Source organism: Plecotus auritus, assembly GCF_963455305.1.
Source record: "Plecotus auritus genome assembly, chromosome: 5".
NCBI lineage: Eukaryota > Metazoa > Chordata > Mammalia > Chiroptera > Vespertilionidae > Plecotus > Plecotus auritus.
The window spans coordinates 36,335,847-36,407,935 of NC_137776.1; the positions used below are offsets into that span (position 1 = coordinate 36,335,847).

The 72,089-nt window shown below is 46.1% G+C and overlaps 1 protein-coding gene across 1 annotated transcript; it reads left to right on the forward strand.

Moving 5' to 3' along the window:
• The first annotated feature begins 47,505 nt into the window (after window positions 1-47,505).
• Window positions 47,506-57,673, forward strand: COPS8 (COP9 signalosome subunit 8). The gene is made up of 8 exons (XM_080667258.1): window positions 47,506-47,710; window positions 48,674-48,744; window positions 49,860-49,908; window positions 51,756-51,888; window positions 52,511-52,618; window positions 54,396-54,458; window positions 55,565-55,612; window positions 56,729-57,673. The coding sequence occupies exons 1-8, from the start codon at window positions 47,633-47,635 to the stop codon at window positions 56,806-56,808; spliced, it is 630 nt and encodes a 209-aa protein (XP_080523384.1). The 5' UTR covers window positions 47,506-47,632; the 3' UTR covers window positions 56,809-57,673.
• The last annotated feature ends 14,416 nt before the right edge of the window (window positions 57,674-72,089 follow it).

The following is a 72,089-nucleotide window of genomic DNA, read 5'->3' on the forward strand; positions in this document are numbered from 1 at the left end:
GACCTAGCTGTCTTGTTTTTGTCTGTCTCCATCCCAGGGAAGCAGCAGTTCTGGAGGCAGGACTATTGTCTGTCTGCCTTGTTCACTACTGTATCTCCTGCCTGGCACTGTGCCTGGCACATCGTAGGGCCTCATTCAATATTTTTTCAATGAATAAGTGATTGAGTGTGTGGGTGGGATGGATGGATAGAAGGATTAGATGGATGGAAAGACGAATTGATGGATCCCTCCCTCTAACTCAGAGCACAGCGAAAGGGCCTGAACTTGAGAATCCTGGGACCACCAGCGGAGATCCTGATTCTGTGGGTTTGGAGCACCGCCTGGTAATATCAGTGTAATAAGGTCCCCAGGGTTAATCATTTAGGTGAAGTTTGAGTTTAAGAAATGACAGAGAGGTCTGCAAAAGGCTTTCCATGGGCCTGAACACCCAGCAGAAAGACCCGCGGCTTGTGGATTAGTCAGGGGAACGTTCTCCAGAAAGAGCGGGGTTTGAGAAGAGGAGACAGTGGGTGGCCGCCGTCTGCAGTTTGAAGAGCATGTCTGTCATACGTCTCCTCCAAGCTTTCTCAAACTGCACACACGACGACCGAATTCCACCTGGAGAAGCCATCGCGAGAGAAGGCACTGTGGCCCCCTCCTCCACAGTGGAGGTTACTTGCCTTCTCACTTCCTCGCCAGGAAAGTGATGGAAACTTGGAGCAGCCCAGCTTTCTCACAGCACGTCAAATCCCTGCCACCTGCTGTAAAAATCAAACCTCACGTTACCAGCACCTTTCATGCTCCCAGTGTGCCACACTGCCTTGTCCGAGTCTCTCCCCCTCGTGTTCTCGGGATCACAAAGTTTCACAACAGTGGCAGAGGACAATGAGAAGAGAGTGGAGAGCCCTCCGGTGTCATAGTGGCACCCTCCTGTTCATAGCCACTCCCGTGGCTTCTTGCCGCAAAACCTTATTGTTTTTCGGCAAGGGGGCTTTCTCTGGCTGCAGAGCCAGGCTTGGCTGAACACTGATTTTTAGGATCACCTCCAAAGCTCATTACTTGCACTCACATCTCGGTCATGGGGTCGGCTTCTGGGGGAGCCCAACCTAAGACAGGCCCCAACACGAATAATTGAAAGTCACTTACACTGACATGCCTCATGTAAACCATTGTGACTGTCTCACAGTCGTCCCAAGTGGTTCTAAAATGTGCACAATTATTAAAAACCTTTCATTGACTGGGGAAAACCTCAGACCTGGGATAATGGCTGACCAGTTGTAAAAAGAGTTTAAAGCAATTGCATGCTTCCAGCTGCACCCCAGACAGGGCAATGCTTTAATTTCCTGTTCTGTGCAGATTGATTTCTTGAATTCTTATTTTCATTGATCTTTTTATACTCTCCTGCTGTAGGAACAGCTCACATGTGCAGCTCGGAGCCCTTTTGTGTTCGACTGGGCACATTAGATGACCAATGTCCAATCTGGGAAGTGCCCCCTGTGGGGAAAAATAAAATTAATATAGAATGGGTTACATTGTAAGTACGTGGGCAGTTATGTAATCTGATTTTTTTTTCAATATGAAATGACTTGTTAGATAATGACACTGTGCTTCAAGCTGATGTCATCCCTGGGGGCCTCGAGCTGGCCTGGACCCCCTGTTTTTACCTTCACAGCTTACGTCCCGCATAGAGTAACCACCTCTAACCATCACTGTGCTCCTTTCCAAAATGTCACCGTCTGGAGAGCTGACACAGTGTCACCATCTTAGCCCCACAACCAACCTTTTGCCTTGTGAACAATCAGGAGTGAAGGATGGATGGGTGGCTGGATGGATGGATGGATGGATCAGTGGATGAATGGATGGATCGATGAGTAGCTGGGTAAGTGGATAGATGGACAGACAAATGGATGGATAGATGAATGAATGCTTTTCTTGGTTTTCACTCTGTCCCATAGGTGTCAGAAAATCCTTTTACCAAGAATCTTCCTTAAGATAGTCATATTTTTAAAGGATACTTTGGAAGGAGATATAAGTTTGTATTTGCTTTATACAGTTGGAGTTTGACTTTTAATGAGATAGTTTAACACTTTTATTTTGTCATATTGACTGATTTGCTTGGTTTTACATTTATTTTATTATTATTTGTTTGGTTTTTGCTTAGCTTTTAATTCCGTCATCTTCATTTATGATTTTTATTTTTTAATATTTCCCTCATGTTTTCAATTTATTTGCTTTCCTGCTTTTTGCCATATTGCTGCTAAAGCAATTCTTGCTCTCATTTTTCTTTATGATTTATATATTTACTGTTTATTTATAACAATAGTAATGGTTCAGCTTATAACATGATGTCAAAAATACATGGTGATATAAGTTTTTGATCAACATTCATAAGCTGCATCTCTAGCTCCTTCATGTAGGTTGAAAGGGTTAGCTTGTAGCATATGTTCTTTTTTTCTTTTGCCCTAATTCCTGCCCAAGATTTTGTTGAAGTTGTTTGGGAATTTAAAATGCAGAGTGTTATCATCACATTTTGGTTTTTTGCAACAGATCGTTTCCTTTCAGCATAGCCATGGTTTTACGTTTACTTTTGCAGGCTGTAGGATTCGGGTGTCGATGTTCACTCCTTAACTGTGCAGCTCATGCAGCGGGATTTGCACCTTGCCTTCCCACTGTTGTCTCCCTATTTGCTCACCATTCAGTTAACAAGAGATCCTCTCAGCAACTTTGCTGTGGGGAGTGAGAGCCATCAGGTTCTGGGAATGGCATGACGTGGCCGCAGAAAGGGACAGACTTGGCGACTTTGGGTGCTGGAACCCCATATTTCCCATCTCAACTCCAAAGCTGGGGCCCCATTGACTGGATTTGTGGAGCGAAGGAGACCGAATGCAGCCTGTCTGTCTTGTTTGGTTTTGGAAAGCGACCCATGTTTCTGAAATTTTAAAATCTTTAAATTTTGAAATCTTTGGAACAAAGATACATCTAGTTATATGTTTCTCTTCAGAAAATCCCAAATGCAAATAGCTTGACTTTTCTCTCCTAATTATAAAAGTGGTAAACGTTCAGCCTTCTGCAGGGGCCAATCTGCTTACTCCTCTGATTAAAAACTAAACACAACATGCATGCTTTCCTACTCACGTGTTCTCTCATATCTGGAGAACGTCCCCAGATGTCTTTGAGATGCCCAATGGCTCTGTTGTCCCCAGTTCCTGAAGCGGGTCACCTCCATGGGGAGGTACTTCCTTGAGCAAGCCCCTCCCCCTGAGCCCTGGTGTTGTTCAGACATCTCACGATTTTCTGTTTGCTGGTGTTCTGGGCAGTGACACGATTGTCCAAGTCCTTGGTAAGCTCTTTTAGCCCAAGACTGTGACACACAGAGAACATGTGTTTTCTCAATGATGGTCTGAGTACACAGGGCCCATGGGCAGGTGCACCCAGCTGGTGGGAGGCTGCCTCTGTCAGAGGCCCCACGATGTCAGGGTGCAGCCCTTGCAGACAGCCTGCCATGAGAGGGACCCCTTTACCAGCTCTGTGGGCCTGTTTCTTGCCCCAACCAAGAAACAGGCCCCCAGGAGCCCCACAGCATTGCCAAGATCCTGCCCATCGCCCGCCTCCCCTCCAGGCTTCTGTTGAGCCTGAAACTTTGTGCCCAAGTAGCTCCTGGAAGGCAGCTCGGTCAGGAGCAGCACGGGGTGGGGGCTTCATAATTGTGCCTGAAGGCCTCTTTTTAGTGTTTTCTGTGGCTCCCCCAAGCACACCCCCTTTCTAACATCTTGGAAGCTTTGCTGATGTTCAGTTCTTGACAGGGCCTGGCCCCTGCGTGGGCGTGGTGCCTTCAGAGGGAACTCCGGGCCTGTCCTCTGACCTGCTGGGGCTGTGCCTGCCCCCAATGATTGGAAACACCAAGGCTAAGGCCTAAAGAGGCTGGAGCCTTGGATTTGGACAGACACAACACATCCTGGAGGAAACCCCCCTGAGGTCGGTCCTTGGTACAGCTCTTCTCTGAAATAATAGGTCACATCCTTTGTAGTTTTTAATTCTCCTATAAATACAACCACTATCTCATATTCCTGGCTAATTCTTAGTGAGACAGTTTTGCCACATTACGTGTCTTTGAGAAAGAAGCCACGTATTTCTGCTTTTTATTCCCGTCAACACTCACCCTGCTGCAAAGTAACACATGACCTATACATACCACTCGTTGGCACTGTCAAACTATGGGAAGTACAAAATATAGGAGTGTTTGCAAGACAGATATTTGATTGTGATATTTTACTCTTTCTTCTAAAGAGTTTGAGAGAGGTCCTGACCCACCCATCACGCGAAGCAATTATTTCTCTGGACAGCTTCCTGACGTTTCCAGGGAGAGAACGATGACGGGTAATTAGGGGGAAGCATGCCACAGGTCCTCCATCCCGACATGGCAGGAGGGTGCTCGCAACACCTCATTCATCAACGCGTGTTTTCCTGCCCCAGCCAAGTACACAGAATCGCTCGGCAAATGGAGAAAGAGAAAGGGAAACCCATTCTTCACCTTTTCCAGAAATGTATTTTTGTTTTGGTCAATTTCCCAAATAAATTATGGTCTTGTCTTACTTTGCTGCATCAGTGAAATTCTCCTGAGCATTACTTAGTACATTTAAGAGCTGTGCAATGCCCAAACATACTTACAATGTAAAAAAAAAGGGGGGGGGGGGAGTTAGCCAAATAGAATGCTGAATTGTTTGCATTTTTCCTCTGGCTCCAGTTGGCATTGAGTCATCGCAACCTTTCTGTCCTCGGTGCCTGCTTTGAGAGGCGGCACAAATCAACATTTCAAGAGTCTGGATGCTTTGTTTTCCTGTAACTCGTTAGGCATTTCCCCGTGTGCTCTGACAAATGTTTCTCTCAGCCGGGAATTCCACATCATGTGCACACACCCCAGTTCTCCTCAGCAGAATAAGTCTCAGGATATACAAGCTAATGATGCCTGTGGTTTAGAAACGTTATTGTTATTTGTGCCGGACATTTAAAACATTCTGTAGACAGGCTATTAAGAGGATGCTGAGCACTGAGGACATTATTAGACCTTATTACTGGTTATTGCACCCAGATGTTGTGCATTTCAAGCATCCCAAAGGATCCACAGTAATGTCGGTTACCTAGCATCTCACTTTCCTTGCAGATATTGAATCTTAATTTCCCTCATTAAAAACAAAGCATGAACACTGAACAAGTGGTGTTCCCTGGGCAAAACTTGAGTTCGCACTAAAGTAGCATCGCTCACCTAAGACTTGGGACACATTGAAGAGCAAAATAGCACTGCCCTGGCGGAGTGGCTCAGTTGGTTGAGTGTAGTCCTATGCACCAAGAAAGAGGTAGCTGGTTCGATTCCTGGTCAGGGCACATTCCCCGATTGCAGTCCAGATCTCCAGTACGGGGCATGCAGGAGGCAGCCAATCCATGATTCTCATCATTGAGCTCCCTCTCCCTTCCTCTCTCTGAAATCAATAAAAACATATATATATATATATATATTATTTTCCAGGTTGGACATTCCAACAGTAGCCAAAGTAGCCAGTTGTGCAATGCCCAAACATACTTACAATGTAAAAAAAAGGGGCGGGGAGGGAGTTAGCCAAATAGAATGCTGAATTGTTTGCATTTTTCCTCTGGCTCCAGTTGGCATTGAGTCAACTACTGTTGGAATGTCCAACCTGGAAAATAAGGTGTATGCTGTAGTCACATTTTAATTTAATAGACATTCCAAATTGGAAAGGAAACTAGTGATGTATAAAACCAGGATGAAATAAATCGTGCCAGCAAACATGCAGAGGAACAATTTTAAAGATAACTTTTATTTTTAATAAAAATGGAAGCAAGGCACAGCAAACCTTGACGAGTGGTAACATGGACTGAATTCCTAGCTGGGGCCAGGCAATCGGCTCATTGCAATAGTCAGTTAAGATACATCATGGAGAAATTACAATTTGACCAGCAACATGAATCCTGCTAGTTCCATTAGATATTAAACCATGTTGTACAGCAAATAATTGAAATAATGAGGAACTACTTTTTTAAAAGGCATATAGAGGTGCACAATACCAAACAAAAATAAGATTATTATATATGAATTCAATATATAATAAATAAGCATTCCACTTAGGGAAAAGAAGAACTATATAATAAATAACATTGAGATGGCTTGTGAGGAATTTGGAGAATAGTAATCGAGACGGAAACCTGGTCTGGTCAGTAGGAACAGGCTCTCTTGCCTGTGGCTTCCTGTTGGTTGGACCAGTGGAGGGGGACGCAGGTCACAGGGAGGAGGAAGGACAGTGTGTATAGGGCGGCTGTTCCTGTCCTGGTCCTCTGGGCCAGATGGCTGCCAAAGCCTGCTTACCTGCCCTCATGGCCACAGCTCGGCTCCTTTCCATACAGCTACTCAGGTCAGGACCTTCCCACTCACCTGCCCTTCAGGAGTAGGGACGAAGAAGATGAAGTGCTGGGGACAGGTGAGGGCAAACCAGGATGAGGCCTAGGAGGAGACAAGACCAGACATGCAAGGATTTGGATTCCACCAAAAGGCCAAGGGGATCCATCAGTAGATGAACGGATAAACAAAGTGTGGTCTGTCCATACAAGGGAATATTATTCAGCCTTGAAAAGGATGGAAATCCTGTCACATGAAACTCAAGGACAGTACACCGAGTGAAACAGCCACAAAAGGACAAATGACTCTACTTATGTGAGGCCCCTAGAGTAGGCAAAATCAGACAGACAGAAGGTGGAATGGTGAGGGGAGGCCTGGGGAGGAGGAGTGGGAAACAGTTTTTTAATAGGGACAAAGTTACAGTTTTGCAAGATGGAAAAGTTCTGGAGATCTGTTGTACAATAATGTGAATATATTCAACACTACTGAACTGTACACCCAAAAATGGTTAAGATGCTAAATTTTATATTATGTTCTTTGCCACGATAAAAATATTTTTTAAAAAATTCAGAGGGTACTGTGGGAGTGTTTTAAGCAGGTAACAGCCACACTTGGATTTTTAAATATAATTACTTAAAGGCAACCTGACTCTACTCCTAAAAACATTTAAAAGACAAATTCCTTGAAAGGGTTAATACAAATACCTCTGTGAAGGAGATACCTACCAGAAAAATACACAGAAGAAAAGTAGCAAAGTCATTAATCATGGAAAACAAACAAATACAATCCTTGTGAAATTCAAGATCCCATTCATAAAAGACTCAAGGAATCCTATATAATAAAACCCTAATATGCAAATTGACCTAATGGTGGAATGACCGGTCGCTATGATGCGCACTGACCACCAGGGGGCAGATGCTCAACACAGGAGCTGCTTCCTAGTGGACAGTGCGCTCTCACAGGGGGACAGGGGGAGCACCGCTCAGCCAGAAGCCAGGCACACAGCTGGTGAGTGTAGTGGTGGTGGCGGGAGCCTCTCCTGCCTCCACTGCAGGCAGGCAGTAAGGAGCAAGGGTTCCTGGACTGAGAGAGCCCCTGACTGCAAGAAGGATGTCTGCCTGTGGCTTAGGCCCGATCCCCAAGGGATCAGGCCTAAGCTAGCAGGCAGACATCCCCTGAGGAGTCCCAGACTGCGAGAGGGCACAGGCTGGGCTGAGGGGACCCTCTCCCCCAAGTGCACGAATGTCATGCACCGGGCCTCTAGTTAAAGTAATAATGAATAGAACTATTTGCATGTGATACCATTATAAAACACCTTGCAAAATTACTGAGGAGGTACTCAATAAGTTGTTACTGGATGAATGAACAAAGCTATAAAGCCTTAATAAGACATTTTAAAAAGACAAAATAGAGAGACTTTGTGTTCTATTCTACAGGTATAATTTGATTCCAATTCAAATGCAGTGTCCTTTTTTTAAATAATTCAGACAAATGATAGTAACTTCATTGAGCACATTAAAGTCAGTGGGGATGGGAGTGGATTTCCCATGAAGCTGGGGAGGCAGAAGTCCCAGAGCTGCTCAGTCTCTCTTGTCCTACACAGGGTGTGTGTGTGGGGGGACTAAGATGCTTCATGTTTATAACTCTGTCTTGTTTTTCTTAACCGAGTCTCCATATTGTATAAGCTTCCTGTTCCACAAGACCTGGAGTCTTCCCTGTGAAGGTATATTAAAGAATATTCCAAACAGAGAAAAATGAATTGAAGGCTAGCCTTTTTAGAAAACACAGAATTAGCTCTTGTAACAATATTAAGAAGCCAAGTGGAATTATTAAGAATTGGAAATAAAAATGGATAGAATATGCATAGCAGAACAGACCCACTATAGCATAGTATCACACAATCTTCTGAAAATGAACGGGTTGAGACGAATTGTAATACAAATAATGTTGGGATAATCCACTACCAATTTGGAGGAAAACTAATTTATATTCATACTTTACACCAGGATCCCCAAATAAAGGAGGTTTAATCATTACAAGCATATTCATCGAGAAAAATCAGCAGACACACGTAAGATAAAATGTTTGCATGCAATACATCAACAAATAAAATTAACATTGATGCTATCCTTTGAAAATAGTCATGTATATTTGGAAGGACTTAAAGACCCTCACAAGAAAATGAATTAAGGCCAAGTACCAAAATTTATGCACACAAACGAAGGTAAAAATAAGAAACCAACACTGGAAAAAGAAACAAATATAAAAGCCAATGTGAAGCATGGTTTTAAACTTAAATCAGAAAAATAGTTTATATAGTCACTTTTGCTGCTGGTAAAATTGGGATGAAGCTAACAGACACACATATGTCTATGTGCATATGTGGGTGATTATAGTTATAGCACTGTAAATTACTACAAGCCTTCTATTGATGACTATATTATGGCAACTTAAGTGTTAACTTACTTTTCCCATTTATAGACATTCATCTAGAAGAAGCATTTAAAGGAAATTACTATATAGAAGATATAAGCTATATTTTAAAAGGCAATTATCACCCTGGCCAGTATGGCTCAGTTGGTTGAGCATTACCATGTACACTGAAAGGTTGCTGCTTTGATTCCTATTTGGGGCACATGCCCAGATTTGTGGGCCTGATCCCTGGTGGGGGGTATACAGGAGGCAGCTGGTCAATGTTTCTTTCTCACGTAGATGTTTCTCTCTCTCTTTCTCCCTTCCTCTCTAAAAAAAAAATTAACTTTATAAAAGGCAATTATCAACACAATGTTTGTTAGAAGAGAAAGTAACAACTTAAATGTTGAATAACAGAGAAATAAATAAGAAAATTTGGTTACCTTAATTTGATGGACTATTTCATGGCCATTATCGATAACTTAAAAAATCAGATAGAAACTTGGAGCAAGTATATGGCATAATATTATAAAGAGAACCCATTACATGAACACAGACCCAAAGTGAACAAATGCCTACCCCCACTATCAGAGTAGAGAGCAGAGAGCAGGATGTGAAATTCAATATCTCTTTGCCCTTGTGGGGTGTGTGTGTGTGTGTGTGTGAGAGAGAGAGAGAGAGAGAGAGGGAGAGAGAGAGATGTCAAGGAGGGTGCGCAGAACTAATGGGAAATTGTCAGAAATCATAACCACTTTGGGTAATAAAATAATGGATTCCCCATCTATCTATATATATAAAAGCCTAATATGCAAATTGTCCCTGCGAGAGTTCGACCAGGATTCTGATCGCTCACTATGATGTGCACTAACCACCAGGGGGCAGCGCGGAATGAAGGAAGGCCCCAGCCAGCAGCTCGAAGGCCCCGATTGGCCCTGATCACCAGCCAGGCCTACAGACCCTACCCAAGCATGAATTTCATGCACCAGGCCTCTAGTACTTTATAAAAAGAACTCATATTTCCATAGTGTGGTTCTATTAACAGTCTGCCTGTCGGGACTGGGCCCTCTTAAATGTCAAAGTCAGAATGAAGATGTCCATTACCTGCATATAAACCATGGGGTGTTGGCAGGAGATTTTTAAACATCCAAGAATTCCAAATAAAAGCAGGAATCTTACCTTCATTTGCTTAAAAGAGTTCTTTTTCTTCACATTCTCTCATTTTCAGTCACAGATTCCACTGGACGTGAAATAGAATGTTATTTTCCACTTGGGGAGACACATGGCTCAGTGTGACTTTAGCCTTTCAAACTGAAACCTTGGGAGCCAAGTTCCAGTCAGGAAATGAATTTTTATAGCACCATTAAAACAAAGGAGCGGGAATACTGTGAAATCCTTAATGATCCTCAGCTTTATTAGATACCCCGTCTTCATCAGTCAGATGGGACAGCCTGCTGCTCTCCAATGGCCCTGGAGGCTGTATTCATCACCCATCCCTCCACCTGAGTTCACGCTCCTGTAAATGCAAACTGGAACCCTTTACTGTAAACATCGTGTTCTTTAATGGAGGCACGTACCATTGGTAGAACAAACACTTCTACTAGTATATTGCACATCAAACAGAAGGGTTTTGGACACATGTTTAAGTTCATAGCATTCAGGTTTGTTTTTCTAGCAAGAGTTCCCTTCCAAGTATATGTTCCTTGTTTGTGGGAGAGCTGGGTTTCTCCAGGCCCTCTTGAGATGATTCCATCATAACCATTTTAGGGAAGAATCAGTATAGAATCCTCAAACTTTCTATGAAATCAGCACTTAGAATGTAAGTGTTTGGCGTATGGTTAGCATTACATAGTTTTCAGCTATTGCTGTTGTTATTATTATCATGATTATTATGGCTGTATGTGAGACCTGGCCAGCAATAGAGAATGTTTTGGAGTAAGATCAATGGGCCGAAATCGAACGTTTTGGGAATGGTAGTGTTTACGGGGTGGTCCCGAAGACAGTGACCCGGGATGAAGCTGCAGACCACGGAAAGTACATTGCAATGCACTGTGAGGGAGATACAGAGCACGGCCCCAGAGAACAAACTCACAGTACCCGAGGTTAAATATATTGCGGGGTGGGATTTGAGTTATAAACAACATGGTACATCTGGAGTTTTGTCATGACTGGGTATTAATTTTAAGTTGGCAAGGTGACAGTTGGGGAAAACTGTAGGGGGTGGTGAGGGATTTAGAAGAAAAAACTTCTGAAGAGAAGGTGGAAGGTGAGCATGATGAAGGAATTGATTTGCTCATAGCTTGATCGATTACAAAGGTAGTTCCCATTCTCCCCCTCCGTCCTGTAGCCACATGTGACTTTAGAGTGACCTCCACTCTGATCTTGGACTCAGCTTGGCTGAGGTGGGGGTGATATGAGCAAGCATGATGCAAGCAGAGGCTTGGAATGTGCCTGAGTGACTGGTCTCGCTGTGTCCCTCTGTGGCCACATAAGAATGGGCCGGGCTAGGTTTTCATAGCATAAGAAACCATGGACAGAGCCTACAGGCTCCAGTTGCCCCAGCTGAGGCCACCTGGATCAGCCAGCAGCCCGTGGAACTGAGACATGGCTCCCAGCCACAATCAGTGGGACTGCCTAGATGGTGACCTCCCCAGACCAGACAGGAATAATCATCCATCTTACTTCCTAAATATTCCTAAAATCTGTTGACATCTCCTCATCTCTGCCTTATCACCCAGGATCATTCATTCATTGAAAAAAACTGTTCAGCATTTACTCTGTTCTAGGCATTGAGCCAACTGTCAGATGAACAAGCCAGGCAAGTTCCCTGGCGACAAGTTGGTCTCTCTGCATCTTCTCTAGCTCACCCGGAGTACCATCTCCACACTGGAATCAGAGTGGCATTCAATGCCCATATCCCATTACATCCTGCCCTGTTGAACCCTCCTGTGGCTCCTCCTTGCTTTTAGGGGGGAAAATTCTTAACATGGGCCCCGGGTCCTACCCCTTTGTCCCCTCTCCCACCACACTCCCCTTTGACCTCCCTATTTCCTCTTAGCAGGAAAATTTGTACTTTCTATTCCCTTTATCAGGAATACTGTTCCCTCCGGTTTCCAGGTGGTTAACTCACTCTGTAACAGGACTAACAAGTTTGAGTTCCCTGTAATGGGCTCTTACAAGGTGGGGCTCTGCTTCTGCCTCCTACTGAGTGCACTTGAGGTTTTACAGGATGATGATTAGATCTGTGCCTGTGACCCCCTCTCCTGGTGTATAAACCCCATTTTATTCCCAGCATCCAGTCCTGCGCTCAATAAATATTTATTATGTGAATGATGGACATAATATCTGTTTCAAATATGAAGAAAAAAGAACCTAGAAGGTCACGTAACTTATCCGCTATCATATATTGGGTACATGGCGAGTCTGAACTTGAACCCAGCATCTCTGATTTTGAGTCCACTTTCTCAAGCTTCCTTATACCGCCAGGACAGCACACTCAGAGGAGCCAGCCCCTAAGTCTCCAGGCTCATTGTAACCCAAGGGGATGGCTTCATCTCAGCTGCCTGGCCAGTGGTCAGCCAAGCGTCGGGACACAAGGCTGCTGATCAGCGACCCAGGGTCTGAATTCCCTGTGTCCACAACTGCTCTGCACCAGGAGCTCCCAGAGAATAGGGACATTTCTCTTTGTTTCAGCAAACTTCCCTGACCTTTCATTTTCATCATCTAAAAGAAATCGGGACCATGTAGGAGACCATCCAAAGAATGCCCTTGTTTCACGGGGCCAGTGCTCTTGAAGTGGCTGTGTCTTTGTTGGTGCAGAGAAAGGCTGTCGGGCCCTGATTTCTATTAAAAGTGGGTAGTTAGGCCACTGTCCCGAGGCGACCAAGGAAGTGATTAATGTCCTGACATGGTGATAGATGATAAACATAATAGAACTTGAAGGAAATTAATGGTATTTTGAATCTTTAATAATGGTACATACCGTCTAAGAGAGATATCTCCATCACAATGCAGTGCTTCTCAAAGCAAAGGGAGCTTTGGTGACAATTGAGCACAAACTTTGCACATATGTGGACAAGGGATAGAGAGAAACAGAACATGAAAGTCATTGCATTTGTCATAGTGGTGGGACTGTGCTTGAGTCTCCTTTTCATTTTCTTTAACATGATTCTGATGGGGTTTGGGGCAATAAAGAATAATATAAACATAAAACACCAAATGGAATGCTGTCTTCTTCAAAATATATTGTCTTTTTCATGAGACTATAAAGGTTAGGTTAATGTACGCCCTTTTTCTTTACCTCCAGCAACAAAACCCTCTCTGTTCCATCCGCCCATGGAAGCTGCACGCAGATCTATTGTTCTTGAGGGCTTTCCTTTGAGCGTTTGGGAAAATGCAGGTTCAGGCCAGGAGGAAAGGGTCAGATGCGGCAGAAGGAATGCCAACGGGACAATGGGGCATTGTGGTGCCCGGGCCTGATTAATCACCTTCATCGTCGGGGATACTCTGAAGCAGAGCTGCTGGAGACACGGCGAGGGGAGGTCGAGGCTGCCTCCGGGAAGGGAGGCTGTTCTGAGTGAATCTGTACATTTCCACCGTCAGGGTTCATGGTCTGGGAGGCCATTCAGGCAGGCAGCAACCTTTCATTAAATCCCCACTCCTTCACACCTGGCTCAATTCACCATGAACTGAACAGAAATATTATTTAAGATCATAAATAAAAAGCCTGAGAAATGAACGATCCCGGACGTCAGCCACAGGAGAAGACGTCGCCTATTTGTGCAGGAAAGCCCATGCTCAGCAGCGGCCCCCAGGGACGCCCCGCTGGTCATTTCAGGGTCACGTCTAAGGACCTTCCCTGCCCGAGTCTGCAAATTCATCACGGTATTGCTTTGCAGTGATGCAGTTATCCCAGGCTGCTAGCCCTGCCTTGCGGGGTTCAGTTTATCACCTCTAAGGGGCTGAGAATGACTTTCCGTAATGACCTCAGCGTTAAAATAGTCCCCTAGACCCTGAATTTTACAGAACCAAGGGCTTTGCTCCATTCAGATGACCTTTCTGAAAAAAAAAATGACCAGGTTTTATCAACATGAGGCCAAACCAACCAGAAGATGACAGGCAGTTCACCAAGTTCCCTGACTAGGTGATATCAGATGTGCTGACTGTTCATTGCCTGACTTGTCAATTTTGCCACAGCCCTGTGAGTGCCACACCAGGCACCGTGTGGGCACACACAGACTGCTACTCTCCCTGCCCACAAGTCTGGCTCCTGAGCTACAAGTTTGGTTTAAAGATCTGTTCACAGAGCTGTGGCAGAGACAGGACCCAGAGGAAGGTTTAGAAGGTTCTTCTCACAGCCCTTCCCCAGATCAGCCAGGCATTTTCTGTAATTCACAGGGGACCTTAGGGGACAAGGTGCTCTGATGGGATGATGGGAATCAAGAGGAGAAAAAGTAGATCTTTACCAGGGAATATACTCTAAGGAGAAAAACAGATTGCGAGAAAGTTCTCTGTGAAAAAGGAAGAGAGGGAGAAAGGCACTGGGGCAGTTTCGGGGCCTCCTTATCCCCCATTAACCAGGGAGCTGTCAACCTGCTGTAACAAAACACATGCACGCATGGAGCCACACGTGCCTGATGTCCCTCAGCCCCATCCCTTCGCCCTTGTCTGGGACAGCTGGGATACTGAGATGACAAATACAAAATACAGAGCAGAACTGTGTTCTGATTCCAGTTTGGCCGCTAGGTGACCGTGAGCTCTGCAGGCTAGGCCTCAGTGTCCCCACTTAACAACAGCTGGGCCGATGACAGCTCCATCCAGTCCAGTCTCACTGCTCTAGGACAAGTCTCCATGGTCGGGAGAGGGGGGGCCTAATGTAAAAGTCATCTACTGTTTTCTTATACACACAGTTGCTTTCAGGGGTGCATCTCAACCTGAGCTCATAGGGATCTTGCTTTGCAGGCTCCACTACAAAGGAAATCTCCAGAAAGTTTTCTCAAGGGGCTGCAGATATGGGTGGAGAAATCAGACAGAAGCAGAACGAAATGAAAGCCAATGCCGTGAAGTAGAAATGGCAGTCAGGACCCCTGGGCTCTGTTAACTGATAGTCTCCTTTCCTCTCTGGCCTCAGTCTTCTTGCCTAATGAATGGGGGAGCTGAAAAACAGACCCCCAAGGCCCTTTATGGAACACAAATAACTGACCCAAACATCACACTCTAGTAACTTAGGGATGTGGAGAAAGATGTGTGGGGGGTGGTATGGACCACACAGGAGTGACTGAGGCAGGACATACAGCGTGGGTCACAGTTGAAAATAGTCACAGGGCAGGGCCAGGAAGGCCATTAAAGGCCACTAGAGGAAGATGACCTGGAAGGTCCAGTTACCCATGGTTGCCAGGAGCACGGCCGGCCCACTGCAGGGGGCACAGAGAGGGAGAGGCACTGAAGAAGTGAGATGTGGACCCTTTCCCGTGAGCATAGCCACCTTTCTGTTTTGTCTCCCCAACACCTGGAGCCTGTAGAGACTCAGAGTGGGGAATGCTGGGGTAAAAGTGGTATTGCCAGGCCCTCCGTAACAAGACCAGTAGGTGGCCTTGAGCATCCATCTGCCTTTGCCTGAGGGGCTCCTGGTGCCACCACCATCACAGTGCTTCCAAAACGTGTCCTGTATTCAGACCACCAGCAGGTAGAGGATGGGTGGGAATCCCAAGGAACCTGCCTCCTAATGGGGTGTCTGCGGGGTGGGATTTCTGCCCTAATTTGCCATCCTCGGGGGCATAGAGGTTTAGATACAGCACAGCATAGTCTTGTCCTTTTGATTTTTCTCAGAAAGGAAGGTAAGATAGAATGTCTAGCTAATTCTCCTGAGGACATTGGAACAACGTCCAGAGGAGGTGGGGCGGGGGGAGGTGGGGGGAACTTGTTCATTCATGTTGGATTTTATCAATTTTCCCTGCACAGGACATTCAGCAAGCGACATCTGAATGGGCCCCGGTGACCCTCCTGTACAATCATGTGCCTGCTCTGATCAAAGGGAGCAAATACCGCCCAGCCAGAGTGGCTCAGTGGTTAAGTGTCAAACTATGAACCAGGAGGTCACAGGTTCAATTCCCCATCAGGGCATATGTTCAGGTGTGTGCTCAATCCCCAGTGGGGGGTGTGCAGCAGGCAGCCAATCAGTGATTCGCTCTAATTATTGGTGTTTCTATCTCTCTCTCTCTCCCTTTCTCTCTGAAAATCAAAAAAAAATATTTTTTTCAAAAGAGAACAAATGCCCTGCCCCATTATTTTATGGGGCTTGTCATCCAAAATGCTCTCAAGAACTTATAAATTCTTTTCTTTGGGACACTATCATTTGATGGAGTCTTCACCTCTTCTTGTCACCTTGTTTTTCTAAATAAAGGTGTATGACCGCAGTGATGATGAGCTCGGGGATGGGCTCTCTCTGTGCTCGGTGCCACATTACCTGCTTCGCCGGCACACTCTCCATTAAACTTCGTAAGAGTCCATTTAAAGATGCGCTGACTGGGGCTGGGAGAGGTTTGAACAACTTGCCTCAGATCAGCAGTTGGTAGCGCTCAGAGCAGGACCGGAATACAACTGGAGCCAATATTGTTCACCTTCTCTTTAAATTCAGTCTCCCTTTTTTGTCCTCCTATAATCCAGAAAGACATTCTTCAACTGACTGATCCCCGAATATATATATATGAGTGTGTTGCTTCTCTAGTGTTTTAAAATCTAAGGCCGTCTACAAGTTCTATATATCAGTAATTATTTCATTTCCCTGAATGGGAGGTAGCAATATTTTCATTTGCAGGTCGTAAACTGAGTCAGACGGAATCAAATCATGTCCCTTAGGCTCACCGCAGGAAGGTAGCCTCATTATCTTAAAAGAGAAAGAGAGAGGGAGAGCCTCTCTTCTTCGTTAGCGTGCTCATAGCTGCTTTCATTACTTGGCTCTGTGGAAGATTTTTCTCCCAGGTGTTCTTAATTTGGACGTTATTTTCCATTGCACATGAGCCGGTCAGGGCTGTAAATATCTGACTTCAAAATTTTCCATCACTTGGAGAACTTTACAGTGGTGACTTCAAACACCGATTCAGAATTTTCTCTGCTCCTTTACGGCTGCTCCATAAATTAGGGACTTGGTAGTTGAGATCTCACTGGCTCCGTGCACCATTTTTCTCAGACTTTGATGTCTAGAAGTGCACGGTGCTGTTTATGTCTTAAGCACGTAGAGGGATCTTTCTTAAGCATATAAGCATAGCTCTTATAAATGAATATTTCCCCAGTTAATTTCTCTTCCACCTTGTGGACTTCATGTTCAATGTTAAACAGATCTGTGCCAGCTGTCTTTAGGGTTACATCTGATCCAGCACCTTGGGTCTGGGTCATTCTTGACTTACCCATCTCTCCCATAAGAAATGCCCTTAGACCCTCCCTGTTTCACCATCAGGCTGAACCTGGGCCTCGCTCATCATCCCTTTTTCTCCACCCTGTCCCACAATCCTCCTCAAACAGCATCCCTCCCCAACCAGGGTTCTCCCAAACCACAACCCTTCCCAACCACAGCCTTCCCCAACCAGGTTCCGCCCCAACTATGGCCCTCCCCAACCCATAGCCCAACCCAACCCAACCACAGCACACTCTCTCCCCCACATCAGGGTTTCTCCCTACAATGCCTTTCTTCCCCCACCCTACATGCCCTTGGGTCATTTTAATTAGTATGTCCTAATTACCATGTTAATATTAATACATCATGTTAATCAGTAATAAATCAATTTTGTGTCTTCTAAAGACATTCACATAACTAATCTGACTTTTAAAAAATTACATTCATTTGAAGTTATACAGATTTTTTTATTTTGCACTTCTTTACCAATTGGAAACTATAAAAGACAACTAAAAATATCTTTCCATTTTTACTCCTATAAGCATTGTTTCATTTTGGGGTTCCATTTCCTATTGCAAGAAAACAACATTCTTTATATGATAAAAAAAAAAATTAGAATGCTTTCATTTAAATCGTCAGTGGATATGAAAAAATCTCACTGATGCATCCAGTCCATCTTGCTAATATAGGAATTTTGTTGATGATCTGCTGTCTAACATTTTTCATAAGATGTTGATAAATAACACATTTATAAATGGCTCACATAATGCATTTTTAACAACTTCCTTGGGAAATAATTTTATGTCCCCATAAGATTTTCCTGCCTCTCGTCCTAAATTCCCTTTTGACAGATTTGATGGCTCAGTAGGGTGATAATTTCATTGAGTACTTTATGTTGCCAGCGTGTAGTGGCATAAAGGGCCGTGAAACCTGAGAGCAGGAAGGGACCTGCAAGGTACAAAACCACACGGACCACCCGGCCATTTCCGTCTCTGGGCAATTCAGATGAAATTAGATATGTTTGTTCATTGACGGGAAAATATAATTTTAAATGGGAAAGATTCATTTTGGACAACAATATATTGAGTGTGATTTGACAGGGGGAGGGGGTCCATCAGTGTTGTCTGTAAGAAATGGTCATCTGAACTGTCCACTACTGAGTCTGCTGGACCATCTGGCTCCTGGCGGTGACATGGGAACTGGAGAGCTTCGACCCCAGCACTGGAGAAGCCGGGACTTTCCTGATTCTCTGAAGTGTGCACTGGACCTGAAACTAATAAACCCTGAGGACAGGCTCTTCTGGACAAACGCAAGAACAAGTTGGTTAAGTCATGACTGTCTGCTGAGGCCACCATCCATGCCTGCTCTTGCCCCCTTTTAAGGAGGACCCTAACAGAGCTTATAACTCTGGTCTCACCCCCACCTCACCCACCCTCATTTCTCTTTTTCCCTGGAGGGTGCTTTCCCCTTCCCCCTTCTCCTCCTCCTTCCTCTCTTCCTCTGCCTCCTAACTCTGGTGTTCAGCCTTCTGCCTGACAGCCCTCCCCTTCCTTCAAGGACATCCCCCTCCTCCAGGCCATCTTGGCACTTTGTTGACTCTCTGCTTAGAGACCTGATTTCATTTACCTGGGTCTCTCCCCTAAGAAATGGTGACTTCCATGCCAGGATAGGGACTTCCCATGTCATGGCCAAGGGCTGACAGTGAGGGATACTCACTGAGCACTGCTTGTGCTGATGGCTGTGGAAATGGCTCAGGCACCAACTCACTGCTCGGTAATTCTCCAATGTGACAAAAGGCATTTGCTGCTTCAGAACTCAGAGCTAAAGTTATTTTGCAGAGTCCTGTTAAGATGACACAGCAGGGCATGGAATAATGAATCCTTTTATGAAATTATGTCTGGAATGCAAAGTACCCAATGCTCCAAAAATTCACTAAAAATCTTATTCCGAAAATCAGCTGTACTTGCTCCTCATGTAAAAGTTTCACGGTGCCTTTGACATGAAGCAATTCAAGTCTATTGAATCCAAGCCACAGGCATAAGCTGTCTTAAGGTAATAAATCCTATGGGCCGGCCTGGGATGAAGCCAACAACAGGGAAGAAGGGGGCAGGCTTGGAGAACAGGGGGCCCTGTAAAGCACTGAGGGGAGCTGGGGGCCCCTCAGGATGGGGTGGAATAACTGGAGCACGTAGTTTAATGTGCAAAATTTAAATTCATCAGCATTAGGCTCCGGCCTCTGGAGATTCAAGACCCCCACGTGAGCAGAGAATTAGACCTTTGAGAATTAGACCCTTTAAAATCAGGAACCTTCTGCAATTAGGCATTTAATAAATATTCAGAGTTGATGGTGATTTTTATACATTTGCCAAGGTCATTTTAGTCCAATGAACTTGAGTTCAATCCCAACTGTAAGCAATTGCAGTTTTGATGTATTCAGTGTGTGGGAAATTTGTTTTCCCTCTAACTACACTGGTTTGCTAAAAATATTTCTGTTAATAATTTTTTAGTAATCTCTTGAGTACTGAGATCCTGGGAACCCTCCCTTTCAGACACATGAATGGCTTTTTAACAATGTTTTATCTTCCACAGGAGCCTTTTCATCCCTTTATATTATCTCTTCTAGTTGCTTCCTTAGAATTTCCTCTTTCCCCTTTTCAGTTTTCTTTGTCATCAATGGGTCTCTTTTCCCCACAAGATGAAGGGACTTTGTACACTAAGAACTAAGCTCCTCTGTTACTAGCTGTTGATAAAGGTGGGAATGTGGAGTCTGGCAAAGACATTTATCTTAACAGAATCCATAGTTTACAATAAAATTCTAGACATCAATCCAGTCCAGGAAACAGTGAAGCACAGTTTATATTCCTTCGCCTTTTCTTTCCATAAAGATGGTCAGGGTCCATTTCAGTGCGTGATCATCTATCTTCCAAATCCCATTGTTAAATGGTTTCCCATCGTCACACTTACCAAAGGCCATATTCCTCCCCATGTCCTGGTATTATCAGTGGGGTGCCCTCTGTGTCCCCACCTGCTACTGGTGGAAGTTGAGTTCTTGGGGTGTCATGGGGAAAAGAATTTCCTGAGGCCCCCATGGGAGGATGGGATTTTGTGGAAAGCTTTATTGATGATGTAAAATTAAGAGGGTTCCCTTCCAAGGTCCCGTCTCCCTCCATTTTGCTGTGGAAGAAGTCCAATCTTGCCTTCAGCAGGGCCAGGAGTAAGGCCATGCCCAGAGTCTCGGCTCCATATTAAAGCACAGTCCAGCCCAGCATCGGGCTGGGTGGCAGCCAAGCCTGGAAGAGCTCAGGCCTGGCTTTGGTGCCAACTCCCCTGTCTCCACAGAAACTATCTCCTTTAGACCTCAGTTAACCTTAATCACCTCCTTACGTCCCTGTCTCCAATTCAGTCACATGAAGGTTAGGACTTCACGGATTTGGGGGAGGGGGGCATGTTTCAATCCATAGCACCCCCACCTCAAACAGCCTCAGGCCTTGAGACCTCCTGTGTGAGTCAGTCCTCATGCTCCCCAAATTCTAGAGGTCAGGGGTCAAGGGTCCCATTGAAAACCCCTCACCTGGCTTCAGATGTGCAAGAAGCATCCCCCACTCCACACAGGAGTGGGGCCACTTAGCATAGCAACAACACTCCCAAAAGGAGTCCCACCTCACCCTCCTCCTCCTACCTGGTCTCAGCTAACATAGGCACAGAGGATGCTGGGCAGGGCATCCTCTCCAGCATCCTGTTCCCTCTCCAGCGGCCTCTGCCCTCATCACCTCTGCCTGGTCCTCTCCAGCGGCCTCTGACCACATCCCTTTAGGAAGTTGCTTCTGTTGGTGTTGTGCTGTTCTCTGATAAAACTCTGAAGCAGAGTGTCTTGCATGACTACCCTGTGATAGTCACAAATATCTACTAAGTGGTAAAAGCAGATTATAAAAGAAAATTTATGGTTTCATATCATTTTGCTTTATTAAAGTAAATATGTATAGAAAACCCCTAACAAATATTGAAATGGTGTGGGAAGTAGAGTTTTAAGTGATTCATTTTCTGTTTGCTTCTTTGTATATAACAATTGCTTTTTGCAATGGACATATGTTCCCTTTATAATCATAGGAAAACATTGAAAATGTTATTTTTCAAAATTTGAAAGTAAAATATAGAAAAGACTATGATGCCATTAGGGTTATATTAGTCAAATTTGAGTAGTTTCCTTGAAAAGGGAAATAATTCTCATGGGTTTGGGTTCCTATGGTTCACAAATTCTTTCATTATAATGTTTCTTAAATATGTACAAACATAAAGCTAGCTATAACCCCTTCTTCGTTATCAATGGGCATTTACAGAGGACATATAAGAAAAAAGGCCTTAAAAACAAATAAAATGCAAATCAATGATATTCATTAGATATGACTGATTGCATTATTTCGCTAAAATGGAATCACTAGTTCTGGGCTTAATAGTAGGAAAATGTACCAGTGGCTTAATGTTTACTTGTCATTGCCTGAAATGTGTTTTATTGTTTGGTTTGATGGACCACTGTTGGGATCGCCAATATTATCATGGTTATAATTTACCCTTTTTATTTTTTATGCATTCTCCTAGTTAGTTGTAACTGCCAATCCATTATGTTGACAGTCCAATCATTTTAAAAGTGCATTCCAAAACGCAATAATGAGAAATCAAAATGTGCCATTTAATAAAAACTTACTCATGGCCCATCTCCTGCTACATTTACTGCTAAACGACTGTCACAATTGGTTCTATGTGAGGCATAAGAAGTCGGGACTGGGCAGAAGCGTCTCTGTGAGGGGAGTGTGTAGGGATGGCAGTGGCTCAGGTCCCCTGTCTCCACCAGGTGTGGTGGTGAATCTCAACTCACTCACCACGCTGCCTGTCTAACCTCTGCAAACCTTTATTGTGTAAGTCAAATGGGACTTCCGATTTGGGTGGTGCAGCCATGTGACTTTAATACTAAGTATGCCTCTGCTCTTATTAATCCAGACAATCAAAAAGAGTCTCACTTTGCAATCCTAGGCCTTTTAGATTATGTCACATCAAAGTCTTCCTGTGTGAAATAGCTTAGGAAAGTGAATCTCCATCTTGAAAGTGGCCATGACGGAGGAGAAGTTCTGGTTGTGTCGCTGCCTGAAGGATGCAAGCTGAGCCGCCAGTGAACAGGGAGGATGCTGCAGTGTGGCACTGGGCGTATTTTATGAGACTCATGTTGTCTTAGCAGAAACGGCAGCCCCATTTCAAGCCATTAGAGAATAAAAAAGAAAAAAGAATATATTATGCTGGTAAAGCTCTAGTCTTCCTGGCATGCTGCCACTTGGGGATAAAAGAGTAGAGGAAACATTCACTCACTCCTCCTTCGGTGGTGTTTTCTGGGCACTGAGGTCTGTGATTTGCACATATCTTGGGGGACATGGTTTCAACATTCGTTAAGACAAGGTCCCTGCTCTGAACTGCTCATCAGTGGTTAATACAATGTGAAGAGCCCCTTCCCAGGCTGGCTCTCAACTCAGGCAGGCGGGATAGCCCCGCCCCACTGCAGGGAGATAATTCTCTTCCATCCTCTCACTCAGGAACATTTTGCAAAGAAAGCAAGAAAGAGTTGCTGTGTGTGTGTGTGGGGGGAGGGGGGCTGCGGGGGGGGGGGGAGGGAGAAGGGTAAGAGAGGGACTGTTGTGCAAATGGAGCCTCTTACGCAAACTCTTCCCCTGCAAACCCAGGGTTTCCCCAGGGGACAGAAAAGCAAGTCTTCCTAGTGCCAGGCGGACGGAGCCCTGGTTCCTCCTGCTCAGAGGGTATGTTCCCCCTGCCATGAAAAAGACACTCAGCATCGCCCGAGGTAGGCTAGACACTAGACGGCATTTTGAGAAGAGGAAGGGGCAGATGAAACAATGTTTTCCACTTCGGGGAAGCTGGGTAACATCAGGCAGAGTTTCCAACACTTTTATGATGTTTGCTGTGTCCTGCAAACATCGATTATTTATTACACAATGTTTTTCTTTAAATTGACTCACTTGGACATTTAAGTAATTTATTCCCATCCTCGACAATAATATCCATGAAAACAAAAACCTGGTTGAATGCTCCAGTTAGATGGTTTAGTTATATTTTCCAGTTATATTTTCTTGAATTCACATTAAAATGACATGAAAAAAATATTCATCTATCTGTCACGTAACGTCCACTGGAGTATCATGCATAGAGTGCTGCCGCCCTTGAGAAATACACTCATTTTACTGCAGGCTTCATGGTGTTGAGTTCCTGCAGGCAGCAGTGGCAGCTTGAGACTCAAGGAGAAGATGACAGAGGTTGTAACCAAGGACGGGGTGGCAGCCAAGCCAGAAGGAGCTCAGGTGCCAACTCCCCGGTGGAGCACAGAACCTATCTTCTTTAGAACTCAGTTTTCTCACCTACACCATTGGAATAACATCTCCTAAACCTGTCCTATTGTGAGCGTTGATATTCACTCACTCATAGACATGTGTTGAGCACCTCACATGGGGTACCAGCTGCTGCGCTTGGCTCCCAGTTCCAAGCAAAAACCCCATCCATGCAACCAACGTGCACCTGCCGTCAGTCACTGCTAAGCCGCTGACTCAGTGGACCTCTCCATGCACTTGTTCATCCACAGTGCTGTGAGTTACTTTCAAGTAATGTTGTTATTTCTAATTTTCTAATTAAAGAACTACACAATCCTTGGGCATGTGTGGCCCCTACTCATAATCAGATGCTAATTTTAATGCAGACTAATCTCTCCCTTTGAGGAGCTCCTTATCTACTGGGGGAAGAGACATCAATCAGCTCCGTTCCCAATTCATACATAATTACAGTCAGAGGAAAGTCCAGGGAGCCCAGAGGCATTCGAGCACAGAACATGAAGGCCTGACCTGGTTAAGAGGTAAAGCAGATCGTGCATAGAAAGCCCTTAGGAGCAGCCCACCATCCATGCTCATTCACTGGGTTCGATGATGAAACTGAAACTCCAGGGAGGAACCCAATCGTTGGCTCAGGCTGGGCTACAGGCATTCCAGTGATCCAAGAAAGAGCCCCACCCAGACTGTCTACTAGCAAAGTGGATTGTTCATTAAATCGCTCCATGGACATGGTCACCTAAAGTTTAATGGCGTTACTTTTAATCAATGTCTTTATTTCTACCTATCCAATTAAGGAACCCATTTGCCATATAAAAGAATGTCTGGACTGTGCAGACCCTACAGTTGACTAAGTTACTACACTAATATCTGTAAGGGTTGACCTAATGGAGGACTTAGGACTTAGGTCACGTAGCTAAGGATGGTGTATTTCAATAAAAACCTGGATGCGGCATCAGCTGCCCAATGGAATGCCGTGGAAGTAGTTGGAGATGTTCCATCGTCGGTTATCTAATTGAGGTTGCTTGATCTGATAAGACATAGTAATTTAAAATATGTATTTTTACTGTGACATATCATTTGTTCAATTTTACTTCAAAACATCGCCTGGATGTTCCCATTTTGCTGCTGTAATCACGCAAATGTAAACATTTGGGATATGAGTAGATGACCCGATGACTTTAAAGTTTGTAATGTTTTTTTAAATGTCCCTTTCTTTCATGAAGGTACAAGAAATGCAGTGCTTATTAAAACTCATAGCATCCATCCAAGGGGGAATTTATCATATTTAATGACTTTAGGGTTCGCTGCTGCTGAGTCCACAATTCTCTGCTGTCAGCAGCAGAGCCGGGGAAGGAAATCACAGAGGAACCTTTGATGTCAAAGAGAAGTAACTGGGATGGCAGGGAAGGAGACAATGGGGCCGCTTCCTCAGAAAAGATACGCGTTTATAAACCAGGGCACGGGGTGGCCTGGAAGCCTGGCCTCGCATGCCAGAATTCAGTGTTTACTTTATAACAATATCAAATAAGTGTCCCTGGCATTAGAATCAGACACTAGCACACTTTCTTTTTTCCCTAGGGTATGTTTTATCCCTTTATAAGAACATGTAAGTGAACTAACTCTTACAGAAAAAATCTAAAAACCCAACATGTTAACAACCTCTTTTTTCAAAGAAATAATCAAAGTAAGGATTTTGGCTCAATGCGTTTTCCCAAAGAAATTTGACAATATGAAATTTAGACAATTTTCCTAGCACTTTTTTAAAGGTTCATTATTTGAATGATGTTAAGAAGCCGACAGATAAAAACTTGTCTAATTTGGGCAACTCATATAAAGGAAACGTGTAATGAAACTTGAGAGCTGCAGGAAGACCCGCCCCTTCTTTTACCATGTTCTCCTTCATTCATTTATTCAATCAGTGAACTAACACTGGAGAAAACAGGTTAGCCTAGGACAGTGGTTGGCAAACTCATTAGTCAACAGAGCAACAAACCGCAGCTCGTGAGCTACAGTTTGCCGACCACTGGCCTAGGAGATTTTGGTGATCAACTGCATGCTGCCTGCCCTACACTCCCATCACCACCTCCGGCTTCAGGTTGACACAGACATACCTGACTACCTGGTGGAATGCACAAGCCCACGAGAAGAGGAATGTTCTCAATGGCAAGAAAGGTCAATTGCTGCCGGGAAGCGAGAGAAGTTTGGGGAATATAAATAAAAGCATTGAACAGAATAGAAACCAAAGCTCACTGAGTCAACACACTTCAGTGCATAACATCACAACACTGAGCAGTGATTGATTTGCAGAACTATTCTGTCTCATAAAAACAAGGTTAAATTAGATTTGTTTCCTCTGTGTTCTGTTTAATCTGCTATATTTCAAAGTCCCATGGAAGAGTATAATGTTTAAAATTTTGTTCATAAAAATTAGGTTCAGTTATATGGTAATTTTTTTTAGGTGAAGTAATGCGTTCTCAAGGTTGTTAAGGACTGAGGTACTGCTGAACTCTACCCTGAGAAATTAATGATGGATGCTGTCCATCCCTAAAACATTTGCATGAACCAAGTCACAAATGGTGGCTGGACACCCACCCTGTGGAGGGTGATGGGAAGTTCTTTGCCACAAGGGGACTGACCTTTCCAAGTCCCCAAAAGGAGCTCCAAGGGGAGCATGTCCCGCATGACCTTGGAGGAACTTCTTGGGGAGAGGGCTTGAATAGGAGTCCCACCAAAACATCAGGGAATGAACAAGAAGTCGTTCCCTCAAGAAAAACAGGGCGACTCTTACCACAAGAAGAGGGGAAGCAAGCAAAGAGCAGATGTCCACCACAAAGATGATGCAAAGTGATTTTCCAAAATATTCTGCACCCCCCCCCCCAGAAGAATCTTCCATGAGTGCCACACTTGAGCCCAGTGACCTTCCAAGCAAAGACAAAGGGGATATCTCTGTTGTATAAAGGACAGGAAGAAAAGGAGGGTGAACCCATATCATCCTTTTCCCACAAGTAAGGATGGCAAACCCGTGGGGTCAGTGCCTGTAAGATTGAGCTCAAGGGGAGAGCCCATAGGTTTGGTTGACAAGACTGCCTGGTAGACCAGATAGTTTTACAGCCGGTCAGACCCATCCACCTGTAGACTGAAGAAAGGCCCCTGCTCGGGTGACAGGAGAGAGGACAGTGCTCAGGAAGAAGTCTTCAGTGTGTCCCCAGCCCGCTCAGTCCTCACACTTACTGTATAGTCCTCATAGCTCTGTCTAAAGCTCTGACTTACTTTTGAGAAGATAAAAGCCATCAAAAGCCAGGGACTTAAAACATATTTGAAGAGTCACCTTTACCATGTGGCCTTGGGGGTGTTTTGAAACCCTCAGTGGGCTCACTGATTTCAGAGAGACGGCCAGGCATAGATGCTGCGTCCACCTTATTAAGTGGAGGCCATGCCCGAGGACAGGGTGGGCACTGCCTTGCCCATGAATTCGGGAAGAAGGGAAATACTCTGCTGCTGGAGTGTAGAGAACATCTGTCAGTCAGGACGGGCCTCATGGGCATGCCACAGCTTCCTTCCACGCGGATTGTTTGTCATCTCAGTGACACAGTGCCCAAGCATGTGCATGAAGATGTCTGCTGGAAAATCCCAGAGGATGTTTGTGATAATGACGGGGCCCAGGAAGCCAAGACATAGGGAGACAGACCCTGACAGCGTTTATCCAGCACTCTCCAAGGACAACAGACATTAAATACGGTGCCACAAATATTCTGGCTGATGTTCTCTAGCATGACATGGGGAGGGTCGCAGCTCTCATGCCCATCCTCTGACTCGATGCTTACCTCCCCACTTTGCTAGCACCCTTTGACTTCCCAGGTCCCTAATCCTGAGAAGGGGGTCCTAGCAGCAGTCTCTAAAAAGGAAATATCACCTATGAAAAATTAGCAAAGCACCTTTTTGGTTTATTTCATTCATTCATGCCATCAGTATTTATTATAATTTTCTATATGCCAAATACTGTTACAATTTGATGGCATCCAAATTTGAATTGGATACAACTCGAGCCCTCAAAGAAGCTCTGTTTACACGTCTCCATCGTAGAGACCTTTACAAATCCACAGTACTGTCGTCTTGTGACTAGAAGGACAAAGAAAAGGCCACCCAACCAATCTGTGTGGGCAGGGACCCAAGCTGTGAACCCTGAGAAAGAAGACACCTACTAAGAAGGGCTCCAGGTGGCTAACTGGGTTCAAATTTTTAAAACAACAGAGCCTAGCAGTCATTTCTGCACAGGGCCCTCACACAAAACCGTACTTCAGAAAAAAGTCTGCACTGAATGCCTGCCTACACCATGTCTCTGCCATCTGAGCCAGCCTTTATTAAGCAGTTCCTGGAATCCTATTTCAACCAATAGGACTGAGGTTTCCCCCATCCAACCAGAGCTGCTCAGCTCTGACCAACCAAAGTGGTTCTAGTCTTACCAATCAGAACAGTGTCTTTTGGACCAATCAAACTGTGAGGATGTGGAGTCCTCATTTGCATGAGGAGAGATCAATCATGGGCCAGGGGAAGGGACTTCTGTCCATATAAACCAGCCCCCCTCTGGCTCAGAGAGCTCACTTTCCCTTTCCACCAAAGAGTGAAGACTGTGTCTCCATGGCTGAGCTGAAACACCAAGATGTCTCGCGGGACATGGCCCCATGGCTGCCTCACAGCCTGCTGTTTTCACAGCTGTGCTGTATCACAATTGAGCTGTTTTACACTGAATAAAGTTTCCTTCTTCACTGCACCCCAAATTGAGGACTCCTATTGGTGTTAAACTGGCGCCAACAACCATAGGTTGACAAATTTAGGATTGGATTCCTGTAGAAGGTTTTGTCTGAGCTGTCTTTAACTCAGCCCATCCTTTAGTAGGTAAAATAAGAGAAAAGAGAGCAGCATAAGAAGCATGGATGTATGTTATATAGGATAGCATGTTTGAGAAACCGCAAGAATTTTGGCATGGAATTTGAAGTCATGAATGGTGAGAAATGTGTGTAGAAAATTACATAGGATCCAGAAGTTTGTGTGCAAGAGCTTCTCAATAAAGTCTGGTGGACTCCCTGGTGGGGTAGGCGGAGGGCAGTGAGCCAGGGGAAGAGATTGGCGCATGGCCATTAGACGTAAACTTTAAACTTCATTGGGAGACAGAACAGAATCCCTGAATAAAGGCTAGATCCACATATTTATGAAAGGGAAACTTGGTGTCACAAACAGGTCATTTCTCCTAAAGTTAGTCAACACAATTCTAATCCAAGTTTCAATGGGCTTTTCTTGGTGGAACTCTGGAAACTGATCCTACACATCTGTTTCAATGAAGAACTAATAGGGACAGTTGAACTAAGAACTAATGAGTATGAATATAATCCCGCTTAAAATTCATATGCTCTAGGACCTCAGAAGGTGGCCCTATTTTGAGATAGGGTCTTTACAGAGGTAATCAAGTTAAAAGGGGGTCGTTAGAGTGGGTCTTAATTCAATGTGACTGGTGTCCTCATAAGAAGAGGAAGTATGAACACAGACACATATAGAAGGAAGACAATGGGAAAACACAGGAAGAAGACAGCCATCTACAAGCCAAAGAGAGAGAGAGATCTGGAACCTTCCCTAAGGGTCTCAGGTGAAACCAACCCTGCTGACACCTTGATTTTGGACTTCTGGCCTCCAACCTATGAGAAAATAAATGTCTGTTGTGTAAGCCCCCACTTTGTGGTGCTTTGTTATAGCAGTGCTAAAAAAAAAAAAAAAAAAAAAAAAAAAAAAAAAAAAACTAATGCAGGGGATGTTGTCCACTAGTAGATATTAAAATGTATTATAAAGCTATGTAATTGAAACAGCATTTATCAGGAGAAACAGACCAAAGCAACATAATAGGACATGCAGCTTCATTAGAAAAATAGAGTTTAAATCTGACAATAATACCAAGGATGACAGGAGGCTCTCCAGGCACTTCAGAGGGCACCTTGTGGGCACCTTGGCAATACAAATAACACTGATGATGCACTTACCTATAACCCATCAATCTCCCATTGGGTACAAATCCTAGAAGAATGCTCTTGTGCACAAAAGGCATTGTTACTTTTAATCCTTTTGGGTGGTTATGGCAGCAGACTTGGGGGGTGGGCGGGTCCTTAAATGCACATGCAAATCAGTATCCATCTGCGTCCTTGAGGCTGATGCTTTGCCCACTCCGGAATTTTCTCTCTGCAGCTCACTCCTCCCTAGTGTTCTGTCCTGTGAGCTCCCCCCACTGGGATTTCCTGGGCTTTTAGCTCTGTCTTCTTAATCCGAGCTCATTAGGTTCTGCTAGGGGCCTGCCTGAAACCATAGCCTGGAAACTCTTGAGGCAGGAGGATTGGGTGATTATTGATTCGCTAGGTCACAGGACCACTGTCATCCATCATCTGATGTCCAGTGTCTTGAAAACCCTCATCTCATATATTTTGTCTGCTTTTTGGTTGTCTAGGCAGGAGGATAAATCCACTCTCTATTATGCCATCTGGGAAGTTAGAGCAAATTCATTTGACGGAATGGAATCTCACCGCTTTAAGAAATGAACTAGATTGACAATTAGCTTTAGATACATTAACATCAATACTGAAACTTAATATCAAGTGAAAAAATCAAATTTGAAGGATAGTATATTTTGTCTGAAATCATTTACATAGTTTGAAAATAGACAAAGTTGTCCTGTGTATTGATTTTGCAGACTAAAAACATACAGGGATGGATAGGAAAACCTAAATCAACATAAAGATGATGGTGCCTCGGGGAAGGGAGAATGGAGGACAGGATCAGGAAAGAAGAAAAGGGGGCTTGAACTTTATCTGTAATGTTTTATTTTTAAAAAATAATAAATATAAAACAATCATGTAAGCATATTAGTATACAGTAGGTCCTCGGGTTATGTCAGAGATCCGTTCCTACAGCACGACGTAACGCGATTTTCGCCGTAAGTCAGAACCCACCTACATAAGCACCTACATCACTCATGTGGAGTACATACACAGCAGTAATGAAGTGAAACAGTAAAAAAATGTAAAAGAAAGGTAACAATTCCTGACCTTTACTTGTGGTAAATAAATAATAGAAAACATAAAGCACATATATACATACGTCGAAATGATGGAACTACTTTTTTTATAAGTAAATGGGAGATGGTGATGTAACCACCAAACGACGTATGTCGAGTCCGACGTAACCCGAGGACTGCCTGTATTAGCATTAGTTAAATCTGGTAGTTGGCTAAAAAGATATTTATTAAGTACAGGCAGTCCTCGGGTTACATCGGACTCGACATACGTCATTTCATGGTTATATCGCCAATCTCCCATTTACAGTATTAATAAAAAAAAATAAAAGTTCCGTCATTTCGAGGTATGTACATATGTGCTTTATGTTTTTTATTATTTATTTACCACAAGTAAAGGTCAGGAATTGTTATCTTCCTTTTAAATTTTTTTACTGTTTCACTTCATTACTGCTGTGTATGTGCTCCAGGTGAGTGACGTAGGTGCTTATGTAGGTGGGTTCTGACGTTACATTGCGCCGCAGGAACGGATCTCCAACATAACCTGAAGACTGCCTGTATAGTTTTTCTATATCTTAAAATTATCTCATAACTGAAACTGCCTCTCATTTAGGTTATTGGAAGCCTCTGATGTCAGGAGTAGACATTTGAATTTGCCTTTGGGGCTCACTGCTCTTTGCTCACATTTGCATAATTAAAAAACTCACAGAGGTAGCATCTGAGGAGGGGGGTGAAGAAGACCTTCCTGTAAGAAAGATCTCGCCAAGGTAACAGAATTCCAAAGAGGTAAGTTGTTCTGGGCAATCGCTAGAGATGTTTTCAAAAGTGTAAGCAGAGTTCTATCAGTGCATCTCTGCAAAGTGTTTTCTTACGGAAATTTTTTTTTTAATATTCATTTAGGCTAAACCATGCACATAAATTCTTGTTCATTCTCTTGCTTTTAGGGAGATGACTATGTGTAGGTGTGTGCCTGTGCATGTGTATATCCTGTTCATGAATGTGTGTGTGTCCTAACTATGTTTGCTTATGTATGTTTATGTGTGTATAGGTGTCTGCATGCATGTGTGTTGCACACATGTGTGTGCCTGCATGTGTCCTATCCATGTGTGCATATGTGTGCGTGTGCATGGTGTGTATGTACATATGTGTTCATGTGTACATGTGTATGAGTGTGCATGCCACATTTGTCCTGTTCAGGGATACAGGAATAAAGAACTCACAGACTTAGGAAGATTTGTAGGCTCAGCATCAGGACTATGAAAAGGAATAGAATTTGTGTGATATCTATTATGTAATACTTAATGTTAATTAACCGATACATGTATTTAAGGTTAGGACTATTCATGATTATCTTGTTGGGTAAGAACAGGGCTAGACTGCAGCCCTGTGAGTAATGTGAGGTTTCCCTTAAGAGAGTAGGGAGCCCCACTCTACATGGAGTGGGGAGGGGCAGCTCCAGACACAGCAATGAGGATTTACATCATCCCTTTGGGGAGCTTTTGCCAGTTTGACTTGAACATGGAGGCACAGAAAGCCCAGCTGGAGGGCTCAAATGTAGTAATATTGGTGGCAACTCTAAGCATGTCTTTTTAATATTTTCCCTTTTGTGATTCCCCAGATTTCTGTAAGTCCTTATGAAAGTGACCGCCCAGTTTCTGCTACGCTTGGGGAGTTAGGACCAATGCTGCACAGTGGGAGGGACCCTGGAAGAGGCTCCACTGGGGCCATGGGGGATGGTCTTGGGAGGCACGGGGCAAAGGTGCCAAACGCATGGCAAGGAGGCCACGTGGAAGATGGCGGGAGCCATTCCTGAGCAGAGGACGCAGCTGCCTTGGACTATTTCCATGTGACTTGGAAATCATTTGACGAGATCCCTTTCCAGTAGTTAAACTATTCCGGATTTCTCACAACATTCACATCTTGTTATTGATTGAAATGGAACATGAGATTTTATTTTGTGGTCATGGAGTGCTGAGGACCAGGGACAAGTGTCAGGAAGAAACATCGATCTGGGTTTGAAAGTTCTGACGTTCTATTTTCTTGCTCTACAGCAGGGAGTCCCAACCTTTTCTTCTCTTTCTGGACAATCTTACTTAGCAGGGTCAGGCGGTTGAGCTCTCAGTCCAGCCTCTTCTCCTCAAGAACCGAAACTCCATCCTTCCGGTCACAGGTGCGAGTGCAGGTGACCAGTGGCGATGCCATCTTTCAGATTCCCGATTGACTGCAAATTTCGCAGCAGACACTCATCCCAGAGTGGAGCAGGGCCAGGTGGCTGCTGCCAAGTAGCTTTGGTTCTTTAATGTTAGTGGGAAATTTCTAGTGTCCTGGCTTATAGCTGCTTCGTGCTTACAGGCGAAGGCAATGAGGAGGAAGGAGGTGGGGAGAGGAAATAAGTGCTGAAGGAGAGTGAGGGGCCCAGAGGAGCTGGAAGGCAAAGAGTGAGCATGCTTCTCAGCCAAGGTCACAGGTGCGAGTGCAGGTGACCGGCTCTAAACCATTCAAACAGAGGACATGTAACACAGGGTATCGCTCAATCAGAGGCTGGGGAGGCAGAACATGCCCCCAGGATGGCAGGCAGCGTGGAGGTCAGTGATGGAGGGCAGCTGCCCTCGCAGGGCTGGGAGGTCTCCTGCTTGAGCCAGCGCTGTGGGGAAGCACAGGTACCTGGGTCTTGGGTCTCCCTGTCCTCCTGCTCGCCAAACTGATCAGAGACCTGGAGGACAAGGGAGCTGGGGGGTGGCCCCCTGTGAGATTGGGCAGAGCAGAGGAAGGACAGGGGGTGGTTCTAAAAGGGTAGTTGCGAAAGTAAATACAAAAGCCCAATTACATTTGAATTTCAGATAAACAACGAATTGTGTTTTCGTCTAATTATGCCTCGTACAATATTTAGTACATAGTTATACAAGAGTTCATTCATTGCAAAAGACTAAAACTTCATTGCAAGAAACAAGGAGAATTAAGGAGGGAGGGAGTTAAGGAGTTAACACATCAGAATCTTCAAAATACTTTCTAGGATAGCCCAATATAAATGTATTCCCACCGAGGTTGGAAAGGGAGCCCGAGGCTGGGGGTTGGGACTCTGGGTTTGCTCTCAAGAATTCCTGATAATGAGTCATGTCCCTGATTGAAGCCTGAAACCAATTAGAGGTAAAAATGTGCTCGGCCTCAAAATGTAACCAGCACTAAATGACGCGAGGCATCGTTCTGAAGGATGGGGAAGAGCAAGCTTTGTCTGGGACCCCTCTGCACTGTGCTGTGGTGGAGAGAGGCACATGGACAGTGAAGGGATTAGCGAAAACATGATCCCTCTCTGGTCCAGGAGGGTCTGAGAGTTTGGAGTGGTGGCAACTGCTGTCTTCTGTTCTTGAAGAGGAAATTGTGTGGAGATAGGTGCTAACTTTGGGGTATTGGATCACCAATGAGTCTACACACACACACTGAGGCAGGGAAGGTAACTTAGACATGGCTCACACTGCCCACCCCACCTGAGCGCCTGGTACACCTGCTCCTATGGAGCAGTGGAAATACCTCGATGTGGATATTAAGTGAAAACTGAATTTTCTTCCCTGCCCTCTTGTATCCTTCACTCTCAGGATCTTCAGAAACACAGAATGAAGACGTGGAAACTTTTTGAGCATAATTTAACATTATAATCATGCAAGATGGCCATTATTGCTGTTATCCACATAATTAGCTGGTTAATATTAATAAAGGAAAGAGAGCAAAGGAGAGGCCAGACATCATAAGCACGGTCATCTGGGCAGCTTCACCAGGAAGCTACCGGTCATGCTCCCCAGGAAACCACTGGTCCATTCCCTGTAGATCAATGGGTGAAGGGATTGAACAAGGGGGGAGATAGGTGCATGTGCAGTGAAGTTGGGGTGAAGTAGGGGAGGTACTTGCCTGTCAGTCTAGCCTGGGGAACAATGGATTGGCTAGCTGGTGGACCCCATCTGAAACACGTGCAAAATCTTGGAGACTTAATTGGTTAGCTTGAAGAAGCTTCTGGTTAAAATCCCTAGACAAAGAGTTCCCTCTCTCTTGTCCTCTCTTGATCCATGACCCTCACTCGCCCTTGCACTGGCCTCTCCTCTCTCCAGAGCCACGTGGCCTTAAACAGCTGCCTGGCCCATGGCCATGCAGACCTCACATGCAATGGACTGCAGCTGGGACACAAGCTAAACTAGCCAGATGCTGGACTTTAATATGGACTGGACTTTAATATGGAGCAGAAATTATAGGCAGTGGCCTTAATTCTGGCCCTGTGAAGACAAGATTGGACTTCTTCCATGGCGAGATGGAGAGAGATGGGACCTTGGAGGGGAACCCCCTTAATTTTACATCATCAAGAAAATTTTCCACGAAACCCAATCCTCCCCTGGGGGCCGCAGGAAATTCATTTCCTCAAAGCACCCCAAGAACTCCACTTCCACCGGTAACATTGCCATGAGAAACACTTGATTGACCCCTAGAGAGTTCACCTGGAAGATCCGGAAGGGCTAGAGCACTGTCTGATTTCTGAGTCCTTTATCTAGGGGATCCCCAGGGCCCATCACCCTTGTTCATGCACTGAAAGGGCCTATGGCCCCCGCTGGTGGAGCCCAGGACAAGAGAATGGAGAGAGGAGAACGGGAGAGAAGGGACATTCAGAGACAGTCTGGTCTAACTGTGTCTGTGAGCCACATGGGCAACGGATCTCACGCTGTGCATCATCTTGCAGGGTGTGTGAATTTTGGATGGTACATGTTGTCTGTAGGTGACATTGTTTTCTTCTTGGTAATGGATATTGTGAATATAGCCCAGAGCTTTCCTTAATTATCTAAAATGCTGGCCCCTAATATAGGAATTGACTTGACGTGTCCCCAGTCTTGGCCAAGACTTGGCTGCGCAGCAATATTAGGTAATGTTGAAAAATAAATCTGGCCAGGCGATCTCCTCGCCCAGTTTATACAGCTTGGTTCTCACAGCTGTTTGTGAGGGTGATCTTATTACCACCAATCACTTTCACTTTTCTAGAAACAATGATAGTGCCTGGAATGGGGAAAGTTCATAGATTATGTAGAATTTAACATACGGTCGAAATGAGGCCAGGCCTCTAATTAAGCCACACTGTGTCCATCTCATTCAGCAGCAAAACGGTGAGGGGAGAAACTGACACTGATTATGTGATCCTGGGCCCACAACACCACCATGAGTGGCAAAAGGACTGAAAACTTGCTTCTTGCCAAGTTTTCTCCCCTATGGTCTGAAAAGAAGGGGCTTAAAACCTTGGAGAAGAAATAATTTGTTTTCTAAAAATCCAGATAACTGGCAAGGAGATCATTTTATCACCCCAAAGAGTAGTTAACGGATTAGGGTCTTTGTTTATAGAACCTTGGGTATCACATGACAGGAGGGGAATTTAGTCCTGGGAGTTGCATTCCAATGGGTCTGCTTAATGCCTACGTGTTATGAGTCCTCGAACACCACTTAACTGGCATGCCAGGGGAAGCCGAATCCATCTGTGCTGAGCCATGGAGCAGAACCTGGGGACCTGCGTGCCTTCCCGGCTGGGTAGCCTGCAGAGGGAGGGGCTGTTGGGCATTTGGTAAGCAGAAGGGGATTCCCCTGAGCCCTGGCTGGAGACGCATCCCAGCCCCTGCCCAGAGGAGCCTGGCAAGGGCTGTCCGCTCAGGTAGGCAGGCTTGCTTCACGCTTTTCAATCCCACCCGAGAGAGATGTCAAAACCATGGGTGCTCACAACCCTGCCCACATCAGGGGCCTAGAGGACAGCAGACCCCACCCAATCCCCAGTTGGGGACGAGGTGAGTGGGGGTCCCTTGTCCACATGAGGGCAGCAGAAGCTGTGGTGTGATGGAGGGGACAAACCCACTCCACTGCCCCATGGTGCCAACTGCTGCCCCGCGGAGGGGAAGCAGGTACCAGGCAGTTATGAGAGCCTGACCCTTTCACTGGTGTCCTCAACAACACGGTTAAAGTCCCCAATAAAGTTTAAAAAAAAAGAGAAAAAAAAAAAAAGAAAAACAACTAAAGATCAAAATTCATCTATAATCCCACTGTGCAGGGATAACCAGTTGTAAAATTTTAATAAAGCAGCGTATAGTTTAATTTACTGTTTTTAGCCTGCCCTTTTTATTCCAGAACTTTATTGTATGTCTTTGGTTACTTTTCAATATTTAACATGCGCAGAAGGCTCATTTCCTGACACGTTTAAATCCATCTCTCCATTGTGTGAGGTTGAAGCCGACTTCATATTAAGTTGTATATTTTCACATCGAGATACATATACCTTGATTTCAGCAGATTCCACTGCTTAAATCATTCCTTTCATTTTGGTTTCCATGTTTCTTCCTCTCACCATCAAGGTAACCCTCAAGATGGCTGCATAACCATGTGTCTCTTTAGCTCTGCCTTATTGTCTGCTAAGTGTTCTCATGGGGCCGCATGTCCTGTGAGCAGCCCCAGCCAATGACCAAGAGAGGCAGGTCTGTCCCGGGAGCCATGGGACTGAATCCTCTGACCAGCCACACATTCATGGTCCCAGAGTGGACGGTCCTGGGAATAAAGCTCACAGTTGGTGGCCTCACAGTGCTGGTCGAAACGGGCGGGATACCCCCCCTTGGCCATGCAAGGTGGGCAGAATTCAGCGAGGATCTTTCACAGAGCACTTTAAATTAAGATTTTCTTTATGCATCTACTCACACACAACACAACAAGAGACTAATGAGAGGAAATATTCTGCTATAATTTGCTCTTCATGTGACTTTCCCCAAGGACATAAAGCACACCTGCCTCTACCTCCCAAAGGTCTGGGTTCCCTCCTTGCTGAAGGCAGTGCGCTGGGCCCCGAAGCACCTCACTCTGGTGACTGGGGTGCATGGGACCCTGAGAAAGATGAAGGAGGATATGCCTAAAAAGCAAAATATGCAAGTGTGTAGAAGTAGAATAATTTTTGCATAAAACCAAACTCCTCCCTATCTCTGGAATTTCTGGGTTGGGAGACAATCATAAGATCCCAACCTGAAATCTGCCCTGTGGACTCTGACTTTGCCCCTCTCCAATACTGGGGTGGAGAGAACGTTCATCAGTCTAGGAAATCGGGGGCATGCGGTTTGTGTCTTAGTGCTAGGAGCTTTTCCTTCCCAGGGGGTCAGGAGGCTGTGCCTGGTTCTGGACTTGACCTTGGGACCTCACAGGATTAGGTTGTCCAGATCAAGCCAGTAATACTGGAAAAAGAGAAAGGGAAGGAATGCCCAGGAAAGTCTCAAATTTCTTTTGTTCGTATTCTTTTATTTTGTAAATTGCAGGTTAATAAGAAAATTAAGTTCCAGTGAAACTTCACTGGCCTAGAATCCTTTTGTAGTGAGCGCCCCCTTGTGGTTCACCTTTCACATTTTCCCAGGACACAAAGAACCTCTGCCCAGGCTTCAGGTACAGAGGCCTGCCTCTCCCCACCACACCTGAACAGGTGTTCCTCATCTTCCCTGAGGGCTCAAACCTACCTCAGACCTGCCTCTGCAGGCTTGTCCCACGTTCACAAATTAAGACTGAATGTCAAAACCTTGGGCTCAGGTGACTGCTGTGCCACCAGGTCACTCCTGCTCTCTCAGGTTGACACCACACCTGAGACAGACACTGCCCACCCACCCTTCCTCACCACTTGCCTATTTTGACTTAAAACCACCACTTGCCACGAAATTCCCTGAGTCAGAGGATGTGAGGGGGAGGAGGAGGCAGGGACGAAGTTACCACCAACATCTAGGCACAGGTGGCACTAGGCTCACCTTATCTGACTCATCCCCACAACAGCCCTTTGGGGTAGCAATTATTTTCCCCATTTTATAGATGAGGAAACTGAGGCTCAGGAGGTTAAGATTTTGCTTACCTTGAATTTCTCCACATATTGTCAGCCTGTTAACTGAGGTCATTTTGTCATGGATACTCAAATCCTATCAGTTTATAACTTCCCTCAAATAAAGGTAGCACCCAGCACCCCCTCCCCAGAGACCCCTTGGTAACACCTGGCTGCTTCAGGGGATCTCACCTGGGCTCTCCTCATTAACATTTCTGCTGCTGTGTGCTCTGGGAGAATGTTCGGGGCCAATTTCTGAGGGCCCAAGTGCCCTGGGCTCTGTCAGCCCTCTCCATGATGCAGCCAGGCCGTGCTCCTCACCGCACCAGGCAAAACGTCCTGTCCTCCACTGGGCGTCACGCACGGTGACCCAGTTACACCTGAAGTCTGCTCTGGCTCACTCTGCCCAGAGCCCCTCCGGACGTGGCTCAGACCAGGGGCTGCTCAAGGCACAGACGCTGCTTTCCTCTTTGCCTGTATGTGTTTACTGTTGCTGCAGCAAATCACCACAGATGTGGCTTCAGCGCAGACCTACAATCCGACGCTCTGTGGTCAGAAGTCCAGGCCCGATCTCACCGGACCAGCGCTGCCAACTACCTATGCGCCACTCAGAAGGGCCCCTCTCACCTCCACGTGAGGGCAGCCACCGTGACCCTGTCCACTTATCACAATACCATTGCAGGCCTGGGCTCCAGGTGCCAGACCACAAAAGAGAGAAGAAGTGATAAATAACAGTCATAGTTTGACTTTTATGCCTGGTACCTTCCTCTGGAGATTCTGCTAAATGTCTTTTATTCCTCTGTTCATAAATTCCTATGATAACAGCTTTATTTGGGAATTAATCCAGACCCCCACTATTCATTGAATTACACTTTCTGAGTGTGTGAGTGCCCTCCTCATTGTAAGTTACAATACTTTGGGAGCTACGTCAACTCTTTCTGGCTGCTGGGATGACAGGTTGGTATTGCTAACTCACAGGCATTTCAGAATTCTATCTTAAAAGCATCGATGTAGTTTAAAAAGATTTCCAAATTTAAACCAGGGTGAAAATTGGGTCCTGAGAGGATCTGATTTATACTATGATTGATGCTTTAAATAGAGTAGCATCTAATGTCCTGCCTTGTGACCTCCACCTAAAGGACAGGCATTCCTCTTGAAGTACACAAGCTCTGGGGTGGGATTTCCCAGGTTCAAATGTTGGCTCCATCTGTGTGACCTCAAGTTGCTTAACTGCTCTGAGCCTTGGTTTCCTTGTTTGTAAAATGGAGAAAATAACACCCACTCCATGGGGCTGTTGTAAGGATTAAATGACACGGTGCAAGTGAGGAGCTGAGCATGGTGATTCGAAAATAGTAACAGTCGAGGCTAACGCGGAGGACCCACGGTGTGCCAGGCGTTGCTCCAAGCACTTTACATGTATAACTCACTGAGCTGCTCCACAACCCTGTGAGGTGGGGCCCGGCGAGTGTTCGTCATTGTTGACTTGGACACCTAGCACCCATTCTCCCTACTTCTGGAGATGCCATCCAGACCTGGGCTGAGACCATCCCAGCTGGCCTTTAAGCACCTGGTCTCTAGTCTGGGGATGTCACATGACCTGGGTCTAGTGCAGGGGTGGGCAAACTTTTTGACTCGAGAGCCACAATGGGTTCTTAAACTGGACTGGAGGGCCAGAACAAAAGCATGGATGGAGTGTTTGTGTAAACTAATATAAATTCAAAGTAAAGGAGCGGAGGGGAGAGCAAGAGAACCGGATAGAACAGCCGGATCCAGCCCGCGGGCTATAGTTTGCCCATGGCTGGAATCAGAGCATCTCACCAGCATCACAGTGACTGTCTATTGCTGGGCACCCAAGCCAGTGGGACTACCTCCTGCTGCACTTGAACCTGAGATAGGAATGTGGGAGCCGCTGTAATCCGAGGGGCAGGCCGCCTGCCCCTGCCAGTGCACCAATATAGAGGAAACAGAGTCAGCGGCTGGGCAAGGAAAGCCAGGTTGTAACCCCACTGGGATAGCCGGCCTGCAAGCGGCTCCTACGCCGGACTTCTCCATCACCTTCTTCTGGGTGGAGATGGTTCGGTGGGCATCTCTGCCACACCTCCCTGGGTCTGTCTCTGTGAGACCTCCTCTGTGCTCTGGCTCTGTGCCCACCAAGCTTTCAGACGAGCCAGCCCCTAAGTGTCCTTCTAGGACCTAAGTATTTCCATGTGCCCCGTCAAGGCTCCATGGACTCAGAGTCCCTGCGGTCTGTGCCGACCCTAACTCTCTTCCTCCAGTGGCTTCCTGTGCAGGGACCTGCACCACTTGGGTGGCCAGAGCCCACGGAGGTGGGGAATGACTCCTTAGCCATTTACTGTTCTCTTAGCCACCGATGAGGCCACTCATGGATACTTGTTGACGTGACTTGAAAATTAAGTGACCAGACCTCCTGGCCCGGGCAGGGTGGCCGCCTACATGGAAAAGCAGACGTGCTGGCATCTGGAGGGGACAGGGCCTCTCTTTGGTTGTACCCTGAGCTCAGTTGTTGTTGCCACTGATTTGTGTGTTGGGTCTGGGAGCTGTGGCCCCTGGAAGACTCTACCCCCACCTGGTGGATCAACTGGGCCGGGACAATCCAGCAATCCTTCCCCACCAGCACAGACTTGTGAGGGCACCCCAGCAGCCCCACAGACCCCCACCGGAAGCACAGGCCAGGTCCCATCCACTGCCGCCACTGCCCAGCGGGATGCAGAGGCCTGACAAGGACATGGGAGCCTGTTCCAGGCCATCAGCCTACCTGCTGGCCCAGCCTCCCCGTCACCCACGTATTCACCCCATCTCCCCTTCATGCCTTTCCCACCTCTCATTCTTCATCACCACCCAGGCATTGCCAAACTGGAAGTGACGGGTGCAGTCCTCCAACTGCCAGCCATGAAGCACACAGTGGTGGCAAGCTGGGGGTTTCCAGGGCCATGCTCACTCAGACCAGCTCTCTACAAACCCAGGGGTCCCCACAGTCACCCACGGGCTCGATAACTGGCTAAACTGACTCACAGAACTCAGAAAAGCACTAAACTTACAATGACAAATTTCTTACAGCAAAAGGCTATGTGAGAATCAGCCAAGGACAGAGACCTGGGGAGCAGATCTGGGGCTGGGAGGGTTCTGAACTGGAAGCTCACAGGTCCCGGGACCCCACGCCCTGCTGTCACTGCTGATATATGACAGTATTCACGGTGCTGCAGAGCCAGGGAGCTCCCTAGAGTTTCAGGATCCGGAGATTATTGGGGTTTTATTACCAGGGCAGAATTGATTGAATCATCACCTGCATGATTAAATTCCACCTCCAGCCCCCACCAGCCCCCAGATGTCGCGCTGATAGCATGTGGCTCAAAGCCCAACTCTCTAATCACATCGCTAGTCTTCCTGGCCCGGCCAGCCTGCATCCTGAGCCATCTCATTAGCGCAGAGTATGATGGCCCCCATGAGTCAGCTCGTTGGCACAGACTTTCAGGTGTGGTCCAAGGGGCCCACCAGGAAAGCAAAGACACTCCCATCATTCAGGAAATTCCAAAAGTTTTTACCTCCCAGGAATGAAGGATAAAGGCCAATCAAATCCCTTATTATAGTCAGCTACTGACACCCCCTGGATGGTTAGGACTCCAGGGCAGGGTACTTACATTTAAATTCTTCAATCAGATATCTATTTAACAAAATAGCAAAATCAAAGTCCTATCACCATACACATAATGCCACTTCAGCCTACCCACTTTGTGAAAATAATTTTATTTTTCCCCAACTCCATAATTAAATCTGTATCGAATGCTATTGAAAACCATCTGCTTTGGCCTGAGCTATATCATCGGTCACCCTGAAATCAGGAGGCTTCGCCAGCTTGTCCCCTCGATGAGGGAGGTGGAAACCACAGTCCATCCACAGCTCGAGACACTGGCACATGGTGCCTTCTCTGCCTGCGTTGGCTTCCTGGGAACCAGCCTTCAATATGAAGGCCACTTTGGGTGGGAGAGAGTGGGAACGAATGACTTGGATGATTTTAAAAGCCGCTCCTCATACCTCCTACCCCTGGCCAAGAGAGTCAGGTCTTCTTGTCTTCCCCAGGAGCCAGACCTGCCAAAGAGACCATAATTTCAGTGTCCTGGATCGTGACACCCTCAGACATTGCTGGATGCACCGGCCATATTTCCTGTCAGCTCCCACTCTTTTATGTGATCTCCAAGAGAGAGCGGGTGGAAGTTGCCAGTCCTCAGAAAGAATTGGCTCCATTCACTCCTGTGTTCTATTGACAAAGCAAGATCTGTGCCAGCTGAGTTCCATGTAGCTCCCTGCGTGTGTGTAGGGGGAGTGATGGGTTGGTGGCACCAACTTTGGAGTCAGTCCCCCAGCTCAGATTGACATTCTTCATCCCTTCGCAGAGCTGTGTAGCTCTAGAGAGCATTCCACTGAGAGTAAGTGCCACGGTTTAGTCAACCAATCTTCCATCGATGCCCTAATGAATGAGTTGTGCGTATTCTTTTTTGTACTCTTTGAGGTGTCTTCAGGATGAATTCCTAGAGGTGGCATTGTTTGGCTGAAGGATACGTGTTCATTGCCCAGGACTATCGCAACAAAGTACTACAAACTCTAAGGTTCTAAACCCCAGAGTAGATTCTCTCACAGTTCTGGAGGCTAGAACTCCAAAGTCAAGGTGCAGGCAGGACCATGCTCTCCAGGAAAGCACTAGGGGAGCATCCTTTGTCACCTCTCCCAGCTCCTGGTGTTGCCGGCAACCCTTGGCTCATAGGCACAGCACTCCAATCTCTACCTCGGCTGTCACCTTCTCCCTGTCTGGTCTGTTCTTAGAAAGATACCAGTCATTGGATTAGAGGCCACCCTAATCTAATACAACCTCATCTTAACTTAATTACATTCTGCAAAGACCCCATTTCCAAATGAGGTCACATTCGCAGGTTCCAGTTGGACATGAATTTGGGAGGATGCTATTCAGCCCAGTGCTGTGAGTGTATCCATAGTTTGGATGTACTGGGTCATGTTCCCCTCCACAGAGTGGTACTTTGTTGCTCCTCCACCCCCAGCAGTACATAGTGGCACCTGTTCTCCACCCCTGGCAACACGGTGTGCTGTCAAGCTTTTGATTTTTCGCCAACCTGATACAGGAAAACGGTGTCTCAGTATCTGTTTCTTATTAGGGATAAAGTTGAACATTTTTTCTTATGTGTTGATGTGTACATTTTGTGGGCGGTCTGTTCATATCTTTCCCATTTTCCTAAAGGGCTTTGATATTTTTTCCTCAGTCTTTTTTTACCTGAAACTCACCCAGAACTTCCCCTCAATCCTTTTCCGTTGCTCATTTTTCCGTGACACGGTTTTCATGACAGTTTAGAAGGAATCGTGGCTTGCACCAACTTTTCAAATCCTCAGAGCCCTCTTGCTATTATTTGTGGGGAGTGTTTTAAACATACGGCAGCTTGGATTCTGAAAGTTCCTGGCTCTGTGTCCTCCTTCAGTTGCATCTGGACCCTCTCTCCTATTCCTCAACTGTCTCCTCTCCGAGAAATGTTTACTCCACTCCCAGCATTTTCTCCTAGGCTCCGGGTCCCACCCTGGAAGAAAGCCCCAGTGGGTCCATCATGAGAGTCAACAGGGTCTGAGCAGCTCCAGCCCCAGCTCCCCAACCCTCCAGCTTCACCTGGGACAGCTGCCACACCCTCAGTGGAGACTGAAGCTTCAGCAGCCCAAATCATCCTTCTGTGCTTATAGTGAAAACCATGGCTATTTTGGGGTTTTCCTCTGCTTGGGTCATTCAGATGCACTGCCACGTCCTCTGCTTTTTCTTGCAAACAAAAACACATGAGTCTTTGTGTTTCCATGGTGGGCTCCATCTGCTTGTATTTTGAAGTTCTCTTGAACACCTTGTGACCGGTTTCATTGTAAACAGTCTCTGAGGCTTTCCATCTCTCTGTCCAGTGGCTCTGGCCACTCTCCCAGGGGGATTTAGAGATGCTGAGGAAGTAGACCACCACCAACGTGGCCGTCTGCACCTGGCTTTCCTCGGTCTTTTAGAACTCTTTGTATGTTTCTGAAATCGGCCCTGCGATTCTGGTCTATCCTAATAATCTAATAAAAGAGTAATATGCAAATTGACCATCACTCCAACACACAAGATGGCTGCCCCCATGTGGTCAAAGATGGCTGCCCCCATGTGGACACAAGATGGCCGCCACAAGATGGCCAGCAGGGGAGGGCAGTTGTGGGTGATCAGGCCAGCAGGGGAGGGCATTTGGGAGAGACCAGGCCTGCAAGGGAGGGCAGTTGGGGGCAATCAAGCCTGCAGGGGAGGGCAGTTAGGGGTGACCAGGCCTGCAGAGGAGAGAAGTTGGGGGCGACTAGGCCTGCAGGGAAGGGCAGTTGCGGGGGACCCAGGCCTGCAGGGGAGAGCAGTTGAGGGGGACCAGGCCTGCAGGGGAGAGCAGTTAGGGGGGACCAGGCCTGCAGGGGAGGAAAGTTGGGGACAATCAGGCTGGCAGGGGAGCAGTTAGGCATCAATCAGGCTGGCAGGGGGAATGGTTAGGGGGTGATCAGGCTGGCAGGCAGAAGCGGTTAGGGGCAATCAGGAAGGCAGGCAGGTGAGCAGTTGGGAGCCAGCAGTCCTGGATTGGGAGAGGGATGTCCGACTGCCCATTTAGGCCCCATCCTACCAGGATCGGGCCTAAACAGGCAGTTGGACATCCCTCGAGGGGTCCCAGATTGGAGAGGGTTCAGGCTGGGCTGAGGGACACACACCCCTGTGCACGAATTTCGTGCACCGAGCCTCTAGTATTAAAATATTATCCTCCAAGTTGTATTTTTCAATATTGCATGTGGTAATTCGAGTATGCATAGGAATCTTTTCAATATTTATGTGTTTGCTCATTTTATGCCTTTTATTCGTCTTTTCTTTTACAATGTGGATTTTGAGTCACAAAGAGAAAGCTTCCCCCACAAAGGACTTCAATGGTGTTGTTTTCTAGAACTGTGTGACTTCATTTTCTGCATTTATATTTCTAATTCATTTGGCATTTACTGTTATGTATGGGTTGAGTGTGGTTATTTGCTTCAGCATCATTTATTAGAAAGCCAATCATTTTCCAGCACTTGAGATGTCACCTATATCATAGAATATTTCCCATACACTGCACATGTTGTTGATTGAGTAACTGGAAAAATAAGGTGGATATCTTAACAACGTTGGCTTATTTATACAGCCTGTTCCCCAAAAGGATTTATGCAGCTCCCAGTGAGGCTAGATTATATACTACAATGGACTAGGATGATACTAATAGGAAACCTCATTAACATGGTGTATTAGACACATTTTACCATTTTCTACAGATTCTTCTATCTCTTCCTCATTGATATGTTACCTTTTGTGTTTTACAAAAATGTAAAATATTAAAAATCAGACATAGAATGGCTCCTATGTAAAACACGTTATGAAGTATGAGATTTATTTGTCTAATGGCAAAATCATCTTTCAGGGGACGTGATCTGATTAACCAGCCAGATTCTGTGACATCTGGAAACTGACTCCCCCATATTTCATATTCAGGCCAAAGCAGACGATATCAATACTCTCTCAGAGTCTATATTACTGCTCTTGTATCCTGAGTGTATTTTTCTGGCAGACATAAAGTTGTTGATCATTTGTTTTTAAGAAAAATAGAAAGGGGCTCCTCAAAAGCACAGCGCCCCAGGTTTCCATTTGAAAAAGCAATTTTGAGGAGGAATCAACTGCCCTGAGCTAAAAACCCAGACGAAATAAGCCTGTATCTAACTGCTCCACCAAGGCCTGTCCACGTTCCTTCCACAGGAGGGAAGTTAAGATCCTACATAGTGCGGCTGCACCCCCTGGTGGGGAGGTCTGAGGTCGCACCCAGGAGGTCCCCAGACTCCTCTTGCCCCACCTGCCTTCCGCCCTCTATTTTGAAGAGAAGAAAACTGGAAGTTACTTCTTCAGAACGATTTTACCGCCAGAAAACTTAAGTATAATGGTTGATTTATCAAATATTTAAAAATATGTGTCTTAAAACCCTGTGTGAATAAGGAACGTCCCAAACTAGCCTTCGTCTGCCTACTTTCATAGCATTAACAGTAACCTCCATGAACTAGCCCAGACACTGAACCAAGACTAGTAGTAATCTCACTCAATCCTCAGAGCAGCCTTGCAGAGCAACCTAGGTGTTACCTTGGTTTTACAGGTGCAGAGGGAACTCATAGAGGAGGTGAGGGGCTACCTCATCCCCTGCCCTCACTCTTCCCTGCTTTATCCATAAATCCTTGGCATCTTTCACAGCCATCATTTTCTACAGCTTTCTTTATGCCTCCAAACTTCTCCTCACATTTATCTGCCCTTAGCTCCAGGCCCTTTCAGAACTTTTGCAAGAATGTTTTTATGATTACTTACGCTACTTCTGTGTAGTATGCTGATGTATTCCTTGGATTGTGCTGAAATTATAACATTAACATAGCAGGAAAGGGAATGTTCCTTTCCTTTCAGTCCTTCCTTACTCATCAGAACGCCTAAGGTGGGAAGGTGCTAGTAGGACAGGTGCCTAAAACAAAAACGGATGTTTCAGAAAACGTTGTGGCCGCTTGGCAGCGTGGGGCGATGCCTGGAGGGAGGCAGGTGGGCAGGTCTGCAGAGCGCTGCATCCATGTCGGTGGTCCCGGGTGGCTGCCCTCTGACGTGGGGTCCCCCACGTGGAAGGACAGTGTGCCCTTTCCAGAGGTGGGGAGGACTGACGGAGCAGGTGTGGGAGCAGAACCAACGCTCCGATTTTGAACCTTTACGTTTGCGTGTGTGTTAAGCCTCAAAAAGGAGAGAGACATCGAATAGCCCCCAAACATGGCCCAAAGCCCTCCCTTCCAGGGTTTTTGTTCACGCACACACAGAATAACTTCCCTCGAGGCCGGGCCATTCCTCCAGAGCACCGAGAACGCCGGCCAGAGCGGCGGCGACCACTGCCGGGCAGCCGCGACGACCTACGACGCGCCAGAACCGACGTTGCGCCTGCGCAGGGGCACACGCTGCGACGGCGGCCTTACGTCATCACCTGTAGACTCCCCGCCGGATAGCTTGGGATCTGCTCTTCGGGAAGGTGCAGTAGTAGGACCGGCAGGGAAGATGCCCGTGGCCGTAATGGCAGAAGGTGCCTTTAGTTTCAAAAAGTTGCTAGATCAGTGCGAGAACCAGGAGCTCGAGGTAACCATTCGCGTAGCCCTGGGAGAAGCCGCGGGGTCTCCCCGCGCCCCGGGCGGCGCTGGTCTCCAGGGTAACCGGGCCCGGGGCCTGCGGATCGGGGGCGGGGCTGGGGGCGGGCGCCTGGAGGGCGCGGGAACTGGGCCTGTGGAGTCTGGCGCCTTGGCCTGTTCGGATAGCCAAGGATCCAGGCCCAGTCGCCCGAATTCGCTGTGAGCTTTTTGTTGTTTGTCTTTAGCTAATGAGCCCGAAAATCTTGCTCATCTTTGCTCCTTACACCCTCCACTGTGCTGCTCGTGTTAGACTAAAACATCTCCCCTCCTGCCCCCGGTTATGGGAGCAGGTGGAGGAATGTGGATTTTGTTCAAGACGTGTGCACGCACATACACAGACCAAAGATATAACCATTGGAACCTTTTATTAGCTTAGAAAGCTCTTGTTGGTCCCATAATGTTAGCAGACGAGTTTATCGATTTGTCTTCAATAAGAGGTGAAAGTTACATCATGCAGCTATTATAGTTAAGGTTTTATTTTAGAAAGGCACTTAAAAAAAGCATGTCTAAAGAAGTTAGTTAGCCAAAGTAGACAACAGCCTAAAACAGCTGCTTACTAATAGACACAATAGATTTTTTAAATGAATGAAAGTTGAATGAGGTTAGAAATGTGTAACTCAACTGTGATGTTTTCCTGTTTATTACTCATTTACTTAGATATTCAACATACTTGATATAATGGGCAGAATCATCATGCTTTAGGCATCTGTTGGAAATACTTGTTTCTTATAATACTAAGATAATTTATGTAAGAATTTGAGACCTGAGAAAAGGATCCTATTTAAATAATCGCGTTCAAATAAATACAGACACTGAAGAGATAAGTCACTGCTGATGACAGATTTCAACTTAATACTCTGGGTTTTAATATAAGTGTAAATGAAGTTATTCTCTTTTCATTTTGGCCTTCTAGGCACCTGGAGGAATTGCTACACCCCCAGTGTATGGTCAACTTCTAGCTTTATATCTGCTCCATAATGACATGTAAGTACTTTTTACTAAAGCTAAGAGCAGCAATTTCTTCAAGGTTATAGAGAATTCATACATTAAAACTCCATCACTAAAACATGGGCATGAGGAGCTGTATCTTTTATTATAATACTTAATACATCTGTGTCAAATACTGAATCATAAGTTTATGATGAGGCTGATTTATTTTAGACTACATTTGTTTTATATACACTTAAAAAGCACTCTAGTTTGTTATGAGAAACTACAATGTCCATTTCAAATTGCTTTAATCCTATTGATCTTTTCTTTTTTGTCTTTTTATGAAACTTTCTTATAACCTTCATTTATTTAACTTCACTTGTAATCAATAGACCAAGAGAAATTGAAAGGGAAGGTTGAGAAAACTAAGAGGAATTTATTGCCAACATGTATGAGGTTTCTTGGAAGTTTTCTGCTTGTTAATTATTCTTAATTCATATTTTTTGAAGAAGAAAGCATGACTGCAAAGGGGTAGGAGGAACTCATAGTTCTATGGCCCATTGATGACTACTGTTAAATTCTTCTAGACTTTTTTTTCACGTCTTTTAAAAACCTAAACCCAGATTTTTATCATACACATATCATATAAATTATCTGTTTCACTTATTATAATCCTGTCATCCTGTGTTTGTTGTAGTTCAGGCTTCCAAACTCTTAAAAACTGCCTTGAAGTGTTGGCGGTTCTGTGCCCACTGGTGGGAGGAGAGGTGACAAGGAGAAAAGCCTGTGTACTGTACGTGTTGTCAAGGAACGCCAGAGCCCTGAAAGTTATATGTTAGCTTGTTTTTATAGAGAAGTTATTTAGGCAGTTCTACTTGAATCTTAGTGCTTTTAGTGTACTGTTGCCTTAATTTAAGATCTGGATTATTAATTAAAAAACTTACTACAAATGGCAAAATATTACTTTGGTAAATATATTTCATGTCTTTTAATTTGGAAAACTACTGTTACTTTCCCTAGACAAATTCATGTAAAACTTAAATTTTACTTTGTATTTTATAGAATATTTTAAAGTATACTTCTGGATGTTTATATTGGGATCTAGAATTTTAAACATTTACTGAGGTGATTTTTTTTTTTTATTATTTTTTCTTGGGGGTGAAAATTAGGAATAATGCAAGATATCTTTGGAAAAGAATACCACCTGCTATAAAATCTGTAAGTATCCTTTCTATTTTTCTACTTTAATACAGTAACAATGTTCATTTAAATGGTCACCTCATAAAAATTTGTTTTCTTTCCCATATAGTTCACAGAAATTGTTATTAAACCAGTATTAAAGTTTAATAATAGATCTTCAAATTCTTCTAATCAGAAATTTTAATTTCCCTTGATGATATAGCAGTCTATATACTCAGCTCCTGCTGATCAGATTTCTTGAGACATTTCATGTGTCACTTAACCAGGTAAACAACTGAGCCAGTTTAGATAAAGGTCTGGTATCTGTTGTTTTTTAACTGATTTATGTAGCTTTCTATTACGGTACTTATTTTGAACCTGGTAATGTTTATAAGAATAGTCTAAAAGTAGTGATTACTCACAAAATTAAGATTATTTTTGCTAATTAAGACTTTAGATTTCTTATTTTGGGTAGGAGATTAGATGAAATAACCTCTTAATAACCAAAGTGGAATGAAGTGAATTTTTACTTTCAAGTGATTCACTGTGTCTAGCATAAATGTCAAGTGAAAATTTCAGAAAATTACCAAGAATCCACCCAAACTTCTTTGTTGATTAGCAATATTCAGCAGCAGACCAAATTAGTATTTTTACTCCTTCTTCGTGTCCGGGTCATTCTGTTAATGCTCTTCCAGCTTCATGGGCTTAAATAAAGAATAGGCATTAATTATGTGCATGATGTTACTGGCAGCTTTAGCCTTAGAAAGGCTACAGTGTATGACATCTTAGATTGGAAGTCTGTGCTGTTAGCCATTTTGCTATTACTTATATCCTAAAAAAAATATATATATATTGCGCTAGCTGGTTTGGCTCATGGATAGAGTGTCGGCCTGCGGACTGAAGGATCCCGAGTTTGATTCTGGTCAAGGGCACATGTCTGGATTGCGGGCTCCATCCTCAGTAGGGAGCATGCAAGAGGTAGCCAATCAATGATTCTCTCTCATCGTTGATGTTTCTGATTCTCCCTCTCCCTTCCTCTCTAAAATCAATAAGAAAAATATATTTAATATATATATTTATGTATATATCAGTTATATATTCGGTGTTAATATATTAATGAAATGCAAATACATCTTTAAAAACAATTTTAAGGTAATCTAATATTTAGTTCTTTGGACTGCATTCTCATGCCTTAATTTGCTATTACAATAAAAATTTAGCCCTAACCAGTTTGGCTCAGTGGATAGAGCATCGGCCTGCGTACTGAAAGGTCCCAGGTTCGATTCCGGTCAAGGGCATGTACCTTGGTTGCGGGCATATCCCCAATAGGAGGTGTGCAGGAGGCGGCTGATCGATGTTTCTAACTCTCTATCCCTATCTCTTCCTCTCTGTAAAAAATCAATAAAATATATTTAAAAAAAAAAAAGATTTAAAAAAAAAAAATTTATATCAGCCCTGGTTGGTGTTGCTCAGTGGTTAGAGTGTCAGCCCAAGCACCAAAGGGTCCTGGGTTCAATTCCTGGTCAGGGGCACATAACCTGGGTTCCAGGTTCAATCCCACGTGCAGGAGACAGCCAATCAATGTGTCTCACTCTCTCTCTCTCTCCCCCTCTCCCTCATCCTCTTCCTCTCCCTCTTTTCCCCTACCTCCCTCCCTTCCACTCTCTCTAAAGATCAATAGAAAAATATCCTCAAGTGAGGATTAACGAAAAATATATCAAACATAAATAGACTTTACTATTCATAGCATTTAAAAACCTTTTTTATGGTATTGAGCTAAAAGGTAATTACATCTCTTAAAAGAAATGGTGAATTGTTTTAAGATACAGTTGTTGATGAATCTGCACAGTGAATATCCTCAAAGACAATAATAATATTTATTGCAGGCAAATTCTGAACTTGGGGGAATTTGGTCAGTAGGACAAAGAATCTGGCAGAGAGATTTCCCTGGAATCTACACGACCATCAACGCTCACCAGTGGTCTGAGACAGTCCAGCCAATCATGGAAGCACTTAGAGGTAGTGTTGCTTTGTGGTTAAGAATCAAATTAGACTATATTTGTTCCCTCAAGTGCTGTAGTGTTGAATTAAGGCAGTGGTGTGTTTAAAAATAGATATTTTTTGCTAATGGGGCAGTTTTCAGAACTCTTAGATTTGTTATAATCATGCTGCTTCATTTCATGTTGCTTGTGATGACATCGACAGTTCGGGGCATCACTGTCTTTTAATTCTAGATTGAAATTGCTCTTGTCAGGTTTTTTTGCTACTAAAATGAAATCTGGTAATACTCTGATAACTTCAGAGACTGTGTGCTTTGGACTTAGTCAACTTCAGCCTTCCATGGGTGATGTTTCCAACTTCTAGATTTTATAACTAATCAATCCAGTACATAGATGCGCAAAGATGAAAAGCCTGATGAGACATAATAAAACTCGTCCCTGCCCCTGTCTTTCCATTCCCCCACCTCCAACACTTGCTTCCAATCGTCCTGGTTCACTCTTTTATAAATTCATCCAATGAACAGAAGTCTTTGGGTTGATCTAGTCTCACCACATTTGGACAAGAACAATTTATGTCATTTAATTACGCCTTTTCAAAACGTCAGCTCTTTGGTCACTGCCCACCCTCTGCTCCCATACAGAGGCAACAAGGAGACGGGCCTTCGCCCTGGTCTCTCAGGCATACACCTCGATCATCGCTGATGACTTCGCAGCGTTTGTCGGGCTCCCTGTGGAAGAGGCTGTGAAAGGTATGGTTGGCCTACTTGTTGCTTTCAAGGAAAGTGGAAAATGGAGGTGTTTGCTGTGCATGTTTTTAGAGAGATGACATGAAGCACGCAGCCTAGCACCCAGCAGGGCCAGGCAGCAGATGCCTTGAAGGCAGGCACAGTGTGTGAATACCCACATGGTCATTACCAGGGCAAGTGCCAATGCCACCAAATTAGGCAGAGAGAAGAGTTGACTTCATTGCTCATTTAGAAATCCCACTTCACTCTGACTTGATGGACTCATCCCAGCACCCCTTTCCAGCCCATCTTCTCCCTCACGATTTTACTGATCCCTCTACCCTGGGAGCTGGCACCCACTCCTGCCCACTGTCCCCAGATGTGCTTATGCATTTTTGTTTCTCCCGTGCTGGAGTGAGGTAGAGCATTGCACACGCTGTGTGGCACTGTTTTATAATGATTGATGTTTTCATTCTCTGGCAAAGCGGAGTTCCATTGAGCACCACATCTTATCCTTCATTGTCCAAGGCCTAGCACAACTCTGGACACTTGGAAGCAGGTTAATGAAAGTTCTCAGAGGAAATCGTACCACTACTTACTCATGCAAGCATCTATTTGACTCTTTTCTGGAAATAGATCCATAATTTGTTATCCAATAAATGCTGTGCCCCTGGGTAGAAGTGTGGTCCCACACCCGTGCCAGCTATGTGACCTAGGACAAATTGCCGAATTCCCTACTTCATTTCCCACATCTGTTTAATTATGGTTGCATGTGCACTTCAGAGAGCTATTATGGTGATGATGTAAAATCCTATAAAAGCACCTACCATGTGCCTGCTGGTCAGCTTTCTGTACATGTCAGCTGTTGTTTGTATAGTTCCATCACCTTTGTTATTACTGATACAATCTATACTAATAAAAGCCTACGTGGTCCTCGTGCCCTCACGCAACACACTCACGTCGTCACAAGATGGCCAGCAGTGGAGGGCAGTTGTGGGCAATCAGGCCGGCAGGGAAGGGCAGTTGGGGACGAGCAGGCCAGCAGGGCATGGCAGTTGTGGGCGATCGGGCCTGCAAGGGAGGGCAGTTGGGGGTGACCAGGCCGGCAGGGGAGGGCAGTTGGGGGGAACCAGGCCTGCAAGGGAGGGCAGTTGGGGGCGACCACGCCGGCAGGGGAGGGTAGTTGGGGGCAACCAGGCCGGCAGGGGAGCAGTTAGGCGCCAATCAGGCTGGCAGGGGAGCAGTTAGGGGGCGATCAGGCAGGCAGGCAGGCGAGCATTTAGGAGCCAACAGTCCCAGATTGTGAGAGGGATGTCCTACTGCCTATGGGATCAGGCCTAAACTGACAGTCAGACATCCCCCGTGGAGTCCCAGATTGGAGAGGGTGCAGGCCGGGCTGAGGGACAGGCTTCCCCGCTGCAAACCCCACCCCCCCCCTCCCGCCCAGGGGCCCAAATTTCACGCACCGGGCCTCTAGTGATTACATAAAGTACAATGTAAGTTTTCTTTATGTCTGTTTTTAATAACTGATCATGTTAATACCATAATACTTTGTAGAAAACACATCATCTATTAGTGGTTATACCAGCCTGATAAAGTAAAAGGAAGCTTTGATCTGTTTTACAAATGTTTCAAAATTAAGATTACATGAGAACACTGTCTGTAGCATAACTTTCTAGTAAAACTGCACATGACAGGTTAAACTACATGTGTCAGGTCTTCTGAAAAAATGATGCCATTGACAAAGGAAAATGGAGGGTTTGGGCTATTTCTTCATTTTTGTGTTGAATACACATTTTAGGTATATTGGAGCAAGGATGGCAAGCTGACTCCACCACAAGAATGGTCATGCCCAAAAAGCCAGGTAGGTGGAGCTCTTCACCTGTGTGTGCAGCATGGAACTCCCTGGGACCACTTTAGTTTTCAGACATTAAATTTGAGTAACTTGATGTAAGATTCTGCTGTACTAGCAAAATGAAAATACATATTAAATACAGAATGACAGACATGTAGGGTGGAAAGGATCTTAAAGTCACCTAGTTTTACTTTAATTATTAAAAATGTATCTCTTGTACAAAAAACTATTTTATGTGGGTGTTTTATAATTTCTGTTACAGCTTAACTTTTACTAAATATTAATCTCCCGTTCTTTCATTTATGGAGCCATTTCTAACTGTTCATCCTTACTGTCTAAACCAGGGGTGGGCAAACTTTTTGACTCGAGGGCCACAATGGGTTCTTAAACTGGACCGGAGGGCCGGAACAAAAGCATGGATGGAGTGTTTGTGTGAACTAATATAAATTCAAAGTAAAGGAGCAGAGGGGAGAGCAAGAGAACCGGATAGAACAGCCGGATCCAGCCCGCGGGCCGTAGTTTGCCCAAGGCTGGTCTAAACTGTTGCCTTAGGAAGTTATTTTAATACTTAGATATTCCCCTTTCCTCTTGTACTGTAGACACGTAGACTCTTCTAAACAAGACTTTCAGTGGCTTCCACCTTCACACAATTACGTTACCTGGTCTTCCTTTTAAGGCTTTAAATTAGATGGGCTGGCTGTGCTGTCCCAGTGTGAGCTCTCAGCCCATCCGCCTTCCTCTCTGCTCAGACCAGGCCCGGTCCTGCCCCTGGTTTCCTTCCACTGCTCAGGAGGCTCCTTTCTGCCTGGGCTGAGAGCCGGCCTTACTGCCCACCCCACAGCCCTTCCAATCTGTTCAACACTGAGCTCCTGTTTGACATTGCTGCTCCAGAGTCGAGTGTTGCACAGATGTCAGGGTGCTCAGCCCTGCGCAAGTGCAGAGGGAAGCCAGGCCCAGCGATCTAGAGGACAAGAGAAGCAAATCAAATAGAGGGCAGTGGTAGCTCTGTTGACAAATAAGTGGCCGTAAATGCATATCGCGTTAAAAATGCATGTTGTGTGTGGAAATTCTTTGTAATGACTTCTGTAAGTGGACTTTACATTTTGCTTATTTAGTTGCAGGGGCCTTGGATGTTTCCTTTAACAGGTTTATTCCTTTATCAGGTATGTATTTTCATATGTTCATTTAAAATACATTTCATTGTTCTTAATTGTTTTTTTTTTTTTGTAGTATTTATTTATTTATTTTTAGTTCTGACCTTGTAAAGAGATTAAATTCTTTATTTGGTAATTATAACTAGAGGCTGGTGCACGAAATTCGTGCATGGGGTGGGGGGTGTGTCCCTCAGCCCAGCCTGCACCCTCTCCAATCTGGGATCCCTCTCACAATCCAGGACTGCTGGCTTCCAACTGCTCGCCTGCCTGCCTTCCTGGTTGCCCCTAACCACTTCTGCCTGCCAGCCAGCCTGATCACCCCCTAACCACTCCCTGCCAGCCTGATTGATGCCTAACTGCTCCCCTGACAGCCTGATTGCCCCTAACTGCCCTCCCCTACAGGCCTGGTCACCCCTAACTGCCCTCCCCTGCAAGCCTGGGTCTCCCCCAATTGCCCTTCCCTGCAGGCCCAGTCGCCCCCAACTTCCCTCCACTGCCAGCCTGGTCACCCCTAACTGCCCTCCCCTGCAGGCTTGATCACCCCCAACTGCCCTCCCTTGCAGGCCTGGTCCCTCCCCATGGGGGCAGCCATCGTGTGTGTTGGAGTGACAATCAATTTGCATATTACTCTTTTATTAGATAGGATAGGATAATACACCTGGTTGTAAGAGTGAACGTGTGGGTTCCCCTCTGTAGCTCACCTTGAGCGCTAGTGCCCTGGGGCCCAGCCGTGGAGCCTCCTTAGTGTCGGGCGGGGAGCTGTGATGGGGCCTCTCAGCAGCATCCCAGAAGTCCTACCAGAGCAGTGCTTGTAGCCTGGGAAGCACTCAGTGGTTCATTCATTGAGTTACATGTCACGTGGGTGGGGTCTTCCCAAGGAGAGCAGTGTTCTCTTCACAGAGATGTTGCATGTTAGCTTCAGTAACAACAAACCAATGGGGCTTTACTCCCAGTTTGGGAAAACTCATAAAAGTTTGAAACTTCTCGGCTTGTTTTTCAAATGTGCAAAGTCAGGGCAAATCTGGGCAAGTTTTCTTATTGTAAAATTAAAGATACAGGATGGGGGGTTACAGAACCAAAGCTTTGTTACTCTGGACACTCACTCTGTGACTCTTGCATGCACAGAGCCTGCCCCAGTTCCGCCGATCCCCAACGAACAGCAGCTCGCCAGGCTCACCGATTACGTGGCTTTCCTTGAAAATTGACGTCTCATCTGCTTTATGATCCAGTGTCGCATATCCTGACAAATGTAATTTTGTGTTTTCGGTTTATTGGATGGATTGAGCACCTCAGCGTTCCGTACTGAGTATGTGATAAAATACAGATGTTATATAAAGCATATTATATATATTTGTCCTTACACATCATGCTGAATAGTTGTGAGACAGTTCTCCTTTGGTGGTAGCTGGCAGTTTGGGTGAGGCTGCCAGGACAACGCAGTCAGCTTTATATTTCTGGGACTCGTAGGTGCAGCCCCCCTGCCTCATGTAGCACGGTCTGTGGCAGCGTCTGTCCCACCCGCACCCGGTGCTATCCCATCCGGTTTGAGGAAGGCTGTCCCTGGGGGCATTGTATGAATTAGGGGTGGTCCTGATGCACCCTCTTTGGAGAATATGCTCTCTTTTCTCCTCCGCTCCCACGAGTCACTGATACAGGATGCTGAGGAACAAGAGGCGTTTCCTTAGCGAACCAGATTGTTAGGGTCCTCTCTTAGTGTGAGTGTATCCATTGCTGGCAGTGGAGGGCCTGCCGTGGAAGTGGGACTTGAGACACTTAAGACGCTCATGAGAAGTGTTACGTTGTACTGTTTTCTTCTCAGAAGAGGGAAACATGTATTGCGAAGAAGCTATTGAGATAAGTAACACTTTGTACCGCTGTCCTGCAGCCTGCTGGGTGCTGTGTTTATCCCTCGGTTTAGTTCTGCCTTTTGGAAAAATACTAAACAAGTCTTTCATTTCTCGTGTGATAGCCCTCTGAATATTTGAAGTTGTTTATTGTATTTTCAGGTTAAAACACCCCGAGTTCATTTATTTTGCATTTGTTCAATAAATATTTAATTGATTTCTTCAACTGTTTCATCAAAGGCAGTTTCTAGAAACATCACTATCCTGGTTTTTCTGTTGACATTCTAGTTTGTCACTGTCTCTCTTACAATTACATGATTCCTGTTTTCACTCATTTTAAGAGATCTGTTGGCGGAATGTTCGCTTTGCATCTAAGGTTATAAGAACAGGAATAACCTTAGAGTTTCTACATGTTAAACTAAGAGCCCCAACCGATAAGGGGCCAGATGTTCACAGCCCCGTCAAATCAAGCCTCCATCCCTGGGGAGCCCATTGAAAGTCAACAGGCTATTAAAAAATTGTCTGGCAAGTTTACAACCATTTTGTCATTTTCTAAGTTTTGATAAATGTTTTTTAACACATGTACCATAGAAGGAGTGCTTGCAAGGAGGGGCTTATCAGCATGAGAAGAAACGATGGAGTGGTTGGCGATAGTCTTCAAATGTTGGACTGTCGCCTGGCAGGATTGTGTTCATTGCTTCCAACAGCAGAATCACGTGAAGGTTAGAAAAGACCAGTACTATCCAGTAGAAATGGAAGGTGTCACATAGGGAATTTAAATTTTCTAGTAGCCACAATAAAGTGAAAAAGGAAAACATGAAATTATTTTTAACGTATTTTATTCAGCCCAGTCCAAAACATCATCAGCTCAACATGTCATCAACACCAAAAATATTAATGAGATATCTTACATTCTTTTCTTCATGCTAAATCTCTGCAATCCCACGTGGGATTCATTTCCATCACAGCTCAGTTTGGACCAGCAACGTGTGAGCAGAGCATGTGACACAGTAGGTCTGATGTCTCAGTCACAGAGAGAGGCCTAGCAGTCAGATGCTGCAATCCAGTTACATAACCACTCACCAGGGATGTTGGGAGAATGCCCAGCACTGACTGCATTAGGGACAGTTTCTGGTCCCCCCAGGAGACACGAGCAGTTGCCCAGTAGTCTTCTAGCTTTCAAAGTGTTGAGGGTTTTTTAAAACAAGCTGCAAATGAAACTGCATTGAAGAGCAGGGGAAAAGGCATCTATTACCTCTGGGCTGGAGCGGCCCATGAATTGGAGTGTGTCCTTGTTTGTTAGTGCTATGCCTGGGTTCCTCACTGGGAGCCACTGACAATGCTGCTGTGGACGGGGATGGAGGTTTGCCTTTTGGATGGGGTTAATAACCTTGGGTAATGCAATCTTTTTTTATGCTTAGACAAAGTAATAACCTTCTGCTGATGTTGCTTCTCTAAGTGAAGGACGCTTTCAAAATGTAGTGGGAAAGCAGTGTAATTTTACCTAAAGGTCTAAAACAAGCTAAAGCCAGGGTAGAAAATTTCTTGATTTAAATTGTTGATGACGTTCTCCTGGGTCAGTTGAGACAGTGAGAAGCCAGGCTTCCTTCACACATCTGTTCAAGTAATGAGTGAACTTTAGTGATCACCTCGTTGCGCCCACCTGAGCAGGGCATCTGCGTCCTGATCATGAGTCATGGTTTTCCTCCTGGATGGGGCTGGAGGAAAGGGTTGTATTCTGAATAAAAGGAACCAGGCCATTTTTCCACTTGAGTCACATGATGGAGGGAATCGCCAGAAACCAGCATTGATTTAATCATGTTCTCGTGATCTGTACGCCTGTGCCAGCCTCTGACAGGAGCAACCCAGGACAGCCAGCAAAGTTCCCCCATGCACAACAATCTATATGGTGATAAACACCCACCTACAGGGGTCCTGTGTCCCTTAAATACCGTGACTGAAAAACAATTAAGATGTGAGACTGGCAGTGAATGATGTCAAAGGAGAATGGTCCAAGAAATCCCAACTCCCATCTGGCACCCGTATGCCTGTTGGATGCCGCCCTTAAAATCTCAGTTCCTAGCAGATTCTACTCAGGACTGGACCCGTTTCCCCGTGACACACAGACTGGATGGAAATGGGGGAATGTGTCCTCAGTGGCTTTAGTTTTGCCTGAGGTACTTTAACATGAATCCATTTCAAAAGATCAGCAGGCTTCAGTTTTTAGCATCTTGGCTAAATACTTGTTTGGATGCCGTGCCTGTCTTTCATGTGCCCCGAGCTACTGTTGTAGGTCGGGAATCTTCAGGGGGCTGTTCTCTGTGTCCACCATCCCTCCCTCATGGTAGCAGAGGATGCTGATGAGAAGCAAACATAGGGTTAACACTGGGTTATTGAAAGTAAATGTTTCAGCCAGAGCCAGACCTCTGTGTGGTGCAGCCGCTCAGCACCATCCTACCCTCCCCACCACTGAGTTTTCTTTGACCCACATGGTTAGGGTCATTCCTGTCCAGCTAAAGGCAGTCTGCAGAGAAATAAGTCTTAATGGCTGGAGAAGTGCCACAGATAACTGCTTGATTAGACAGCAAGTTTCAAAGAGAAAATGGACATCTTGCAAGCCCTAGTTCAAAATGTTCAGATCACAGCAGCCAATGTAAATACCTCAGGAATCTCCTACCCATCTGACCAGTCATGTTTCTCCACGAGGTTGAGTGACAGCCACACACCCGCTCCTGGGCTGTCTGCTATCCGGGGCTCTGCCTGTGCACCCTGTCTGAGCCCAGAGCAACCTCCCCTGGTGACACAGAGGGGCCTGTGGGGAGCAAGGACACGTGAGTTAGGGTGCTGAGGCACCTTGTTTCGTGGGTATAGCGCTGGTGTACGGAGGAGGTCTGAGGGAGTCATACATCCCTTTCCCTGTCTCCAGGTCTCCCCTGCTTAGAGAGATTGGATAAAACCAGCCTTCATGTTATCTGCCCACATTACAGCAAGCTGGCCCTGCTCCAGCACCCTTCCCCTCCCTGTGACCTCTTAGTCTTCATTCATGAGAGAAACCAGAAGCTGCGACAGTGAGAACAGGGACTGCCATGGACAGCAGCAGTGTCACCGCCCAGGTCCACAACTCCTGCCTTATTCCTGCCAGGAGAGCAAAGGCTGCCTGGAGAAACTAATCCTTCAATTTACTCCAAAATATTCCTAGAACTGCCGGAAACCAATTCCAGCATGTAATAATTACAGGAGTTTCATCAAAAGGTTGGTGAAGCTTGGGAGGCTCAACAAGGGTGAGCCACATATGTAGTTTACCTGTTGGAAACGGCTAAATGGCACTTCCCCCAAACCTGAATAGGATTGTCTGCTGCCAGACAGCTCAGGGCATTTTATTGCCTCCTGTTGGCCAAACACCCGAACAGCTGTAGGCTATTCCCCAAACTGACAATGCTTCTGTACCCTACCCTTTGAAACCTTACCCTTTGAAGTGTATATCTCCACCTTGCCTTAGGACAAATTGTCTTAATAAATAGCACAGGGTCCTTAGACAAGGGGTAGTCTTCAGTTCCTTTAGCTCAGTGCTTCTCAACCTTTCTAATGCCGCGACCCTTTAATACAGCTCCTCATGTTGTGGTGACCCCCAACCATAAAATTATTTTCGTTGCTACTTCATAACTGTAATTTTGCTACTGTTAGGAATCATAATGTAAATATCTGTGTTTTCCGATGGTCTTAGGCAACCCTGCTAGTGGTTCTCAACCTGTGGGTCTTAACTGTATTAAAGAGTCATGGCATTAGAAAGGTTGAGAACCACTGCTTTAGCTGAAGCTCCTCTGACCCCCAATGCCGTTCAAAATTATCTTTCGTCTTTGGACTCCTTCTTAATCATCTATGCATCAGCTCCTTTCTCCAGATTGCTGAACCCTTTGTAAGGCTGGGACAAGAACCCTGGCATAGAACCTTTGGCATTTGCAAACCCATTCTGAAATTAAAAACAAGTAACTGGTCCGGCTGGTGTGGCTCAGCAGTTGAGCATTGACTTATGAACCAGGAGGTCTCTGGTTTGATTCCTGGTCAGGACACATGCCCAGGTTGTGGGCTTGATCCCCAGTGGGGGCCATGCAGGAGGCAACTGATCAATGATTCTCTCATGGATGTTTCTATCTCTGAAATCAATAAAAATATATTTTTTAAAAAAACACACACACAAGTAACTGAAGGTTTTCCCATTGTTAAAAAGCATTGGTTTAGACGGAATTATCTTATGTGTCTAGTTTGGTCTAGACATAGCTGGGAATCTGGACACACTGCCTTCCTGTCGGTCCTGGACGGACTGCAGCCTTCCGACACTGACAGCCACGTGCCCAAGTGGAGAAATGGTTTCCTCAGCATTTCCAGAAAAAGGTAGACCTGGTGTTTTTGTTTAATTGACAAAGTTGGTCTTCCACAAATGAGATTTTATTTCTTTCAAGTTGAAAGTGTAACCCTAGAGCCACTCTGCTGTGGCCCACATTCAAGGTGCGCTCATATTTAATGTAGACACACATGCCCGTGAACTTGTGTCCATACCTAAAGGCACAAGAGGACCCACCAACAGGAATAATTTACCCAAATGTACTTGTCTCACTTGTCTTTCCCACCTACAGATCCTCCTCCTGTCCCTGCAGTCTTGTTGCCTGTCCCCATTGAAGCGCAGCCCTCCACGGGCACCCTCCCTGGACGGACGCACTCTGGGAAGGGCAGGTGTGGGCTCACAGGGTGGGGAGAGGCTGCTGGAGCCCAGCCTCGGGCCCAGCCCACCCAAGACCCCCAGCCCTGGCTTCACTTCTAGGACTGCAAGGGATCCTATGTGGACCTGGGCTCTGACCTGGAGTCCACACATGGGCTGAAGGGCCTGTAAAGGTCATGAACTTGTGTGTAATGATGAGACCAGGGCATGTGACTTTACTGAGTCATGAGGGGACACAGGTGGTGGGCCTGACCTCAGGCCAGTTCCTGGGCGGGTGGTTCACACCCTGGGCCCCAACCAGTCAGTCCTCTCCACTGGGGGAGACAGGCCTGTCCAGGACCTCTGGGTCCCTGCCCCATACCCACCCGAGTCAGGCCTGACTGGTCTGCAGGCACCCCCGGTGTGAAGGCAGAGCTGGGGTCCCCCATGAGTCCCCTTCCCCTCGAGTGTCTACACTCCACTCCCCTATTAAATCTTTATTTGTTTTCAAGCTGCCCCTCCATCCTGTTCTTTTTCTCTCTCCATTTCCCTTGGAACTGAAACCGTATATTGTAAAACTGAGCCTAAAAGCCACTTTTCTTGAAACGGTTGTGTCTGTGTCCCCCACCCTGCCCCCAACAAAAGGGACAGAGCTTCCACGGGAGTGCTTTCTCCTGCTCCCAGGTGTGCCTGCCGCCTGGGACAGCATGCTGTCCCTGGAGAGTGGCTGGAGCTGTGTCCTCTGCCAGGGTCGCTGGGGTCACATCTGACTAGCTGCAGGCCTGACCCCAGCCTCCCACACTCGCTTTGAGCCGAGGCCTGTTCTGAGCAGTCCCTGGGAGAAAGTAAGGATGTGGGGTGGGTTGCCTGCCTCCTCCAGAGGCCTCTCCTGGCTGCTTCCCCTGGGGCCTGTGTCCTGCAGGTGGGCAGCACAGGCCAATTGGCAGGAAGGGGGAGGCCCCAGAGTCTCAGGGCAGTTGGGCTGGTGAGAGGACGCTGCAGACGTGGTCGCATCCGACCTCTTAAGTCACAGAATCCAAGCTCCTTTGGGAAGCAGTTAAACCTAATTTGAACATTTCTGGCTGCTAAAACGGTCTACTTTCCCCCTTGCCTTAAAATGTATTAGCAGAAGTCAGTAAGGAAGGGTTGCTGTTCCTCCCCCACTCCTGGGATCCTTGCCTGAGCCTCAGATGAGGCCTCCACAGGCTTTCCCTGAAACTGCTCTTGTCCTGGAATTTCTGAGCCCCTTCAGCTGAGGAAACACCCCCAAAGCTCCTGACCCTGAGTCTGAGGGATCAGTTGGAAGGATGCTGGCTGGCTCCCCTTTCCTGGGGGCAAACACTCAGATCCACTTCCTGGCAGGTGTGGGCCTGGGGTCCGGGGAGGGGGGGCAATATATGAGGCGGTGGGGAGACACAAGTACCTGTGCTTCCTGGGCTGGGCACCCGGCCCTGTCCAGACAGGGAAGCATGCAGGTTCCAGGACTCTTCCTCCCTTCCTCCTCCCTCCTCCATCACAGGCCAGAAGAAGACTGCATTTCTCTCCCACCCCTTCCCCACTCCAGGTCCTGCTGTCCAAGAAAGGCCTGGAGGGAACCCAGCTGCTTGAAGTGGTTAAATAAACAAGAGGCTGTGACTCATGGAGGCATGAGGCGGCTGGAACGGGGAGCGGGGAGCGAACCAAGTGCCAAAGCCGTGATGTGGCGCTTCCTCGGAACCAGTCAAGGAGGGGCGCGGAGGGGAGTGGAAGCTGGACCAGGTGAAAGCAGGAGTGTGTCAGAGAGACAGAGACAGTCTGTGTGGGGAGTGTGAGCTTTTATCTCTTTTTATTTTCCCCCAAATTGCTTCCTCAGGGCTAGGTCTTGAAACAAGGCTCTTTTCACTGGCACCTGACCTAGGTCAGTCCAAGGACATTGGTTGTCCCCCTCCCCTTCCCTGAGGTTGTCTGGTAAAGTCACCCTGGACAATGGAAGTAGTTACCAGAAGGCCGGCCTGGAATCCCAACCTCACCTGCATTAGATGCTCAGCAGGAAAACAGTCCCTATTATGAAGCAAACCAAAGGCTTAAGTTTATTTGTCCAAAACCTTGGCTTTTGTCCCCATTGTTAAGGATGACACCCTAAATTAGTGGTTCTCACCCAGGAGCAGTTTTATCCCTGGGGTTCATTGGCAATGTCTGGAGATATTTTAGATTGTCACAGTTGGACATGGAGGGCTCCGAGGCAGGGAGGCTGCCGAACGCCCCAGTGCACAGGGCAGTCCCCGCCACGAAGAATGGCCTGGATCATATGTCAATAGAGCAATTCCTGTCATTGCCCGCTGGTCCTCTGGCATGAAGAACCCAAAATGACAGTAGTCCCAACTTCAGTGGCACTCTCACAGTGCCCCCTAGTAGAAGCGCCTGTAATCCAGTGGAACTTAATCCAGTTTCAACTCCACCTTAAAGGACACAACGCCCTTGGGGGAGATCAGATGGTGAGAAGTACTGCTTAGGACACAGCACCCATTTCATCTGCAGGCTTAGCCCACATGTGGCAGCTGGGAGGCATGGCCCTGCATTGTTCATTGTCCTTTATTAAGCTCTTTTACGTTACTCAGCTTGGGAGTGATGTCTGTTTCCTGCTGGGACCCTGGCTGGCACTACACCAACCTTCTTACACAGGTTCCCAGTGCACAGAGCCCAACACATTTCTAGTAAACAGTAGGCAGAGGCCAGGCCTGGGGTTTCAAACCCTTGGTCCAAGGGTTTCTGTTCAACGTATGTGTTTTCCAAGTGGTTGCACCCATGAGCAGTGTCGGAAAGTCACAGTTCCACATTCTTGCCAACACTTAGTATTGTCTGTTTTTAAATTTTTATTATTGTAGTCCTTCTGGTGCATGTGCGGTATAATCTCACAGTAGTTTTCATTTTTGCTACTCAAATGACCAATGAAGTTGAGCATCTCTTCATATGTTTATTGGTCATTGGATATCTTTTTTTTTTTTCAGTCTTTTGCCCATTTTACTGTTGGGTAGGTGTTGCTGTTTTACTATCATTGATTTTCAGGAGCTCTACATATGTTCCAGAGACAAGCCTTTGCCCCACATACATAATGCAAGTCTCTGTTCCCATCCCTTGGGGTTGCCTTTCACTCTCCATGTCCTTTGTCTCATCATTCGTATCCTGAAGTTTCTACTCATCGTTCTTCTAGTTTATTTCCATTGATTCTTGAGAATAATGTGTCCTTTTCCTTAGATTTTTCTTTTATTTTGCTGAATTTTATTCCTAAGCACATTTTTCTGGTCCCAGAAGGACCTGTAGAAGACAATATTGTAATTGATTAAATGTTAATGGGTCTTTATTTTGCCTTCAGTCTTCATTGGTAATTTAGCTGGGCTCAGACTACTCCGAGAGTTCTCTTTCTTTCTCAAAGTGCATTAAACAGTCATGAAGAAAGAATATCTCCTCAAATCTCACTTTGCATATGTATTTTAAACTTCTTCACTTGGGTTCTTTTCATTTTTTACATTTTCTTCTGTTTCTTAAAATACCTCTGTTTTCTAGAGATTTGATTTCCCCAAATGGGCTGACTGGTCTCCATCTTTTCACCTGCAGAAACTGGTGAGTGTTCAATGCTTTTGAGCCTTACAGAGGGAAATCAATCCCAGATTGGTTTTTTTTTAAGTGGGGAATTTTAGACTTCTTGACCTCTTTCTGTAACCTGATGTGCAAGTAGGAACTGTAGTTAGAGGAAGGCGACGCAGACCTGGGAGTCTCATGCTAGAACAGCCGGCCATCCGCTGTGGCCATCTACAGTCAGCTGGGGACACGAAGCCTTCGTCTCCCAGGGCCAGCTGACCAGTCAGCAGGAACAGCTGTGGCAGAATGTCCTGCTCTGCTCCCAGAGCCCCCTCCCCACTTCTCCCTTTGGGCAGTTATCTATGGTGAGGTTGACCCCGATGGGGCTGCCGCGGGACTGGAATTCACCCCTGAACCACCACATCCACAGCCCCCGCTGGGAAGTTTAGTGGCAGGTGGGATGGGCCACCTCTCCCTTATTCAGTTTTTTTCTGGTGCCATTTCTTATTATAAATCATCAGGAATTTAGGAGCTTGGATGGTGCCTTTTCCTAGTTCCCAGGAATCATGAAGATTTTCCCCTATTCTGTTAGATCATTTGGGGATTTGTTTGAGTAATGGACATACAAACTACAAAAAGTTAGAATGTCCTCCTGAATGAGGAGCGTTAATGCAGGCTCTGTGAGGGAAGGCATCTGTAGATTTGAGTGCATGCCAAACCGCAAATTCGGGGATTAGGGATTATGGTAAAACACACAGCCAGTTGGAGGGTCTCCCTCATTAGCTCATTCTGGAGTCATCAGTAATTTACATCTTGCTCAAGCACTGGACATCCCTGGCTTAAGTATCCGTGACACTGAAGCTGGCCTTGAGCTCCAAGGGCTAGCTGACCTGCCTCTTCATTTCGCTGGAGGAACTCCAGAACACATCTCTGCAGACGCCTTCACTGTGTGTGTACTTTCGTGAGATTCTCAGGCTTTGCTGAGTGTTTCTGTAAATGCTCGTTTGGGTTCTTTTGCACTCAAGACAGCACATCCAGGGTTTGTGTAATTAGTTCAGCTTGACCTCTCTCCAGTCAGCACTGTTGTCTTTGGATGCCGATCACCTCCATTGCTCATCCCCAAAAGGCAGCGCCTCTCCTGCCTAATTGTACTCCCAAGGCTTTAAAATAAACTGTGTTGTTAGTTTGTTAGTTTTTAAGGTTCAGTATTGTTAAGATAGCAATTTCCCAAAGTGATTAATACATGACATTCCCAATAGGAGATTTTGAAATCCTATAAAATCATGCCGTCACTTTTTTTGTTTGTTTTTTTTCTTTTTATTTGCAAATAACTTCAGTCTTATAATACAATTGCAAAAATAGTACAGATATCCTCATCTTGCAGCCTCTACTAATGTGAACATCGCACATAACCAATAGTACACTTCTCAACATCGCCGGAGGTTAATGCTGACACGGCACTATTAAGTAACCCACAGACCTTATTCACATTCCACCCACTGTCCCACCCAGGTCCCGTTTTTGGCCAAGGACCCAATGCAGACCCTGCATTGCATTTGGCTGTTTTGCCTCCCTGTTCTCCCTCGTCTGGGACAGTTGCTCAGTCTGTCTTTCACAGCCTTCACGTGAATGAAGAATACAAGTTGATACTTTGCAGACTGTCTCAATTTCCATTTGTCTGACATCTCCTCATGATGAGACTGAGCTGATGCATATTTGCCAAGGACGCTGCAGAGCCAGTGCTATGCCCGTCATGGCCAGGGTAGGTGAGGTCCACATGTCTTGTTACTAGAAATGGTCATGGTGATTTGGTGAAAGTGTGTTGTCAGGTTTCTCCACTGTCCCCTCCGTATATTCCCTTTGTAACTATTACGTGGGGAGAGACTTTGAGACCATGTAGATGTCTCATTCTCATCATACTTTCCCCCCTAATTTTATCATCCTTTGAATTATTTTTGTCTACAACAGTTATTAGTATGTGTCAGGCAAACAATGATTTTCAATTGCCATCTTTCTTTCTACATGGATTAACGAATTTTACTGTGAGAGCTGTTCTTTCATTTCTATTTATGTACTCAATTATTTAGTTGCATCAATATGGACTCATGGGCATTCAGTATATCCTAGGAGCTATAACCCATTACTATCACTAGATATTTTGTTGCTCAACTCGTCCCAGATTTGGTCATTGGGAGATTCTTCAAGCTGGCTCCCGTTTTGACCTGACCCCATCATGTTGGGATCACATTCTTACTTTCTGGCACCACAAAATATTTCTGGCTAATCTTATACATTTTCTGGGCAAGCCCTGTTGGCATTGTCTCTGCAAGGAGTTGTGTTCCTTTCATGGGAGAATTCTACGTAGAACCCAAGATCTGGGTACCAGGTGGGGTGCATTGCTTCTCAGCCCTCTCATTCGTTGTTTAGGTTCATTCCCTTATATTCGGCGTGTAGGAAAGGCAAAATAGTCTCCATTCCTTCTATCGAAGTCTTACTCCATGCATTCAATACTTCTCTGCCCCTCTCTTGTGGTTTTGTTTTTGTTTTGCTTTTACATATCAAGGACACAGAGTGGAGGAGACCAGGGTTGGCAAAGCCTCAGATGTTTAAAACAGTAGAACACAACTGTCAGGTGAGACTGTAGCCACAGGTCATAGATCAAGGTCAAGTGAATTGGCCAGTGTAGGGTTTGAGCCTGGACTCTGGCCTCCTTGGCACAGGGACTTCGGAGAGCACACATGGCTACCCCCCCACACCCGCTACCCCTCCCCCCGACCCCGACCCTCCAATGTCATTTTGTTTCCTGGAGACCAGCTCACTCTTCCATAAATGCTATGTCATCTGTGGTTTCCTGACACATGGGTTCCAGGACACTCAGGTGGGTGGGAGAGTGGGCTGTGTGATCCTAACTGGCAACTTGGGGCTCCCTCCCAAGACCAAGGCCACTGACTCATGATCCCACAGGCCATCTTCTCCTTGGTGGGAGGGCACTGCTGGCCAGCAGCCCTTAGCTGTGGGTGGGAAGACTGCCTCTTCAGGACAGAGAAAACATTGTACTTTTCATTCAAATTTCTGACCACAATGAAAAGGCAGAACTCATGTAGAGTTTCCAGCCTTGGGCAAACGCCCAGCCTTTGCCTCTGGGTCCCTGTGTTCTCCTGGAAGGACTACAGCCCAGGGACAAGGCAGGTGTGAGGTCAGAAGGGCCACGGTCTCCCCCTGCCTGTGCACCAGGCTGCCCCGCACCCTACTCCCCACCCTGACTCAGCTCACTCTGCGAGAAGCTTTCTCTGTGAAACAGCTCCGGTCTGTGGTTCATGATGGAAAACCCCTAGCCATGCCTCTCTCTCCTGAGTTCCCATGGACAGGGTGTAAGGACAGTGCCAAGAAGCAAATCAACACTGGAAACAAGGAAGATGGGGGTGCACAAGCAAGAAGCTTCCAGAAATGCCTTCAGCGTGCTGAGTAGGTGGCAGGGCTGAATGGCTCACTGGCATACTTATGTGTGGGCTGGAAAGTCTCTTCTGGGAAGAAGGTGCAGGGAGTCTTTGCAGAGGCTCCATAGAGCCTCACAGTCAAGTGCAAGGCCTTGAGAGCCTGAGGCTGTGGACAATGTGGGGAGATGTGGCAGGGTCTGCAGTGGGTGGGCAGAGCCGTGGGTGCTGTCGCCAGCCCAGCACACATCGGCCAAAACAACCACCACCGAGGACAGACGCTGGAGAAGTGTCTTGTGAGTTACTGCAGGACAGCCTCCTGCAGAGGCCTGCACATCTTCACAGGGTTCCCGGGGTCTTCAGTCAAACCCAAACACCCCATGTCAGATGGCAGTCTCTGGAGGAGGCCTGGCAATGGGGCAGCTAGCAGACAGGGCAGTGGGGTGGGCAGGCAGCAGCGTGGCCTGCAGCACTCAGCTGCTCTCTCCTTACTGGTGACTGTAAGGGCTGTCCTTCACCTGGGACCTGAGATGGGTCAGACTGGGGTAAGAAGACTGAAACGAAAGGAAAGCACATGTTTGGAGGCCCTGAAGGTTGTCTCAGAGACGGAGACACTTAGGTGCTGGTCCCAGACCTTCCAGCTGTGTGACCTTTGGGCCTCGGTTCCCTCCTCGGTGATGCAGGCCCCACTAAGCACTAGCACGGATTTGGGGGCACTCTCAGGGTGACTCTGCAAGGCTCCCCAGCGTGGTGTTAGGACCGCTGCTAAACTCTTCCCCTGACTCAGTGCTGGGCACCGAGCACCCTCAGAGGGAGGTGTTCAACCCGCACAGTGGGATTCACTGTTACTGTTTGTTTGGTTACCTGATGCTGCAAAACAAATCACCCCAAAGCCCAGAGTCTAATAACAACAAGTCATCATGTATGACAGCACATGGTTTCGTGTGGGTCAGGGAGCCAGGAGCAGCCTGGCCAAGGGATTCTGCCTCGTGCTTTCTCATGAGCTGCACAGTCAGACGTCAGCAGGGGTCTTGGTCTCTAAGGGCTGCACTGGGGCTGAACGGCTCACTTCCAAGCGGCTCATTTGCATGGTCAGCAGATTGGTGCTGCCTACAGGTTGCTGTCTGCTGAGACCCTGTGGGTCTCTCTGTGTAGACTGGGCTTCCTCACATAATGGTGTCTGGATCTAAAGATGGATGTTCTTTAGAAGTGGGGAGATGTGGCAGGGTCTGCACTGGGTGGGCAGAGCCATGGGTGCTGTGGCCAGCCCAGACAGAGAGAGAGAGAGAGAGAGAGAGAGAGAGACAGAGAGAGAGAGACAGAGAGAGACAGAGAGAGGAAGCTGTGCCTGTTTTATGACTTAGCGCAGAAGATCTGACACCATTAGCCCTTGCCACACCCCTGACCAGGGCAGTCACTGTCTCTGCCCAGATCTGAGTAGAGGAAACTAGACTCCACCTCTCAGTGGGAGGGTCCAATCACACTGTAAGACTATGTGGAATGGATCAAATATCTATACTAATAAAAGGGTAATATGCTAATTAGACTGGACATCTTCCAGACATCTTCCGGACGTCCTTCCAGACAAACCCACGGTGGCAGGGGTCGAGGCAGAGGAGGTTAGAGGCGATCAGGCCGGCAGGGGAGGGCAGTTAGGGGGTGATCAGGCTGGCAGGGGAGGGCAGTTAGGGATGATCAGGCTGGCAGGCAGAGGCAGTTAGGGGCGATCAGGTCAGCAGGCAGAGACAGTTAGAGGCGATCAGGCAGGCGAGTGGTTAGGAGCCAGGGGTCCCGGATTGAAGAGGGTGCAGGCCGGGCTGAGGGACCCTCCTCCCCCGAGCACGAATTTCGTGCACTGGGCCTCTAGTATATAAAATAAACGTATGTCTTTGGAACATACAGTCTGACATAGTATTGCTCTTATTAGAAATGGAAAGAGTAGCTTTTCACCCACCTTTTGTCAAAAACTGCTGGCACTCCCAGAGCCGCTTTGTCTGTCCCATCTGGGAACAGAGGTGGACCTTTCTTGTCAGACTCTAAGCTTAATAAAGACTGTCTGGAAATATTTATAAAAATGACAAAACTGGCTGAGTTGGTGAAGTAGCAGAAAAAAACAGAACACCAAAGAACAATTAAAGAATTCATCAAATTTATATCATATTGAAAAATTTCTTGCACTCAGAAAACCACCTGGCTGTGGAAATCAATGACATAATTGCCCATGATCTATGGCTTTGAGGAGGAGGGGGTGGAAACACGGCTCTGGGAATGTGCGTGTGGACCTTCCTCACGTAGATTTATGGCCTTCACTCCGCAAGCCTCTGACCCCATTCAACCCCCAGCTCTCAGCTCAGGAACTGCTTCCTTTCCCTGGAGATGGTGGAACCCAACCCGGGAGCACTCTCAACTTTGCAGCACCGAATCTGCATGCTGACTTGTGTCTTCCTTCATCTCCTCTGCTTCCCCAGTACAACGGCAGAGCAGCCCTGCCCTGACTGGCCAGCCTCTCTGCAGCCCACCTACCTCTTCACTCTGAGGACCAGTGACCTGTTGACTTTCACTCTCAACTGTGTCTTAGACATGTTGCTTTTATTGTTTCTTTTCAGCATTTCATTCTAGGCTCATCTTTAAAAGCACAAAATCACCATCACCACCACAATCAGAACCACCAGCAGTGGGTGGCCCTGGCACTAAGCCCATGGGTCATGACCTCTGAGATTCTTTGAGATATGGAGGGATAGGGCTTGGCTCTCAGACACCCTGGTTCCACAGCCATCTGTAACTCTGTGGTTCAGGGGCACGTGTGTCACTCCAAGCATCCTCCAGTAGACCACAGGATGGGACCTACCACAGCCAACTCGCATGTAAAAGAGAATAAATGTAGGTAAACTCGAGTGCTGTATCTGCTCATTGACCATCCTGAAGGACTGCAGAACCAAAGGCTGTTAGGAAGT

Excerpts from the sequence above, each read along its gene's own strand:
- COPS8 (XM_080667258.1), top strand. The coding sequence starts at position 47,633 with ATGCCCGTGGCCGTAATGGCAGAAGGTGCCTTTAGTTTCAAAAAGTTG. Across the intron at positions 48,745-49,859 it reads TATCTGCTCCATAATGACAT|GAATAATGCAAGATATCTTT; the intron begins GTAAGTACTTTT and ends GGTGAAAATTAG. Across the intron at positions 54,459-55,564 it reads GGTCATGCCCAAAAAGCCAG|TTGCAGGGGCCTTGGATGTT; the intron begins GTAGGTGGAGCT and ends TTGCTTATTTAG.